General features: G+C 41.5%; 1 protein-coding gene across 1 annotated transcript; it reads left to right on the forward strand.

The window, feature by feature from the left end:
• Nucleotides 1-2877: 2877 nt before the first annotated feature.
• LOC143803849 (mucin-5AC-like) lies at nt 2878-50497 on the forward strand. Its single transcript, XM_077281613.1, has 62 exons — nt 2878-2976; nt 6636-6734; nt 6913-6975; nt 7458-7719; nt 7816-7930; nt 8060-8150; nt 8570-8676; nt 9013-9229; nt 9390-9515; nt 10816-10933; nt 12423-12561; nt 12813-12923; nt 13439-13508; nt 13595-13732; nt 13816-13980; nt 14086-14180; nt 14302-14428; nt 14708-14963; nt 15062-15108; nt 15917-16017; nt 16535-16686; nt 16792-16930; nt 17012-17122; nt 17472-17651; nt 17790-18029; nt 18828-18984; nt 19133-19261; nt 19399-19543; nt 19695-19741; nt 20447-20644; nt 21024-21754; nt 21904-22446; nt 22720-23192; nt 23338-26738; nt 26833-27068; nt 27253-27427; nt 27797-28047; nt 28275-28458; nt 28572-28776; nt 31265-31449; nt 31785-31854; nt 32606-32706; nt 33138-33169; nt 33815-33992; nt 34076-34180; nt 34333-34373; nt 34470-34598; nt 34703-34801; nt 38184-38303; nt 38645-38743; nt 39038-39157; nt 39324-39422; nt 41903-42022; nt 42366-42464; nt 42773-42892; nt 43065-43163; nt 45118-45237; nt 45571-45669; nt 45985-46104; nt 47727-47766; nt 48462-48579; nt 49428-50497. The coding sequence occupies exons 1-62, from the start codon at nt 2916-2918 to the stop codon at nt 49678-49680; spliced, it is 12771 nt and encodes a 4256-aa protein (XP_077137728.1). The 5' UTR covers nt 2878-2915; the 3' UTR covers nt 49681-50497.
• Nucleotides 50498-72089: the final 21592 nt, after the last annotated feature.

The raw sequence follows: 72089 nt of genomic DNA on the forward strand, positions 1-72089 counted from the left end.
AGACTCTAGTGGCATGGCATAAAAATACCACCAAGGCATAGAGGGATAGCTCATACTAGATGTCCAGCTTTCAGACCCAGTAGCCAAAAGTCGCATAGGAATTAGGGAGTATGCTGGTTTAATCAGCCAGGTATTGCTTGACCATCTTTAAAAACTTTTCCCTCCTTGTCCTAAATACCCGGTCATCAGGGCCTGGAAGCTGGGAGGGTGTTATGAAATTGGCCCAGGCAATTGACAGTGTACCCCTGCCTCTGCTGTGCATGGTGTTTGTCACCCTCGTTTCCTCTCTTTGGTTGGACAAGGAAGCTTGCCTCCTACCATTAGAATTGTCAGATGGGAATTAGAATTATTTGAACATATTTTCCACAATGGACTTATGGTTATAGCACCATTTTAGAAGACCTCTCCACCTCAGGAAGGAGAGATGCAAAGTTCTCTTTGTAGCATGGGTCTAGCAGGGTGAACAACTAGAACTCTTTTTTGCCAAGATGAATGTAATGGGAGGGTCACGGGAAAGGCAGAGGTACATAAAGACTGCCATATGTACCAAGGTCTCTACAGCCAAAGTTCCCTGTCTCCACCATGATGACCACTCTCCATCTTCCTCCTCCATTCCTCCTCCTCCTTCCCCCCTCAGTTTATCCACATAGGAGAATCGGGATGAAGCTTATGTAGGTACTAGCCTCTGTTGCTCCTGTTCAACCCCTCAGCCTTCACATCCTCTTTATTACCCAATCTAATAATAATAAGATGAGATGACGCTGGGCTAAGTAGGCTATCCCTGTCTCATATCTTCCTCTGTCTTCACCTAATGTCACTCACAGTGAAGGGAGACTAAGTGCAACACAAGGGCTAAGGGAAAGTGAACCAAACATTAGGGAAGGGGGGGTGGAGACCCCTAGACAGATCTAATGTCACCCTGTTTGCCCTATCATCAGTATAATGGTTTCGCACCTATAGCCGAGCAGGATACCTAATCCGTTCCTGACCCTGGAGATAAGCCCTGCACCGGGAAGGACAGGATGAGCGCTAGTTAATCCACACTATCACTAAAAAAGTTGGGATGCACAAACGAGGGGAAACACTTAACTTCAGTAGACTCAGAGAGAAACACAGACGTCCTCCAAACACCGGAGAGGAAGATAGCCGACTGCTATAGCTCCGAGCTGCAACAGGGAACTGGAAATAGAAATATCAACCTCAGCTCCCAGCAGCAAGCTGGGGGCTATAAACATCCCAGTCCAGGTGTGTCAACTAGAGCTGGGGGGAGGTTGCCACTGGATTTTAAAGTCAGAAGAACTAGGAAGGAGTCTGTAAAGCCAATCGCTGAGACCTTCGAAAGCTAGATGCAGTGCGACTGTCTGCAGCCTCTGACAAACCCGTGACACCTAGTCCGCATGGAAAGCTTCATTTGTAATTGTCAGAAGTGACTGTTTAAGTAGGCCCAAAAGCAGGATTGTCACACTGATGATGGTGTCATTGCTGCTCACCTTCTTTATGGAGTCTTAGAGAACTACACAAATGTCAAACATCCATGCCCACTCTTCAATTGTTATATTTGGAGGCTGACCAGAATATCAATGCTCTTGTTTGGGCTGGTATTCCACACCTGTCTTATAATGCTCACAAAGCCTTCCCAGCATGTGCAGTGTGGATTTCCAGTGTGTGGTCACATAGCACACCATGGCACCTGCATGCACTGCGGCTGCACAGCCAGAGCAGAGGCAGCTGTAGCTGACTTGCGGAAATGGGCGCTGACACAGCATACCTTGACCAGAAGCTCTGGTATATTTGGATAGATTTTCAGAAACCGCTGAAGTATCAAGTTGACCACATGGGCCAAGCATGGTACGTGTATGAGCTTGCCAAGCTTCACAGCCGCCACCAGGTTACACCTATTATCACACACGACCATGCCTGGTTTGTAGGTTCATTGGTGAAAGCCACAGATCTGTCTAAGCGGTTATTCTTTTCAATAGCTCTGCCATGGTGGGTGGTTTGTCTCATATACAAATTAGCTTATGCAGAGCCTGTTGCCACCTTGCTGAGACAGTGCTGCAGAGCTTCCACCTTCCAGCTGATATGGCCAACGTGCTCTCAAATAGCACATCGGAGATGGAGGATGAGGAGGAGCAGGAGGCTGTGTAGAAACTGGTGTAGGAGATGAAGGAAACCCGGATAGAAATAGGGCTAGCAATTCTCGGAGTCGGTAGAATATATGCCGTGCCATGATGGAACTCGGTCATGGCCTCCACAATGTTCACCCAGTGTGCTATCAGGGAGATGTAGCATGTATGGCCACTAGTGATTATCTACATGTTGGTCAGACAGATAATTGAGTGATATCCCTAATATCTATCTATTGTGCTATTATCATCTAGCTATCTGTTATCTATCTATTTTTCTATTTATCTATATTTCATCCACTTATCTGAGTATCTAAAGTACATATTCATCTATTTTATATGTATATATCAATCATTTTTTCTATCTATCGGTCTATCTATCTATATTATCCATTTTACAGTGGTGCAGTATTTTACATAATTTTGTACTACAGGCATTTTTAATATTAAAGTATCACAAATTAACAAAGAGTTAATGAGGATGTATGTATTAGGCCAAATCAATACAGATAAGGCCACAATCTTTTTCTACAGTTTGAGAAATGCATGTGAAAGAGGCATATCATAGCCAAATACACACACATAGAGTATACAGTCCACACCTTATTCCAGCATCCTCCTGTGCACCTTCAACTAGAGGAAAAAACTGCAGCTCCACCCTAATTACCTGTGTGGAGCAATCCTGGAACAGTGCCGAGTTGCTTTTAGAAGTGTATATAAAGATCACCACCAGACTGACCAACCCGTTCCTTGCCTCTCCTCCGCAGTAGTGCCACAGCTACTAAGAAGATGGGAACCTTCCATAGGCTCCCGCTGTGGATCCTACTGGTCATCTTGGGCCCATTGAATGGTAAGTATTTATTCTAGGAAAAATAATTATTATTCCTAATAACTGGAGATACAAACTCTACATATTACATTTTTCCAATCATTCATAGAAAGTGTTCACATATTCTATTTTTAAGTTTATGGATCATAAATCTTGTTGTATATGGTAAAAATCAGAAATTTGAAATCTTTGAAAGAGTAAGAGGAAAGTCTACAGGTTCCATTGTACCGATATATAAAACTGTCAGAGCTGTCAAATACTGGCTAAGTATTTTATTACTGCATAAGAAGCATTAACTATAGATTCTGCTATTCTATTACTTTTTTTACTATTTATTATTATTTTACCCCAATTTGTAACCGTACATGACACATATAAGTGTATTGTTCACCTGTTTTCACATTGTGTCTACATCTACAATGGGATTTTTTTTATTTATTTTCAGTAAATCTGTGTAGAATTATAATAAATTGCATGTTATAAAATGTTGCAAACTTCATTCTTGTGTGTACAGTTCGTGGACCAACCCTGCAATAGTTTTTATAGCAAAGGACAGGAGAAATAAACATTATAATATTAATAAAGAATAGATTTCATAAATCAACCCTTACATTTGAATAATAAGCCATTATTAAACAGTTTATCTGCATCTTTAAAATAATGATAACATCAAGTGACTCAGCTCAGCTGAAATCTCAGTGAAAGTGTATCTTATTTCCAAGCAACAAAAGCTCCGAAAACAGGTGTATGATTACATCCCAGCACATCTAGGCATGAGTTATAGGAGAACATGTGTAATATTGAGCTTTTTTTTCAACACCATTTGCGCAAGAGAAAATGAGAACATCAGAAAACCTAAGTGTGTTCAGATTTGATCTTCAAACTGTTTAGATAACAATGAGATTGTAAGGAGATTGCAGATTGGTTATACTTGTGGGCCACTCGTATTGCTTTAAGTTTTCTCTTGTGACATCTTAATTTGACAAAACACAATGCTTTAAATGTCTAATATTAATAAGAGGTTCTTGTTCACTTAGGTTAGGTTCACACATACAGTGTGTTCTGTAGAGCATTATGTTAAAAATTCTGTTGGAATCTCCCCAAAACTTGACATTGCCTCATTGGAGCCATTTAATCAAATAAAGCCAACAGAGTCACTATATGGCCTCCAACCTGGCAATATTTGACTTTTTTTTAACTTAAGAAAATGTGATAGACTGATAGGGAAAAGAAGAATACTGTCAGGATATTGGCTTTGTCAGCTTCATCTAAGTAAATGACACAGTTGGGGCTATGTAAGGTAATGGCACAGTTGGGGCTATGTAGGAGAATGGAACAGTTGGGGCTATGTAAGGTAATGGCACAGTTGGGGCTATGTAAGGTAATGGCACAGTTGGGGCTATGTAGGAGAATGGAACAGTTGGGGCTATGTAAGGTAATGGCACAGTTGGGGCTGTGTAGGTGAATGGCACAGTTTGGGCTATGTAGGAGAATGGCACAGTTGGGGCTATGAAGGTGAGTAACACAGTCGTTGTTATGTAGGTGAATGGCACACTTTGGGGCTATGTAGGTGAAAGGCACAGTTGGGTCTTCTCTTGATTTCCGGTTGAAATCCAATAGTTCAGGGATTCTGACCGACACCTAGACATAACACTAGATGGAGAGCTTTGTATAAGTGTGAACCTACTGATATAGTTGCATTGTTAGACATAGGTCTTATTATGTGCACTCTAGAAGATGTTATTTAAGACTAGCCAAATATTTGTTTGCATATGTTGACATTTAAATGAATATATTATAGATTATTAAAGTGGGTAATACTAAACTCTACCACTGGAGAGAAACATAGATGCAAGAAGAGTAATAGAAAATCATACTTGGAGTTATGTAGGTGGATGGCACAATTGGGGCTATGTAGGGTAATGGCACAGTTGCTGCTATGTAGGTGAATGGCCCAGTTGGGACTATGTAATGTAATGGAACAGTCAGGGTTATGTAGGTGAATGGCACAGTTGGGGTTATGTAAGGTAATGGCACAGTTGAGGTTATGTAAGGTAATGGCACAGTTGGAGTTATGTAGGTGGATGGCACAGTTGGGGCTATGTAAGGTAATGGCACAGTTGGGGCTATGTAGGTGAATGGCCCAGTTAGGGTTATGTAAGGTAATGGCACAGTTGGGGCTGTGTAGGTGAATGGCTCAGTTGAGGTTATGTAAGGTAATGGCACAGTTGGGGTAATCTAGGTGAATGGCACAGTTGGGATTATGTAGGTGAATGGCACAGTTGGGGTTATGTAGGTGAATGGCACAGTTGGGGCTATATAGGTGAAAGGCACAGTTGGGTCTTTTCTAGAGTTTCGGTTGAAATCCAGTAGTTCAGAGATTCTGACCGACACCTAGACATAACGCTAGACGAAGAGCTTTGTATAAGTGTGAACCTACCGATATAGTTGCATTGTTAGACATAGGTCTATTATGTGCACTCTAGAAGATGTTATTTAAGACTAGCCAAATATTTGTTTGCATATGTTGACATTTAAATGAATATATTATAGATTATTAAAGTGGGTAATACTAAACTCTACCACTGGAGAGAAACATAGATGCAAGAAGAGTAATAGAAAATCATACTTGTTGGAGTTATGTAGGTGGATGGCACAATTGGGGCTATGTAGGGTAATGGCATAGTTGCTGCTATGTAGGTGAATGGCCCAGTTGGGACTATGTAATGTAATGGAACAGTCAGGGTTATGTAGGTGAATGGCACAGTTGGGGTTATGTAAGGTAATGGCACAGTTGGGGCTTTGTAAGGTAATGGCACAGTTGAGGTTATGTAAGGTAATGGCAAAGTTGGAGTTATATAGGTGGATGGCACAGTTGGGGCTATGTAAGGTAATGGCACAGTTGGGGCTGTGTAGGTGAATGGCTCAGTTGAGGTTATGTAAGGTAATGGCACAGTTGGGGTAATCTACGTGAATGGCACAGTTGGGATTATGTAGGTGAATGGCACAGTTGGGGTTATGTAGGTGAATGGCACAGTTGGGGCTATGTAGGTGAAAGGCACAGTTGGGTCTTCTCTAGAGTTTCGGTTGAAATCCAGTAGTTCAGAGATTCTGACCGACACCTAGACATAACGCTAGACGAAGAGCTTTGTATAAGTGTGAACCTACCGATATAGTTGCATTGTTAGACATAGGTCTATTATGTGCACTCTAGAAGATGTTATTTAAGACTAGCCAAATATTTGTTTGCATATGTTGACATTTACAGGAATATATTATAGATTTTAAGAGTGGGTAATACGAAACTCTACCACTGGAGAGAAACATAGATGCAAGAAGGGTAATAGAAAATCATACTTTTTTCCTTTGTTCTCCCTATTCTGAATCCAAGATAGGCATGCTTCACAGTAGTACACTAAAATCTCAATGTCTTTTCTTGTTCCTCTAATGATAGATAGAAAAGAAATTCTACTTTAATATACAAGCTTGTAATGTAACATATTTTTGTTTTAATTTTACTAATATATGTAGTTGTAATAAGCTATAAGCCATAATAAACTTGATCTTTGATATTCATTTTTACGGTTAATGTTAATCAGTTCTACGCAAGAAATCTGCAAAATGTCTTTCTTTTTAAAATGCAATTTTGTTAAATGTATCTTTATTTTATTTTTTCCTAGCTCAAGAATATGGAGACTACAATGTCGATCAGACAATTGACTACAACGTTGATGAGACAATGCAAGGACAGCAACATCAAGAGCACCAACAACCAAACAGTAAGTGTTAGTTATCAATATCATATACTTCTATTATATATATCAAGATAATGGTTACAAAATAGTACACTATGTCAACATGTTAGAATATTTACTAGGAAATATATGTGAAACATCAATGACATTGACACCAAACATTATACATTGCTCTCCTAATATCCTCTCTAATTATTTGCAGTTTTATTAACTGGACCTCCAAGAGTATCAGTGATCCCAGTGGCATCAAACACTGTAGTGAGAGGTAAGTCAATGAGCTTACATTAATATTCTGCACGTATGCTAGAAATATGGTAAACTCTCATTATGCATTTACTACTCGAAGTCAAATAAATCATTAAGGCGAGTGCTATGGGGCCCCTTTGGATATAGGGCAGAGTCAAGATAGTCCCCGTTTCCTTTGATGTTGAGTTTTGAGAGCCTATGAAGGAAACCTATAAAGGACTCTTCCCTACAGACACAAAACGAGGGTTATGGAAATGGATGAGGAGGGCAACTAAGCACCAACTTCTTCCATCTTGGTATGACCAAGTTTCATAAGGGGTGCAAAGTTTATTCACTGCCTCCTCTAAAGACAGCATATCCCTCCTACTATTATGTAAGTTATCAGAATATCATTTGTGCTCATGTTTAACTGATGCATCAATTTTTAAATTTTTGCCATAATTTACTTGCTGGTATAAATATTACCTGCAATCATAGTTACATTAATCTTTTTACTTGCAGCTATCAACATAGCTCACAATAACAGAGTTTGCAGCACCTGGGGGAACTTCCATTTCAAGAACTTTGATGGAGACATATTCTACTTCCCCGGTACTTGTAACTATGTCTATGCATCTCACTGTCAAAGTACATATGAGGACTTCAACATCCAAATCCGTCGTGCTGTTGTGGACAAAACTCCAGTGATTGACAAAATCACCATGAAACTTGATGGACTTGCAGTGCAAATCAACCGCAATACCATCTCAGTAAATGGAAAAGAGTGAGTGTCCTTATTATTCTAGTGTGCTAATGAAAAATTAGAAATAATGTGAATGTCATGTTTTGTATTAACTGCTGATATCCTGTTCTTGTTCAGAGTCCAGCTGCCTTTCACTGGTTCTGGCGTTCAGATTGAGAAACATGGTGTATATCTCTCAGTGACCTCCAAGCTTGGTCTGGTCTTCATGTGGAACGATGATGATAGTCTACTGGTAAGAGCATCAAATTGATATATTGACATATCTCCAGTATTGTAGAAGGTGGTCAGGTGTAGAAGAATTTATCTTGACCTCTAATAGTATGTGCTTAACAAGATCTTTAATTTTTACCCTTTTGTGCAGCTGGAACTGAGTGAAAAGTACGCCAACCAGACCTGTGGTTTGTGTGGGGATTTCAATGGCATCTCTATCTACAATGAGTTCATTTCCAATGGTAAGATTTTATGCTTTCTCTTATAACATGCTTGTATTATATATTATTTTTCAAGTAATATTTTAAAAGAGGTTGTCTGGTCTTGAACTACAAGTGTGCAGTCACTTTATGTCAATGTAAACTTCTGAATCTTCACATCGCATGCATATCACTTATTTGAGGTCACATAACAACTCTTCCCAGCCCTGGCACCGGAGAATCCTCACAGGGTGCAGTGCACGCAATGGGAGGATGCACAAGTCTGAAGACACATAAAATGGTTTCAAACTTGCAGTTTAAGACTGAAAAACCTATTTAATGAACATAGATTACGCTCACCCATCAATATGCATTTGTGCAAATGATACAGAGTCCACCATGCAATTCTTGTCTTACACATGGCAAGTTTGGATTCATCTTATAATAAATCATGTCTGTAGGAATGCAAATCACAGAATCCCAGTTTGGAAATCTTCAGAAGTTGGATGGACCCACAGAACAGTGCCAAGATGTGCTTCCTACACCCAAGAGCAATTGTACTGATTATGTAAGTAGAAGATCATAGCCATGGCTTTTGTGTTAAAGCAACTCATCCAGTGCTAAAAGTATGAAAGAAAATCTTATATCGATGCTCTGTGTTTATAGGCATCATAGTGGGATGTTCATTCTTAGGACCATTTCTATTAGCTACAATGAAAGTCTGCAATATTCTCCTTTCGTAGGTGATATCGTGGATTTTCTTCCACCCTAATTGAGCAAATATGTTAAGACCAGATTTATATTATATATTTGGAGCTTATGCAGCAACATAAATGTTTTAGGAAACAATTCAGTCACATTAACTTTTTAGGAGTCTTTAAGAGCCTCTTTTTGTGTATTATAGGAAAACATCTGCGAGTCAATTCTTCTGGGTGGAACATTCTCTAAATGCCATTCATTGGTGGCTGTCGATCAATACATTGAAGCTTGCGTACAAGACCTGTGCCGGTGTGATAGCGATACTGTTGCTCTTTGCTTGTGTGATACATTTGCTGAGTACTCCAGGCAATGTGCTCATGCTGGAGGTGAACCAGAGAATTGGAGAAATAAAGATCTGTGCCGTAAGTATCTTCTGCGGTTGTGTTTGCACAGATACAAGAATGTTGTACAATGTGTGCAAAAAACATTGTAATAAAGGTCACAGTTGTGAATTCTCTGACCTTGCTCATTAGCACTTTATCATTGACACGGGCAGTAATATACCACTTTTTTTCATTTCAGCTAAATCATGTCCATTCAACATGCAGTACCAGGAATGTGGATCTCCATGTGCAGACACTTGCACCAACCCAGAGAGAAGTACTTTATGTGAAAATCACTGCTTAGAAGGCTGCTTCTGCCCTCCAGGTATGCATTTTCTATATTATAAAGGAAAGGGCAAGATATTAACAAAGTAGCTTTAAATATTTTACGATGTAAGTAAAGGATGCTTTGCTATCAAATCAATGCAAGTATTTCATGCTTAATCCTAAAGTGACACCGTTAGAACTGAGTGGAATGTGCAAAATTCAAATTCGCCAGATCACACACATTTTCCTGGGAGATTTGCAGCAAAGTTATTATCTGCAAATTGAAAATCCCTTATTATTGCATAATAAATCTAAGATGTAGAAAATAAGAAAAAATACTTACACTCACCTCTCCTGTCCACTAAACTCTTCACTATACCCTGTATAGTCCTTGGTGTATCTTCTTATCAGCTCTGCTGTGTTCGGAAGTCTTGGGCCTCTTCATAGTAGGCCAAGACTTCTGAATCTCATGAGCCCTGAGACTTTTCTACACAACTGCGTGTAAGGTCATGATGTCATGACTTCACGACGCGTGGTGTGACATGCGCGGAAACATCCCGGAACCTCATCAGAGTAAGAAGTCTTGGCCTAGTGTCAAGAGGCTCATGTTTTTAGTACGCAATGACAGTGATAGAAAGATGCGTCAAGGACCAAATGCGCAACAGTGAAGATCAGAAAGGTCGAAGAGGTGAACGGTATGATGAGTTTGAAGTAATTTTTTAAAAATGTTTCCCTTTTATAGCTCTTTACGGTGGAAGCAAATTGCTAAAAAAAAATCTGAATTTTGGTGAATGTGGATTTTTAAAATATTCAATTCCACTCAAATACATTCACTCATCTCTCATATTTAAGGTTGCTGTCTTTTGGAGAAGCCCTAAGGGTGAGTGTCCACGGTAAGTAAACGCTGCGTGATTGACGCTACAGCGTCAAACACGCAGCGTCCAGATGTTCCAGCATAGTGGAGGGAATTTTGTGAAATCCCGTGTCCACTATGCGTGGAAACACGTAGGCGGCGGCCCTGCGACTCCGGACATGCTGCGCGTCTTTTCAGATCGCAGCATGTCCGTGCTACCTGCGGCGACGCTGCGTCGCCGCAGGTAATATCACAGGGCCCTATGGCGAGGGGTGCGATGATCCCGGATGTGTACAGTACACATCCGGCATGATCGCGTCCCAGAAAGGGGGCGGGGCTTAGCGCTGAGCGGCTTCGCCGCTGCGGGGATACCGCCGGCCATCCTGAGCGTGGACACGCAGCCTTAGTGTGTTCCAAGGAACCCAAATTAGTTTCATAGAACCCTGTTTGGAAAGAAAATGACCTCCTCTTGGGAAAAATCACCTTATTTTTCTGTTTGTTGTAGGTACCATTTTTGATGACATCAACAACTCCGGTTGCGTCCCACTTGAACAATGTGCATGTACATTCAACAGTAACAGCTATGCTGCCGGAACATCATACAGCACAATCTGCAGCACTTGGTGAGTATATAATATGGCTTAATAGCAAAAAAAAAATGTGCACCAGTTTCAACCATCTCAATGTCATCATCAGATGATTGGATTGAAATGATCCACAGGGCCATAGTATCATGTTATCCAGTTTCCTGTGCCAAAGAAATGGTGTCCAAATAGTCACGCTATGAGTTGTAACTGCACTGAATATTTACAGACAGTGGTATCAGCGGAGAGCTACCCTTTTCCCAAATGGGTGGTGTGTAATATGAATTTGTAGCCAATCATAATATTAGCCTGCACTCGGATTAATAACAACACCCTTCAATCAAACATTAGGTGATTAAGTGCAAACTCTTCTCTTTGATTGATAGATAAGTAATAGGACATTGAGGGCTTGTAAGACATCGCCACCCTGATATGCATTGTTCACCACTTGGCTCTAATCTTTTGAGTGTTGACTTTGGCTTATAGAGATAAGAACTGGTTCTTGGAGATTGTCAACTTTGTGTTACCTCTCTATACATTTTGGAAGCAGGCCACCTAAACCACCAAACATTATTTAATACAAAATTCTAACTTCCTACCAAAACATGATAGCATTTAAATCCTTGACATTTTTTGTAGCCCCTCTAGTTGGATTCCTCAGGGCAATTGTGTATAAAAGTTGTAGCAATTCATAATCACTATGCTAGCAGTTTGTTAACATTGCATATAATTATAATTATGCAATCCCATAAAAGCAAAAATATATTCTTTATTTTAAAAAAATAACATAAGAAAACAGCTCAAAATCCTTGTAATTTGGATTTAGATGTCAAGCTGCCCCCCTGGACAAACATGTGTAGGTAGACATTGTGTTTTCTTTACATTCCTTGGTGGTGTCAATAACATTTTTTAGAGCTTGTTCACACTCCTGTGTGGGTCTAAAAACCTGCATTCTTTTGTTCATTTTCAGACCCCCTGATATGCAGTGTGCAGCCTGATCCAAATTTCAGATCTTTATCTTGTGGGAATGTCTCTCCCAGTAATATAGGCTGGATGTGATGGATGTTAACTCCAACACTCCATTTATTTCCTCTTCATGTGCTTTCCTACTTTTCTAAAGCCTATTTTCTCTGTCCTCACTGAAACTGTACATTCTTTCTCCCCTCTCCACACTGAAGAGATCTGTGTACAGCCTGCTAGCCCAACCTGCTGCTATGTATAACACTGAGAGTGGGGAGGGGAGGGAAAATATAGAGACCTAAGGCTTTGACAGATTTGTAATAATTTTGTGAAATATTTAGCTTTAAAAAGGACTTAAGGACTGTTGTAGTAAAAATTTGCAAAGTTGGTTAACTTTCCATTCAGGAAGAAAATGAACAATAAAAAAAATTGTGCAATGGTATGCGTAGCTATTAAAAAGTACCTTTTGTTCAAAAACCCACCAAGACCGGCCATTATATATGTGTTTTAGACGTGTTGTCTATTATTTTGTTTCTGTGTGACACTGGGTTACTTGTATTTTGTGCAGTTTGTGTGCAGGAGGAAAGTGGAACTGCAATGACTTGCCATGCCCTGCAACCTGCTCTATTAATGGAGGATCACATATTACAACTTATGATCAAAGTCATTACAACATACATGGAGACTGTAACTACGTGCTAACTAAGGTGAGGCAAGGCAATCCGAGACTAGTTTGTCTAAGAGAAACACAATTATGATATGTAATTGACAATATACTGTTGATTGATAGATAGATTCTATCTATCTATCTATCTATCTATCTATCTATCTATCTATCTATCTATCTATCTATCTATCTATCTATCTATCTATCTATCTATCATGAAAGGTCTATTGTCATGCCGCACCATAGCATCAATATGTTGTGTAACATTGAATATCAATTTTCTCCATACAGGACTGCAATGGAAATTCTTTTATCATATTGACAGAGCTGCGTAAATGCGGTTTGACCGAAAGTGAGACTTGCCTTAAGAGTACTACTCTTATCATTAATGGAGGAGAAACAGTAAGTAACAATCAAGCTGTTTCCCAGAATCCAGTAAAATGCCTATTTCTGTTTTCTTATACACAATCAAAAAATTGCTTGCACACTTATTTTCACTAGTGTTACATAAATCTCACTGTGCCCGATGTTTGATTTTCAGCATTGCTATTATTGCTATGTAGAGCGCATATATATATTACTCATTTGTTTTTTTTGTTGTTGCTTATCTTAATGTATGTATTATCTCTGAAGCATATATTTCTAGTGAATGCCCTTACTTGTTAGTGACCTGACCTTTGTGTCCCCCAATAATTGCTATGATTAAGGGTATGCAGAACTGACAGTATCTCAGGCGCTTACGGTGGCTCACATGTTGTGAAAGAACTGTAATAAAACCCCTTAGTACAGCAAGTTATATGTCTAATTTTCTACTTTGTAGGCTATGGACCTTTAATGGTCACTCAATATTGATTTTTAGAAGAATGTTGGGAATGTATCTTCTTCTTCACCAATCTCCTATCTTCTTACTCAAACAGATCATTGTAATCAAGCCTTGTGGTAGCGTCTTTATAAACAGCGTCTATACTCTGCTGCCGGTATCTGCAGGTAGGATATCACATTGAAATTATTTAGTAATAATTGTGGTCATTTCATCTGCCAAGTTTTTTAAAGTGTACCACCTTTTATTTCAGCCAATATAACCATCTTCAGACCTTCATCATTCTACATTATTGTTGAGACAAACTTAGGAGTACAAATGGTGGCTCAGCTGACTCCATTTATGCAGGTTTACGTGGCATTGAACCCATCATACAAGGGTCAGACATGCGGTAGGTTTGACTTTTCTTTAATGATCTTACATTTGCAATCGTAGTTTGGAGGACATTCTTCTTATAGATGTTCATCTTCTTAGGTCTCTGTGGAAACTTCAATGACAAGCAGTCAGACGACTTCCAGACCATCAGTGGTGTCATTGAAGGCACAGCTGCATCCTTTGCCAACACATGGAAGACCCAAGCAGACTGTGTAAATGTTAAGAACGTCTATGAAGATCCTTGCTCCCTGAGTGTTGAAAATGGTAAGATTGGCATCAATTATGTTGCCGATGAGGAAACTGTGGTTAGAGTTGAATTTTGAATTAATGAATATATTGTATTATATTTGCTATTCTCCTATATTACAGAGCTATATGCCCAGTATTGGTGCGGTCTTATATCCGATCCATTTGGTCCATTTGCTGCCTGCCATGCTACTATCAATCCACAGGTTTACCAACAGGTAAGGTTATCCAATTGGGACATATGACAAATGGAAAAATGCATTCTTGTTCATTTAAGAGGAGGTCATTAAAATATATATAACTTACAATCATCAATAAATATGGTATTGTTTTTCTCAGAATTGTATGTTTGACACCTGCAACTGTGAGAAAAGTGAAGAATGCATGTGTGCATCTCTATCAGCCTACGTCCATGCCTGTGCGACCAAAGGAATCATATTGACCGAATGGAGAAGTGATGTCTGCAGTAAGTCTTTGAGACATAAATATAATGCATGCGCCTAGAGATCCAAAGAGATCTACCCTTCTTCATCTGGGGCTCAAAGCGCTATGACTCATTAATGTGTTGAGTGTTCAGCTGCTGTACCAAACACAAATTATTGTGGTAGAATCTTTTCATAAAAATTATCTTACAGAAACGTTTTGAAACTGATTGATTCACAGAAACCTTAGCTTCCACTAATAATATATAGATTTTAATTTTCACATATATTATCCATTTTTAATAGCTCTTTTTCATACACAGCTAAATACATGAACAACTGCCCCAAAACATTGAGCTACACCTACTCTACCAGCACTTGCCAGCACACATGCCGATCCCTGAGTGAGCCTGATGTCACCTGCAGCATCAAATTTACCCCTGTGGATGGCTGCACTTGTGCCAAAGACTTCTACATGGATGACAGCGGCAAATGTGTTCCTGCCGAAGCTTGCCCATGTTACTTTAAAGGTTCCGCTGTACCTTCTGGAGAAGTTGTCCATGACAATGGGGTCATGTGGTGAGTGTGCATAACCATACAGATGAGCATTTTACACCAATTGTAAAACAACTACTGCAATTATAAAAAATATGATTTTAATATTCTCTCATTTACAGCACTTGCAATCTGGGAAAACTCACCTGCATTGGAACAGTTAAACCAAGTAAGAACATTAATTTTTCAACCTTCTTATAGTTATAACTATACTATCCTGCACCTGAGACATGGGAAATTTACCTTACAATGTTAGATGAATCATGCATGGATTTTTTTAAAAGCTCTGCCGTGCATCATTTTGTGTATGCCTACAGGAGGCGGACCCTCAAACGCAGTCTACTACATCTGGGTGTCCGTCTTCTGTAGGTGTATACTCCCGAAAATGATGCACGTCATAGCGCATGTTAGCTCTGTTGTCACCATTATAGTGTATAGTCCCATCTGTGCATGAGTCCAAACCCTGTTTTGAGGGAGATTTTGGACATACGACCCAACGAAGACACAGATGTGATAACACCCTTAAAAAATGAAATTTTTACAATATCGAGAGTTAATGGGAAGTGGTTGGTCCCCACTTTTTCAAAAGGTTTAATAATACTGAAATTCTGAAAATTGTGCACATTTTTACACGAATCTACACTTTCAAATAGTCATCATATAATTTTCAGACCTTTGGTCGGTCCAACATATGTCTAATGTATTTCTACGCATGTGCTAGTGAACTTCAGTGCTTTTTTATACTGGTGTATGAAATATCGATTATAATCAATCTACTTGATAGATTTTCTGCCATAGCCCTGTATATCCATACAATTGCCAACACATAAATGCTTTCAGGCACCCCAATTTTACCATTACGCTCTACCACTGTTGTATTATTCTCATGAAGTTCCTTATTTTGCCATAATATTTCTCATTATCGTTCTAATTTATTTATTCCTATTAGAATACTTATCTGTATCTTATGTTTTCAGCTTGCACTGCTCCTATGGTTTATTTTGATTGCAAGAATGCTTCAGTGGGGACCAAGGGTGCGGAATGCCAGAAGAGTTGTCAAACCTTGGATATGGCTTGTGTGAGTATTTCTGACAGATTAGATGCAAAGAAAAAATATATAAAACATACTAACCCTATAAAGTTTCTAATAAGGAAATAACCCACTTTTATTTTAACATAACACATTAATGAGAACTCCAGTATTCTAATACAGCACTTTAATTGGCATGTATAGGCAAAAAGTTAATTTAGAATGTTCTCTCTGCCTGTACTCACCATTAGAGGGAGCTTATTATCTAACTGCATACTGGTTTATTATAGAATTCAATGTATGAGTGGTATGATGGAAAGGAGGCATCCATGCTGTCTAAAGGATATTATCGAAGAGAATTATTTTATGTCAGAGGCTAAAGTAGTGAGATTATGGCAGTATCTAAGCCAGGATGTTGAAGGATTTGTTAAATGCTTGCAAGTCATTTAGATGTCATCATGGAAGCATATTACAAGTTATGTGTACTAGATTATTGGAGATGGGTGCTTCATCCGTATTACACCTATTATGTTAATTAAACATTTTTTTTTATTATATTTTACAGTACAGTGCAAAATGCGTATCGGGCTGTGTGTGTCCTGCAGGACTGGTCTCAGATGGCAAAGGCAGGTGCATCAATGAAGAAGAGTGCCCATGTATTCACAATGATGCCACATATCAACCTGGCGAGAAGATTAAGATGAAATGCAATACTTGGTAAGAGAATTAATTTCTGGTTAAGAATAAACAAACCTTACCAAACGTTGATACCTAAAATTCTGTGGAAAGTGTCATTTTTCATTTTTCCTTATATGTTAACAGTACCTGCAAAGACCGCATGTGGGAATGTACCAAGGAACCCTGCCTGGCTACCTGTGCTGTATATGGTGATGGACATTACATTACCTTTGATGGAAAACGCTACAGCTTTAATGGAGACTGTGAATATACACTTGCACAGGTAAAATAACTATATGACATGAGCCTATATATTTGTGCTCATTAATTTGCTTAATATATATGTCTATTCTGGGAATTTTAGGATCACTGTGGCAAAGACGGAAGCAGCAACACCTTCAGAGTCATCACTGAGAACATCCCATGTGGAAGCACTGGAACCACTTGTTCTAAAAGCATTAAAGTCTTCCTTGGGGTAAGAAAAAATTGTACAGATAAAACCTTCAGACATGTTAAGAACTATTACCCAGACCTAAGGATTTCATACAGATTGTCCACGTACGTGGGTTCCCTATCTACATAGAATGTCCCACTACCTGAACATGACCCATCAATACATTTTATGGATGGTCATTCTTACAGTACTGTCATCCTGAATTGGCAAAACCAGATGGTCTCTAAGGTTTCCAAGATGTATATCTGTGTGATTAGTTGATTGCTATCTTAAGCAAAAGGGTTATTGGGACTGTCATTAGACATCTTCTTTAGCAGAATGGTGCTTTGCATGGATTGTCATGAACTAGAAATTAATTTTCCATTTGCAGACCTTTGAGTTAATTCTTACTGAGGAGCACATTGAAGTGGTAGAACGAGGAATCGGAAAAGTCGCTCCATACAAAGTCAGGAATATGGGGATTTACCTGGTTATTGAAGCTGATAATGGTCTCATACTCATGTGGGACAGAAAGACCAGCATTTTCATCAAGCTCAGTAAAGACTTTGAGGTAAAACTTTTTTGTGCATCATTCCGCTTCAATAGTTTCTTTTTTCTTTTCTTCATATGAAGGACAATATAGACCGAGTTGTAGAATGTCAATGTCAATGATTTAAACCTTACTAAATTGTATATATCAATATTACAGGGTAAAGTTTGTGGTCTATGTGGAAATTACGATGGAGATGGAAATAATGACTTCACCACAAGAAGTCTGTCTGTGGTTGGAGATGTTACAGAGTTTGGAAACAGCTGGAAGATGTCACAAACATGCCCTGATGCCAATGTACCCAAAGATGCCTGCAGTGCCAACCCCTACAGGAAATCCTGGTCACAGAAACAATGTAGTATCATCACCAGTAAAGCCTTTTCTGCCTGCCATGCTCAGGTAGGAGCTCTATAGTATTTCAATTACTTTTTTCTTTCTTAATTTACTTCTGTATGGATATATTTTCCATTTCTATTGCATATCGTGATTTACTTAGTACAATGTTGGTTGACTTCCCTCCGTAGATCTCCCAACTTAAGCTGAATGTTCCTCTTTATCACTAACTCAAAGTTGAACTTTGAAAATTCTAGAGAAGAGAATACAGTGATACATAACTTGCTATCAGAACAAGCTCATTATAATACACTATCGTTTTAGAGACTAAAAATTGCCAGATTTTTACTAAAACCTTATTGCAAAAATGCCTTTAAGCCAAAAGCACATGCATTTAAGTAAGAGATGATCTTAACATCAAGAATAACTTCATGGATATAGATATCATTTAGGCTGGCTCTAGATAACAACAAAAAAAAAATCATAAGAACCTGAAGATTTTGGTGACATCAACTGGGTTGAAGGACTCTCTGGATCTCCCCAATTGCAGATGTTATGAGGATTGTTCATATTGGTTTTCAGCATGCCCTTTTTCTTGGGAGAGAAGCTGCATAAAGAGGGCTCTGGCAGAGGTTTATTTCCATTTTTTAATGTAATCAGCATGCACAGAGTTGGGGGGACATTTATCTCTTATGTATGACTTCTTCAAATCAACAGAAGCTTAAAAAAGTCACAATGAGATGGTAGAAAAAAAACATAAAAAATGCACACAAGTAAATTATAAATTGGAGAATGCTAGAATTTACATCAAGGTTTCACTATCCAAATCAATTTAAAAAAATACATAATGTATTATTTTTTCAGATTGACCCCTCTAAGTACTATGAAGCTTGTGTCACAGATTCTTGTGCTTGTGATTCTGGTGGAGACTGTGAATGTTTCTGTACAGCGGTGGCAGCTTACGCCCAGGCGTGTGGAGAATTTGGAATCTGTGTTAGCTGGAGATCCCCCAATATCTGTCGTGAGTAGTATAATTATACACAACGTCATGTTCTAATTCGCTACTTTTCACGGTCGTCATTTTCCATAGAATTTATTAGCATTTATATGTAAATATTTATTTATGTCTTCATCTATATGTAAACCAAGATTTTTGCTTTGTTCTCTAGCTCTTTTCTGCGATTATTACAACCCTGAAGGAGAGTGTGAGTGGCACTACAAACCTTGTGGAGCTCCATGCATGAAGACCTGTAGGAACCCAACTGGGAGATGTGTGCATGATCTATCTGGTTTAGAAGGTATGAGAACATCTCACATTTCAACTATAATCTTATAATATTATTATGTCCAGCATTATCACATGATGAAGATGGTGTCTACCTGATCTCCATTTTTGGAAATCTAACACCACTTTTATTTTCTCGTAACTGATTAGGATGTTACCCAAGTTGTCCGGCAGAGAAACCATTCTTCGATGAGGAAGACATGGAGTGTGTGGCTCAGTGTGGCTGCTATGATGATGAAGAAAATCACTACAAAGTTGGACAAGATGTACCTACCACTGAGAACTGTAAGACCTGGTAAGTGATCCGGCTGACAGTTTATAAAAAGGAATATATTACTATGGAGATATATTGTATAGGAACTTATACATAATTTATACCTTACTTCTTCTAAAGTATCTCTACCTACTCATATGCTTAAAAAAATCCTGATTTTTTCTATCTACAGCAAATGCAGTATGTCAGGACTCGTAGAATGCAAGTATCAGAAAGAAGGTAAATGTTCATTTCTGTATAAGAATATACAAATAACTATGTAAATTTATGTCAGACACAGAATATTCCCCAAAAATATAAATATATATATAATTGTTGTTTACAGCAATATCTGGTTGACTATGTTGAGACACTGGGTAAACACTGTTGTCCTTATATCTGACTTACGCCCAAAAAAATGATATATATATATTATTTCACATTTACATTTTTTCACATAAAGCACATTTTTTGTATCTGAAAAGGTCCACATTATTTAATCTGTTATTTTCTTAATATATCCTTATAGTGACTAGAGTTGATTTTCTGGTACATAGTTCACAATCCTATCATAACGTTCTGTCTGCAGCCATCACTTAACCCAATACTGAGACAGTATTCAGTAAGCTCAGTTTCTCCCCCTAGTGGTGACTTCAGGCAGAGAGAATCTTGTGAATGAACTCTCAGCATTTGGGGCTCTGTTTCAGGAAACACCTACACTCTATGGATAGAATCATGTGGTAATCTTAGCTTACTTGATATAAAGATACATTTAGTTATAATTATTGAATCACATCCTGTATATGTCATTGTTTTTTTTTATAGGTTCGTTTATTCATTCATTTCCTGGAGTTTATATGGTGCTGCAAATTTTGCTATATTTTATATTTTTTTTATTTATAAATATTATTGATTACCAATTCTATTCACATTCTGTTTTTACAGCATGCCATTGTGAATACCATGGTAAAACATATCACTACAATGATGTTATTTACAACACCACTGATGGCCTTGGAGGCTGTATGAGCGCGATTTGCAGGGAAAATGGAACCATTTACAGGGATATTCATGATAACTGCCATGTTACTACAACAACCCCCTTTACATTTTCGTCAACGCACTCCTCTACCCCTACTACAGGTACAGTACTAGATCCTGAGAGAATGTATTAGAGTTTGAATCTCCTTTAAATATCCACATTTTTTAATGAACACTGACGTTCAATGAAACTGATTAATTATGCCAAATCATATAGGAATATATCAATCTTTATGCATAATAAACTGGTCTCACAAAGCCAGTGACGGGCATAGCAAACAGACTGCAGGTTTGTTTGTTTTACTTATGGGACAGAGTTGAAAGTAATAGAAGTGAAATCATTTTTACTCAAGTTTTCTTGGAAATAATATATTTGTATTACAATAGTGTAGATCTATCTATCTCTTTCTACTTGCTTTTGATTTGATTTTTATATTAACCTACACATTTTCAAGTGTAATTTATGCCTTTTTGTCTATAGGGACAACAGCCGTGAGTACAATATGTGTTAAAGAGGTCTGCAAATGGTCAGAGTGGATTGATGCCAGTTACCCTAAAGATGGAGAAAAGAATGGAGATTTTGACACCTATGATAATATAAAAAAGAAGGGAATTTCTATATGTAGTCATCCACAAGACATTCAGTGCAGAGCTGAGAGGTTCCCTGACACACCATTAGCACAACTTGAACAAGTTGTTCAGTGCAATGTGTCATTTGGACTAATTTGTCGGAATGATCAACAGCTACCTCCTATCTGCTATAATTATGAAATAAGAGTTATGTGTTGCAACTTTGAAAAGTGTAATACAACACATCCTACAACTCCCACAATTGCAACTACCACGGAAACACCTTCAACCACACAGCCAACTACCACAAAAGTGATAACACATCCTACAACAACACCATCTACAACCATAGCGACAACTTCCTCTCCAACAACTCCTGAAAAAACCACAACGCCAGAAACTACAACACCAAAAACTACAACACCACAACCAACTTCTTCTAATGTAGTGTTTTGTCAACCAAAATGCAGATGGACAAGCTGGATTGACATTAATATTCCTACATCTGGCATTGATGGAGGAGAAAAAGAAACCCTTGAAGACATAATAGCTAAAGATAAAAATATATGTAGAAATCCAAAATATATTGAATGCAGAGCTGAAGATTACCCTGGCATTAGTATTGACAATATTGGGCAGAAGGTTCAATGTGACATCACTGTAGGGTTAGTGTGCAACAATAAAGATCAAATTGGAGAAGATAAACAATGTTATAACTACCAGATAAAGGTCTTTTGCTGTGATGACTACAGTCATTGTAGCACAACGACTCCACAAACAACTACTACTAGACCACCTACTACCATTACTACTGCTACAACTACTCAAGTGCCACCAACTACAACAGAAACCACAACTACTACAACCACCACCACACCTATTACAACAACACCAACTACTACCACTACTACTACAACTACTCCAGTGCCTTCAACTACAACCACTACCATTCCTACTACTACAACACCAACTACTACTACTACTACTACTACTACTCCAGTGCCACCAACTACAACAGAAACCACAACTACAACCACTACTACACCTACTACTACAACTACTCCAGTGCCTTCAACTACAACCACTACCATTCCTACTACTACAACACCAACTACTACTACTACTACTACTCCAGTGCCACCAACTACAACAGAAACCACAACTACAACCACTACTACACCTACTACTACAACTACTCCAGTGCCAACAACTACAAAAGAAACCACAACTACCACCACCACCATCACCACACCTACTACTTCAACACCAACTACTACCACTACTACTTCTACAACTCCATCAACAGGTTGTCAAGCACAATGCAAGTGGACAAAGTGGATTGATGTTGGTACTCCTACCTCTGGATTTGATGGAGGAGATAAAGAAATCTTTGAGAACATAATGGCTAAAGGAAAGCAAATCTGTAAACATCCAAAAAATATTGAATGCAGAGCTGAAGATTTCTCAGAAATCAGTATTGATAATGTTGGACAGATAGTTCATTGCGATGCCAATGTTGGATTGGTGTGCAACAATAAAGAACAAACTGGAGAAGTTAAGCAATGCTATAATTACCAAATAAAGGTCTTATGTTGTGATGACTATAGTCATTGCAGCACAACTCCTCCTCTAACAACACCTACAACCACTTCAACAACAATCACCACCCTCACACCTACAACAACTCCAACTACCACCACTACTACAACTACTCCAGTGCCAACAACTACAACAGAAACTACAACTTCAACCACCACCACACCTACAACAACTCCAACTACTACCACTACCACAACTACTCCAGTGCCACCAACTACAACAGAAACAACAACTACCACCACCACCACCACCACATCTACTACTACAACAACCCCAACTACTACTACTACTACAACTACTCCAGTGCCAACAACTACACCAGAAACTACAACTACAACTACCACCACACCAACTACTACAACAACCCCAACTACTCCAGTGCCTCCAACTACAACAGAAACCACAACTACCACCACAACCACCATACCTACTACTTCAACACCAACTACTACCACCACTCCTCCTACAACTTCATCAACAGGTTGCCAAGCACAATGCAAGTGGACAAAGTGGATTGATGTTGGTACTCCTACCTCTGGAATTGATGGAGGAGATAAAGAAATCTTTGAGAACATAATGGCTAAAGGAAAACAAATCTGTAATCATCCAAAAAATATTGAATGCAGAGCTGAAGATTTCTCAGAAATAAGTATTGATAATGTTGGACAGATAGTTCATTGTGATGCCAATGTTGGTTTGGTGTGCAACAATAAAGAACAAACTGGAAAAGTTAAGCAATGCTATAACTACCAGATAAAGGTCTTATGTTGCGATGACTACAGTCATTGCAGCACAACTCCCCCTCTAACAACAACACCTACAACCACTTCAACAACAATCACCACCACCACCCCTACAACAACTCCAACTACTACCACTACTACAACTACTACAGTGCCACCAACTACAACAGAAACTACAACTACAACCACCACCACACCAACTATTACAAAAACCCCAACTACTCCAGTGCCTCCAACTACAACAGAAACTACAACTACCACCACCACCAAACCTACTACTTCAACACCAACTACTACCACAACTACTCCTACAACAACTTCATCAACAGGTTGTCAGGCACAATGCAAGTGGACAAAGTGGATTGATGTTGGTACTCCTACTTCTGGACTTGATGGAGGAGATAAAGAAATCTTTGAGAACATAATCGCTAGAGGAAAACACATTTGTAAACATCCCAAAAATATTGAATGCAGAGCTGAAGATTTCTCAGAAATAAGTATTGATAATGTTGGACAGATAGTTCATTGTGATGCCAATGTTGGTTTGGTGTGCAACGATAAAGAACAAACTGGAAAAGTTAAGCAATGCTATAACTACCAGATAAAGGTCTTATGTTGTGATGACTACAGTCATTGCAGCACAACTCCTCCTCTAACAACAACACCTACAACCACTTCAACAACAACCACCACCACCACACCTACAACAACTCCAACTACTACCACTACTACAACTACTACAGTGCCACCAACTACAACAGAAACTACAACTACAACCACCACTACACCAACTACTACAACAACCCCAACTACTCCAGTGCCTCCAACTACAACAGAAACCACAACTACCACCACCACCACTAAACCTACTACTTCAACACCAACTACTACCACTACTCCTACAACTCCATCAACAGGTTGTCAGCCACAATGCAAGTGGACACAGTGGATTGATGTTGGTACTCCTACTTCTGGACTTGATGGAGGAGATAAAGAAATCTTTGAGAACATAATGGCTAAAGGAAAACACATTTGTAAACATCCCTCAAATATTGAATGCAGAGCTGAAGATTTCTCAGAAATAAGTATTGATAATGTTGGACAGATAGTTCATTGTGATGCCAATGTTGGTTTGGTGTGCAACAATAAAGAACAAACTGGAAAAGTTAAGCAATGCTATAACTACCAGATAAAGGTCTTATGTTGCGATGACTACAGTCATTGCAGCACAACTTCTCCTCTAACAACAACACCTACAACCACTTCAACAACAACCACCACAACCACACCTACAACAACTCCAACTACTACCACTACTACAACTACTACAGTGCCACCAACTACAACAGAAACTACAACTACAACCACCACTACACCAACTACTACAACAACCCCAACTACTCCAGTGCCTCCAACTACAACAGAAACCACAACTACCACCACCACCACCAAACCTACTACTTCAACACCAACTACTACCACTACTCCTACAACTCCATCAACAGGTTGTCAGCCACAATGCAAGTGGACACAGTGGATTGATGTTGGTACTCCTACTTCTGGACTTGATGGAGGAGATAAAGAAATCTTTGAGAACATAATGGCTAGAGGAAAACACATTTGTAAACATCCCTCAAATATTGAATGCAGAGCTGAAGATTTCTCAGAAATAAGTATTGATAATGTTGGACAGATAGTTCATTGTGATGCCAATGTTGGTTTGGTGTGCAACAATAAAGAACAAACTGGAAAAGTTAAGCAATGCTATAACTACCAGATAAAGGTCTTATGTTGTGATGACTACAGTCATTGCAGCACAACTTCTCCTCTAACAACAACACCTACAACCACTTCAACAACACCCACCACCACAACCACACCTACAACAACTCCAACTACTACCACTACTACAACCACTACAGTGCCACCAACTACAACAGAAACTACAACTACAACCACCACTACACCAACTACTACAACAACCCCAACTACTCCAGTGCCTCCAACTACAACAGAAACCACAACTACCACCACCACCACCAAACCTACTACTTCAACACCAACTACTACCACTACTCCTACAACTCCATCAACAGGTTGTCAGCCACAATGCAAGTGGACACAGTGGATTGATGTTGGTACCCCTACTTCTGGACTTGATGGAGGAGATAAAGAAATCTTTGAGAACATAATGGCTAGAGGAAAACACATTTGTAAACATCCCAAAAATATTGAATGCAGAGCTGAAGATTTCTCAGATATAAGTATTGATAATGTTGGACAGATAGTTCATTGTGATGCCAATGTTGGTTTGGTGTGCAACAATAAAGAACAAACTGGAAAAGTTAAGCAATGCTATAACTACCAGATAAAGGTCTTATGTTGCGATGACTACAGTCATTGCAGCACAACTTCTCCTCTAACAACAACACCTACAACCACTTCAACAACAACCACCACCACCACACCTACAACAACTCCAACTACTACCACTACAACTACTACAGTGCCACCAACTACAACAGAAACTACAACTACAACCACCACTACACCAACTACTACAACAACCCCAACTACTCCAGTGCCTCCAACTACAACAGAAACCACAACTACCACCACCACCAAACCTACTACTTCAGCACCAACTACTACCACTGCTCCTCCTACAACTCCATCAACAGGTTGTCAGCCACAATGCAAGTGGACACAGTGGATTGATGTTGGTACTCCTACTTCTGGACTTGACGGAGGTGATAAAGAAATCTTTGAGAACATAATGGCTAGAGGAAAACACATCTGTAAACATCCCAAAAATATTGAATGCAGAGCTGAAGATTTCTCAGAAATCAGTATTGATAATGTTGGACAGATAGTTCATTGTGATGCCAATGTTGGTTTGGTGTGCAATAATAAAGAACAAACTGGAAAAGTTAAGCAATGCTATAATTACCAGATAAAGGTCTTATGTTGTGATGACTATAGTCATTGCAGCACAACTCCTCCTCTAACAACAACACCTACAACCACTTCAACAACAACCAATACCCCCACCACACCTACAACAACTCCAACTACAACAGAAACTATGACCACTACCACACCGACTACTACAACAAGACCCACTACTACTACAACTACTCCAGTGCCAACAACTACAACAGAAACCACAACTATAACCACCACAAAGGAAACAACTACAACAAAACCTCCAAGAACAACTGAGACTACACCAACACAGACTACAAAATGCTTCTGCCGTGTTGAAAGCAAACACTTTTTACCAGGTAAGTTTAATGTTTTTTTATTGCCTTGATTGGTTCAACATATTGATTATTATGTTCTTAACACTTAGTTCCATCTCTTATTATTAATTTTTAGGTGAAATCATCTATAACAAGACTGACGCAGAAGGTTGCTACTTCTATGCAAAGTGTAATAACGAGTGTGAAGCTGAAAGATACAAAGGACCTTGTATAGTTACAACCACTGTTAAATCTACCACAACCACTGTACTTACAACAACATCCTCAAGTACTTCATCAACTACACCTAAAAAAACAACTACCACAACAACAATTGTTACAACACAGGAAGAAGGTTGCCCACCTAAGAAGGTAACAATGTTAACATAACTAATATCAGCTGTTTTATATGAACTGGCCTAATTTTAGACAACTTCAAGAGTCCTTTACATTTTGGGGGGTATAATTACTGACATCAATTTGTATTAATTTCACCTAATTGGATGAAATGGAATTATTCTAATTTTTCTGTTTCATTGAATTCTACATTATCTAGACTAAAGAAACATGGATGATTAATAACTGTACAAAGGCCACATGCCACGGAAACAATGTTGTTACCCTCGAGCCAGTGACTTGTCCAGAAGAAAAGCCACTGTCCTGTGCTAATGGATTCCCTCCTGTGAAAAAGATGAGCGCAAATGGATGCTGTTCACATTATGAATGTGAATGTGAGTTTTACAAAATGCTCATTTTCTATGCAAGTAATAATAATGATAAGTAAAATTCATAAGAGGCTGTTTACACTAGCAATCTAGGCTCTTTGAAGGGAAGAATAATTGCAATGTTAGATCTTCTTTCAAATCAATTTTCCAAATAACCTAACATCAAAATAACTAAAGAGTCAATTAAAGCCTCAAAAAACCTCATTACTCCCTGGTGAGAGAAGTTTAAGGCAAATTAGTATTAATGAGGTGGAGCATCCAAAGCCATTTAGAGATTACATTCTGTTTTTCTCTAAATAAAGATCTGAGATGTTTTTATTAGACATAAATGTTTAATGATCTAAATCTGATTTCATTCTTTTTAACTTCCAATAGGTGTGTGTAGCGGATGGGGTGACCCTCATTACATCACCTTTGATGGCACCTATTACACTTTCCTGGACAATTGTACATATGTTCTTGTGCAGCAGATTACTCCCAAATATGACAACTTCCGGGTCCTTGTTGACAACTACTTCTGTGATGCTGAAGATGGTTTGTCCTGTCCACAATCTATCTTGATTTACTATAAATCTATTGAAATTGTATTGACACGTATGATGTACGAAGGAAGAATGAGAAACAGGGTAAGAAAACAAGTCGAAAGTCCTGATTCAAACTTTTCTACTACACCAATTAACAATGCCAACTTCCAAAATCTCCAAGTCCATATGGCCTTTGAATTACTGTTTGTACTATAAGCTATATTGGTTTCATATTCTCTGATGATGACCATTTTGTCTATTTTGCTTCATTGTGACTGCACTGACTGTTATCTATTTGCCTCTTAACAATTTCCACCTACTGTTTACAGATTAGATGGAATAACGACTGGGTAACTCCAGGGTTCACCAAGGATGGCATTACTGTATCTAGTACTGGCATTAACATGAATGTGGAGATCCCAGAAATAGATGCATTCATCTCATTCAGTGGAATGATATTTGTTATTAAATTGCCATTCAGTAAATTTGGCTACAATACTGAAGGACAGTGTGGTACGTGATATTCCAGATATTTTTTTAAATTTTTTTTTAGCTTTAGCTATATATATCCAAAAAAACAGCAGACATGAACATTAACAAATATTTCACATTGTATTCCAACTTAGGTACTTGCTCGAACAACAGCACCGAAGACTGCAGATTGCCAGATGGTAAGATAGTGAAAGATTGCTCCAAGATGGCTAACCACTGGAAGGTCAATGTAACAGGCCAGCCATACTGTCATTCACCTCCACCAACTTCACCACCGCTTCACCCTACTCCAGCTCCAACATGCCCACCATCAGAAATTTGTGATATCATCTTAAGCGAGTAAGTTGGAATATAATTGTTCAATACATTTCATGTCATACTGTACAATGTATGATAAAAATAATGCTCTTTTTGTGTTTCTTTAAAATTTTCGGGTAGGTATGAAAAACTCAATTTTTTTTCATAAATGTCAATATTCTTGTCCACAGGTTGAGCCTGGTATTACAACTTAAAGAATAAACATAATTTTAATTTTTATTTCATAAATCAAGAGTACCCAGAAATCTAACCATTCTTGTCATATGAGAATTTTGTTTATTTCACCTCATGGGACTGATCTTTCACTTTTAGTTCTTGGGTAATTTCTGTATTCAGTAAAGACACAACTTCATATTACCGAGATAGGAGATGACAGTTGCTGCCCATAAAAGTTTATAGAGAGAGAGGAGCTAAAGGCAGAAATAGAAATTCTGCTGCAAGTTCTCCTGACAGTTGCACTTTAATCAAAATTACTAAGCTGCAATGCTAGTGCACATAATGGCTTATACTGTGGGGGGAAATCAGTATTTTATCCCTTGCTGATTTTGAAAGTTTGCCCACTGACAAAGACATGAACAGTCTATCATTTTATGGGTAGGATAATTTTAGCATTGAGAGATAGAATATCAAAAATGAAATCCAGAAAATCACATTGTATAAATTATATAAATGTATTTGCATTTTGCAGTGAGAAATAAGTATTTGATTCCTCTGGCAAACAAGACTAAATGATGGCAAAACCCTTGTTGGCTAGCACAGCAGTCTGATGTTTTTTGCAGCTGATGATGAGGGTTGCGCCCATGTCAGGAGGAATTTTGGTCCACTCCTCCTTGCAGATCTCTAAATCATTAAAATTTGGGGCTGTCGCTTGGCAACTCGGAGCTGCAACTCCCTCCATACGTTTTCTATGGGATTAAGGTCTGGAGACTGATTAGTTAGGCCACTCCATGGCCTTAATGTGCTTCTTTTTGAGCCACTCCTTCGTTGCCTTGACCGTATGTTTTGGGTCATTGTCTTGCTGGAAGACCCAGCCATGACCCATTTTTAATGTCCTGGCGGAGCTAAGGAAATTAGCACTCAGGATTTTATGGTACATGGCTCCATCCATACTCCCATTGATGCGGTGAAGTAGTCCTGTGCCCTTAGCAGAGAACACGCCCAAAATATAATTGTTCCACCTCAATGCATGACACTTTGGACAGTGTTCTTTGGGTCATAGGCAGCATTTCTCCTCCTCCAAACACGGCGAGTTGAGTTAATGCCAAAGAGCAAAATTTTTGTCTCATCTGACCACAGCCCCTTCTCCCAATCACTCACAGAATCATCCAGGTGTACAATGGCAAACTTCAGACGGGCCTGCACATGTGCCTGCTTGAGAAGGGAGGCTTTGTGGGTACTGGAGGATTTTAAACCTTTACAGAGTAATGTGTTACCAATGGTTTTCTTTGTGACTGTGGTCCCAGCTGCACTGAGATCATTAACAAGTTCCCCCTGTGTAGTTTTAGGCTGATAATTTCACTTTCCTCATTATCAAGGATACCCCATGAGGTGAGATTTTGCATGGTGCCCCAGATTGATGTCGATTGTGTATTTCTTTCATTTTTTTTTACTCTTGTACCAACAGTTGTCAATGGGCAAATGTACAAAATCAGCAAGGGAGCAAATAATTATTTCCCACACTGTATACTATAATACATTTGGTTAAACTGAAGGTGGGGGTGAGTTGATAGCGGATTGGCTGATGTGCTGTCCTGGACAGACGATGGCGGAGCTCAGCTTGGGGCAGACTTCAGTGGTAGATATAGACGCAGATGGGGTGTTCAAGTACGTACTCATCCCGGTCAATATGACAGAAGGGTTGGACTTGTACAAGGACATCATGGCTGGGCAGATCACACTGATATCTATGACATGACAGCTTCATAGATCGGGAAAGGTTAGTCTATGACAACAGGAAAATCCACATTTATAGCTACTCACTGAATTTTGGTGGTGCCAAGCATGCATCAACCATGGAATAAATAAAATTGAAATATCCAGACTATGAAGTGACCTGGTCAGATGAAGGATACTAAATACAGGAGCACACAGTGACTTGTCACTGATCACACATGTACTGAGGAGCGGTTTCTACCACCCTTGCTCACAAGGGGGCAATACTGTATTAAATAACCAGCCAGAAGGATAAATTAATTGTCCCCAGGGGACTGTGACCAGATTCGGTGTGAGGATCACTTGTGCCAGTGTATTGGGTGGTGGTGTCATTTATCAGAAAATACGTCACACCAAGCTTGTACTTTTCTTTTATTGCTTCACTGCCTGCAGCCGACACAAGGTTGTAACCACCCCTCATACCAGTAATGACTGTCGTCTTGTGTGTATTGCATAGAGTCCCTTGTTCCTGGTACAAAATTTTTTCTATTACTGAATCATATTTAAATCATTACTATAATACTGGCATCTAGTAATATACATATAATAACATATGTATTTCCTTCTAATTTTAAAGGGTATTTGCTGATTGTCACAAATTTATTAATCCAAAACACTTTCATGAAGCCTGTGCCTTTGATTCCTGTCGTATGCGCAATAACTCTGAGCAAACAGCGTGTTCCAGTTTGGAAGTTTATGCCTCTTTGTGCATTGACACTGGAATTTGTGTGAACTGGAGAAACAAGACTAAAGGACATTGTCGTAAGTGTTTTTAATTTTTTTTTAAATTTTATATGATTTTCAACCACAGGGGAAGATCTATAAAAATAATCAGTTTAAAAGAAAACATTTTTAGTCTTTGCCACACCAATGAGATTGTACTTTTATTTGTTTTTCCATTATTATGGTGTCTTATCAACTGAATTGGTTTTGCACTTCAATTTCATAAGTTTTACTTTGCACTGGTATATACTGTATCCCCATCATTGTGTCTTTGCTACTTATAATACTTATAGCATTTTATATAATTGGTAATGTCAGTTGTTGTACGTTGTAAAGATTATAATCTAATTTGCTCTTTTTTTTCTGAAATGTAGCATACAGTTGCCCTGCTGGAAAGGTGTACAACCCTTGTGGACCAATGCATGTCAAGACCTGTGACAACAAGTAAGAATGCTTTAAATAAAAATCTCCATATGTTATTTCTGCAAATATGAAATGAAAACTGATTCATTTGATCTGTAAATTAGTTAAGATTTTAGAGATTGACTCATCACTTACCATATTCTGAGTACATATGTCAGTCATTGAGGGCAATCCACTGGTTGAAAACCTCCCTCTATTAAAGAGACGGTCCAGGCCTTTAAAATTGATGGCCTAATTATTTGGATATGTCATCAATATCTGGGGTACGACACCCAGTACTCACATCGATTGTTTGTATCCAGTGTAACAGCAGCTACATCAACCGTATAATAGCCGCAGCTGGGTACTGCACATCCGCTCATTATTCAATTAAACAGGGGACAGATGTGTATTATCCGGAGGTGGACACAATTCCGTTAATGGAGCTGTGTTTAGCAATTCCGGCTGCCACTGATAATGGGAACAGATGATCGGTTGGGGTGCCGGGTGTCATACCCAAACCAATCAGAAATTGATGACCGATCCTAAGGACAGGCTATTAATGCTCAAGTCCTTTTAACTAAATTTAGCTCCCACTTGCTTTACAATTTGTGACTGGACACAACTTCCCTTAGCAATAACTGTAGTAGCGGCAGTGAATAGATCTCCATGTTTCATTCAATGTGTAAATTATATTATCTTCATGGGACATCCCCTTTAAGACCGAGAGGACTGATCAACATGTAATAATATATGACACATATGTGCATTTACATTTTTATTGTCATTGCAGAGATGTTCAGAACTCTAAGGATGACCAAGGCGAAGGCTGTTTCTGTCCTGAAGGAGATATACTGTTCAACTCTGTCACCGACGTTTGCGTTAAGAGCTGCAGTATGTATCTACATATACAAACACTGAAATGTTTGGTAAAAAATTATTGGGTAAAAAACAGTTTTTAAATAATTCACATCTAGTAGTCATAGACCACAAAGACTTGGCTAGGAGAGTAAAATATTGAAAAGTACATTATATCTCAAATGGGAAAAAGGGTAGAGCACTAACTAAATTTCCAAAATATATATTTATATACCTAACTGCAGAGTTATCAGGCGGCCAAACATAATTCTTAAAAGCCTTAAAAATGCCTGGTTATAGCTGTAATTTTGTGTTCTGAATGTTATTATATGGAGCCCACCTAAAGCCCAAACTGCACAAACTATTAAAGTATATGCTCACGATAAAAACTGAAAATAATTGTAGCATATCGCAATAAAATATTTTTGATGACAAAAAATGAATGTGATTTTTTGTTTTTCTTCCAGCTTGCGCTGGCCCTGATGGAATGCCCACAAATGTGAGTAATATATTACATTATATATTCGCTTTATAAACTTAAATGACAAGGAAACTATGTTATAGCCAAGAAAAAGAGGGGAGAAAGCAGAAAGCAAGCCCAGATGGCCTGCACAGATGGTACCCAGAATAGTCAAAAAGGAGATGAAATAAAAGGCGAGAGGGAGTCTCATCTTCTTAAATAGGCAAAATTACAAAGTGCTTGTAAAAACAACTTTTTAATTTACCATTCATACATTTTCTCCATTCGCAAGAACGGAAGGTTATTAAATGTCATAGTTTGCATTTTGTTAGATAGGTTACTGGCCACTGCTGCTTCTGTCAATGGTGGCCAGATTTCTAGGCAAGGAGTGCAGTGCTATAGAGTTTGCAAGCTCTGCTCTGAAGCTAGCTGGGTTTGGACAGCTTCGGCGTCCCTCTGCTGGCTGCAGATGAAAAGCTGCCTCTGCCTGCAGTTTGGACCAGAAGAGCAACGATGCCACTGATCCAAACTGTTAATCATCATGAGCACATTGCCTACCTAAGAAGCAGGAAGCTTGGGAGACTGGGAAGCTTTGTACTCCTGAAGAATGATAATGGAAAAACACTTTTAAGCTATAAAGTTTTGCATCACATAAAAACAATTCCTGTACTTTCATGTTCACAGCCTGGAGAGACCTGGACAAGCCAATGCAAAGAATGTACATGTGAAAAGAACTCTCTTACTGTCCAGTGTCAGCCATTGAAATGTCCTCCATTAGAAAAGTTATCCTGTGAGAAAGATGGATTTATCATCAAGGAGCGACCAAATCCCGAGCAGCCATGTTGCATGATTAATGAATGCAGTAAGCAAAATACTCTTAACATTTCTTGACAGTTGAATGATTTCTTGATATGGAGTTGGACTCAACCATCTCTCTGTCTGTAGTATGTAACGTCAGCTACTGCCTGGAGAAGGAGAGGAAGTGTCCTCTCGGATTTGAGATTGCCATCGACCTGTCAGAAGATGATTGCTGCCCATCATATAACTGCAGTAAGTGTCATAGATCACTACATAAAGTTTTTGCCAGGTTTCTATATCTCAAACTATTTTATTGGTGAAAAAAGCTCTTTGCTTTATACTGTGTATTCAAATACAAGTATTGTATATATTATTCTAATAAACATTTTGATCTTCTAAAACAGATGCAACGGAGGTCTGTGTGTACGATGACAACACGTACAAAGTAAGTGCAAAAATTGAACCTTTTAATATCTGAAATGAAAGAATAAAGTCATAGTTGGACAAAAAAAATGATTTTGCTTTTTTTTTCTTTTTATAGCCCGGATCTAATATTCCACAAGCCAAAAATGTATGCAAGGACTGTTCTTGTTCACATGAGAGAGATACAGAGACCTTACTATACAAAGTGTCATGTCAACCCATAAAATGCAAAACGGAATGTGAACCGGTCAGTACCAAGAATACAAATGTTCTTATCTATTCACAGCTTATTTTACATGGGCATCATATTTAAATGTATTTTATATTTACCAATTATTTTGCATCTTTTAGGGAATGGAACTCGTACATTCTGAAGATGATTGCTGTGGCAAATGCATACCTTATGCTTGTATAATGAATGGCAAGGACAACTCAACAATCATTTTGAAGGTATTCTAATGCCATTACTAGAAGCAATTCACTGTATTAAAATGTATTTTTGCATATAAGGAAAACTGTATAGATCCCAAAGTATTGAGCTTTCCTCATAGCCAATAGCATAACTGTACTTTGACGGCACAGGGTCACCCACACTAAACCCATTGCTATTCAAACCAACCAGAATTCCTTTGTGTTAATCCTTAAAACCTTCAGTATTAGGCTAGGTGCAGACAACTATATTTTCTTTCATCCAATAAAATCAGGTTGTTTATGCAAATCACACTCTGATCAAACTCGAATCAGAGTTTGATCAGAGTGTCAGCATAGTGGGCTACAATTCTATTGGATGAGGAGAAGATGAAGAAAACTCATTTGTCATGCAAGTGAAGTCCAATGTTTTCAGCGGACTCAATGGCTTGTATGGCCGATTGAGATCCAATATTGGATCAAACTCAGGCATACAGCGATTTTTACCTTGGATGAAGGAAAAGTTTTTGCTTGTGCCCGGCCCCATAGACTAACACTGAGCCGAGTGTGATCTGATGTTTTGTCGGATCACACTCATCAAAAATACGTTCATTGGCATAAGCCCTTATAATTTAGTAACTCATATTCAAACTAGTTTATTCTGAATAATGTTTATCATGCATTTATATAACGCATTATGAACTTTATTACCATATATGCATAATGCATATATGATATAGAAAGACATACAGAAATTCCATACAATTCATTTATAATGTTGGCATCACAGGTTATCATACTGTCCACACTTTGAACATCAAGAAACTTGTAAAACTCTCTTTGAATATCCTGCATTTGCCCCTGGCATGGTTTTCTTGTCTTATACTGATGACAGCTGAAAAGTCTATAGTTAAAGGAGTTGTCTTGGACTTTACCATTGATTAACTATCTTTATAATAGATCATCAATGTCTGATCTGTGGGGGTGCAACTCTCTGCACCCCGCCGATCACTTGCTCTGGCTCTATTGAAGGTATAGTGGCCGGGGTCGCGTTCTAAACATCCACACCCAATAGATTTGAATAGGGGTAGATGTGCAGCACAGAGACAGAGCTGTGCAGAGCCATAACTGAGCAGTTCCAGTCACCGATCGGCAGGGGCGCTGGGTGACACACCTCTATTGATCATACATTGATGAGCTATCCTAAGGATAGGTCATCAATGTTAAAGTCTCGAGCAACCTCTTTAAGTCTATAATTGGTATTATTATTATTTATTATATGTTTATTGGTATAAAAGCCTTTCAAGTTATACGTTGCAATCCTGTTATACATCTTTAAATCTATCGACTGCAAATGGCCACCAGAGCACAAAAACAATTTTCTTGAAGGATTTGTTCAAGTTAAAATATTAATGACTTATCTATGGTGATATTAGTGGGGCTCCAGTACCTCCACAAAAACATAAATGGGAAAAAAACTGCAGTACTTGGTCTACAGATCGTTTATCCATCAAGTCTCAATGTCTCAGGATCGAGCCGAAGGCCGATAAAAGTAACCAAATACCCAGTATTAGATGCTAAACAATGCATCAAGCTGTGGTTTTCCACTCTGTACACTGCCACTATCTGGCTGCTGCTTGAGCAGCTAGAATTTGAGTACTGGGGGAGTTAGCTGCTCAGTCCTCCACCGATTTCATATTGATGACATATTCCAGAGGAAAAATTTAAATATGTTAGTCCTTAGACAACCCTTTTAATTTTGAATTCTTCATTTTGTGCACACATTTGGATTTGTAACTTCTTATATCTGTACAGGTCCTTCTCAAAAAATTAGCATATAGTGTTAAATTTCATTATTTACCATAATGTAATGATTACAATTAAACTTTCATATATTATAGATTCATTATCCACCAACTGAAATTTGTCAGGTCTTTTATTGTTTTAATACTGATGATTTTGGCATACAACTCCTGATAACCCAAAAAACCTGTCTCAATAAATTAGCATATCAAGAAAAGGTTCTCTAAATGACCTATTACCCTAATCTTCTGAATCAACTAATTAACTCTAAACACATGCAAAAGATACCCGAGGCTTTTAAAAACTCCCTGCCTGGTTCATTACTCAAAACCCCCATCATGGGTAAGACTAGCGACCTGACAGATGTCAAGAAGGCCATCATTGACACCCTCAAGCAAGAGGGTAAGACCCAGAAAGAAATTTCTCAACAAATAGGCTGTTCCCAGAGTGCTGTATCAAGGCACCTCAATGGTAAGTCTGTTGGAAGGAAACAATGTGGCAGAAAACGCTGTACAACGAGAAGAGGTGACCGGACCCTGAGGAAGATTGTGGAGAAGGACCGATTCCAGACCTTGGGGAACCTGAGGAAGCAGTGGACTGAGTCTGGCGTGTGCAGGAAATGGGCTACAGGTGCCGCATTCCCCAGGTAAAGCCACTTTTGAACCATAAACAGCGGCAGAAGCGCCTGACCTGGGCTACAGAGAAGCAGCACTGGACTGTTGCTAAGTGGTCCCAAGTACTTTTTTCTGATGAAAGCAAATTTTGCATGTCATTCGGAAATCAAGGTGCCAGAGTCTGGAGGAAGACTGGGGAGAAGGAAATGCCAAAATGCCTGAAGTCCAGTGTCAAGTACCCACAGTCAGTGATGGTGTGGGGTGCCATGTCAGCTGCTGGTGTTGGTCCACTGTGTTTCATCAAGGGCAGGGTCAATGCAGCTAGCTATCAGGAGATTTTGGAGCACTTCATGCTTCCATCGGCTGAAATGCTTTATGGAGATGAAGATTTCATTTTTCAGCACGACCTGGCACCTGCTCACAGTGCCAAAACCACTGGTAAATGGTTTACTGACCATGGTATTACTGTGCTCAATTGGCCTGCCAACTCTCCAGACCTGAACCCCATAGAGAATCTGTGGGATATTGTGAAGAGAAAGTTGAGAGATGCAAGACCCAACACTCTGGATGAGCTTAAGGCTGCTATTGAAGCATCCTGGACCTCCATAACATCTCAGCAGTGTCACAAGCTGATTGCCTCCATGCCACGCCGCATTGAAGCAGTCATTTCTGCCAAAGGATTCCCGACCAAGTATTGAGTGCATAACTGAACATTATTATTTGATGGTTTTTTTGTTTGGTATTAAAAAATACTTTTATTTGATTGGTCGGGTGAAATATGCTAATTTATTGAGACAGGTTTTTTGGGTTATCAGGAGTTGTATGCCAAAATCATCAGTATTAAAACAATAAAAGACCTGACAAATTTCAGTTGGTGGATAATGAATCTATAATATATGAAAGTTTAATTGTAATCATTACATTATGGTAAATAATGAAATTTAACACTATATGCTAATTTTTTGAGAAGGACCTGTATAATATCTTATTTTACTGTGTATTTACAGCCTGGTGAGACATGGAGCTCGCCTGATACGCCATGTGAACAGATTGAGTGCCACCACATTGAAGATCAGTATGTGCCTGTTGAAATCAGAACGGTTTGTGCCATCGAACAGTGTGAACAGGTACGATCAATTTAGTATTAGAACCTCTCTAAATCACAATGCCCATGTGCAAACGAGAGGAAAGTAGCCCAACATTTTTTTTTTTATTAAAAAGGTTTGGATTTAATCACCAAAGCTTCAGAGACTTGCTGAAGTTTGGGGAATAAATCATAGCCCAACCTTGAATTTCAGTGGGCTGCTCTTCTTTCCCTTACATTAATTATTTGGGAATCTGAGACAACTCTTGGAAGTTCTGCACCCACCTAGGTAGGACAAGCTTGTAGTACTTGTCCCTCCTCACTTTCTTTGCAGGATCCCTGACCTATAGACTTTAGAAACTAAGCAAATATCTTGCTCTCCAGGGCTACGCATACAAGACAGTTGCAGACGAATGTTGTGGAAAATGTGTAAAAGACGCCTGTGTGATCCATCTGAGTGACAACACAACCAGAATTATGAAGGTATAGTCAAAAATAATAACAATATATGATTGGTTTTGCTCAAGTCATGTTTTAATTGTATGTAAGGATAAAAATGAAACTTAAAATTCTATTTTGCTCCTGAAACCTTAATTATGCTTTCTCCTGTGCTCATTATCTACTATGAAAAAATGCATTTTGTGTAGCCTTCAAAAAAAAGTCATGAGTTCCTTTTTAACTACTGTATTCTACTTAAATACACTAGACATATTGACCTTAGTCACCGTTTTCAAGTATGTTCTAAATTAATCATGATATTATTTAACTAATTTTCAGCCTGAAGAAAAGTATGTTCCACCAGAAGACAAGTGCTCCACGTACACCTGTTCCAGCACCTATAATGTTGAGAAGACAACCATTTCGTGCCCACTTCTCGATCCTTCCAACTGTATCGAGGTTTGTTCACCTACATAGTCATATTTTATTACGTAATTGAAACTAATTTTGATTGAAAAGGAAGTATGAAGTATGAACTAGAAAGAAAACATTTGTTCCCTGATTTATCAGCTTAGAGATTTTTTAATTACTACTCTTTTTTGTCTTATTATTTTGCATCTTTTAGGGAACAGAACTCGTACATTTTGAAGATGATTGCTGTGGCAAATGTATACCTTATGCTTGTGTAATGAACGGCAAAGACAACTCAACAATCATTTTGAAGGTATTCTAATGCCATTACAAGAAGCAATTCACTGCATTAAGATATATTTTTGCATATAAAGAAAACTGTATAGATCCCTAAGTATTGAGCTTCCCTTGCAGTAAATAGCATAACTGTTCTTTGACGGCACTTTGACGGCACAAGGTCACCCACATTAAACCCATTTCTACCCAAACCAACCAGGATTCCTTGGTGTTAACCCTGAAAACCTTCAGTATTGGGCTAGGTGCAGATAACTGTATTTTCTCTCACCCAATAAAATCGGGTCATTTATGCAAACCCCTGATCAAATTCAAATCAGAGTTTGATCTGAGTGTTAGCATAGTGGAATCCAATTCTCTTGGATGAGGATAAGATGGAGAAACAAAATCAGAAAATCAGCATTTTCTCCATTCTATCACTCTGTGGAAATCAGATTGCACTCATTTGTCATGCAAGTGAAGTCTGATGCTTTCAACGGACTCAATGGTTTGTATGGCCGAGTATGATCCAATATTGGATCAAACTTAGGCATGCAGAGATTTTTTCCTTGGGTAGGCTTGTTTGTAGGAAAAGTTTTTGCTTGTGCATTGCCCCATAGACTAACACTGAGCCAAGTGCGATCTGATGTTTTATTGGATCACACTCGGATCAAAAAAAGTTTGTTGGCACAAGCCCTTATAATTTAGCAACTCAGAGCCAAACTAGTTTACTCTGGATAATGTTTATCATGTATTTATGTAATGCATTATGAACATTATTATCATATATGCATAATGCAATAAATGATATAGAAAGACATACAGAAATTCTATACAATTCATATAGAAGGTTGGCATCAGGGGTTATCATACTGTGTACACATCGTACTGCAAGACACTTGCAAACTTGCTTTATATATCCTGCATTTGCCCCTGGCATGGTTTCCATGTCTTATACTGATGAGAGCTGAAAAGTCTCTAGTTAAAGGAGTTGTCTTGGACTTTAACATTGATTAACTATCCTTATAATAGATCATCAATGTCTGATCTGTGGGAACTACCCAGATACGAGATAAACAACTCTATTGAAAGTTGTCATGATCCAATGGTAGTTTCGGACTGACGTGTCAGGGGTTAATTATTTGTGGCCTCTTTCTGGTTCTAGGAGGGCTTTTTATAGCCTTGGTTAGCTCCAGTCCTTGTCAGTTATACTCCTTCCCTCGGCTGAGTGAAGTTGACCCTGGTGCTTTATGTGTTTGTGCCCTGTGCCTGCTCTGCTTGAATATTTCCTGTTGCTTATCCGGTCTGTCCCCCACTTTGCTATTGCCTGTTGATTCTGTTCTTCATTGTTCGGTTCGATTGTTAATCGACTCCGGCTTGACAACTAACTACGTTTTTGTCTCACTCCTTTTGTCCTGCGCTGTCCTCCTGTTACTGACTTTGGCTTGTCTGACTCCGCTCCCAGCGTTGCCGGCTCTTATTTTCAGCCTTGCACCCCCCAGTACTCTCGGGTGCTAGATCTTGTCTTTAGGACCTTACCGCTCTGGTCACGTGACCCACCAGATCCTTGTCTGTGTCTCTTTACACCGCCGCTTCAGCCTATTACTCTCTTCATTCCTCCCCCTCTGGAGTGTGCGCATGATAAGCACAGTCTTCTTCGGTACAGTCCTCTCCATCTCTAGTGTGTATGCACTGCACACACTGCCTGTTTCCTCACTAAGGTATAGTAGAAGTGTTTGCGTACTACACATCAACACCCAATAGATTTGAATAGGGGCGGATGTGCAGTACATACAGTAGACAGAGCTGTGCAGATCCATAACTGAGCAGTTCCGGCCACCGCTGGAACAGCTGATTGGCAGGGACGCTGGGTGACACACCTCTATTGATCATATATTGATGAGCTATCCTAAGGAGATGTCATCAATGTTAAAGTCCCGAGCAACCTCGTTAAGTCTATAATTGGTATAAAAGCCTTTTAACTTATACATTGCAATTCTGCTATACATCTTTAAATCTATTGACTGCAGATGGCCACCAGAGCACAAAAAAAAAATGATCTTGAAGGATTTGTTCAAGTTAAAATATTAATGACTTATCAATGATACAAGTCTAGTTCAGCTCCAGTACCCACACAATCACTTAAATGGGAAATAAACTGAAGTATTTGGTCTACAGATCGTTTATACATCAAGTCTCAATGTCTAGGGATCGAGCCGAAGACCGATAAAAAGAAACAAAAACTCGGCATTAGACACGAAACAATGCATCAAGCTGTGGTTTTCCACTCTGTACACTGCCACTATCTAGCTGCTGCTTGAGCAGATAGAATTTGAGTTCTGGGGGAGTCAGCTGCTCAGTCCTCCACCGATTTCATACTGATGACATATTCCAGAGGAAAAATATAACTATATTAGTATTAGACAACCCTTTTAATTTTGAATTCTCCATTTTGTGCACACATTTGGATTTGTAAATTCTTACATCTGTATAATATCTAATTTTACTGTGTATTTACAGCCTGGCGAGACATGGAGCTCCCCTGATACGCCATGTGAAAAGAATGAGTGCCACCACATTGAAGATCAGTATGTGCCTGTTGAAATCAGAACAGTTTGTGCCATCGAACAGTGTGAACAGGTACGATCAATTTAGTATTAGAACCTCTCTAAATCACAATGCCCATGTGCAAACAAGAGAAGAAAGTAGCACGACAATTTTTTTTTTTTTAAAAAAGGTTGGTTTAATCACCAAAGCTTCAGAGACTTGCTAAAGTTTGGGGAATAAATCATAACCCAACTTTGAATTTCAGTGGGCTGCTGTTCTTTCTCTTGTATGAATTATTTGGGAATGTGAGTCAACCCTTGGAAGTTCTGCACCCACCTAGGTAGAACAAGCTTGTAGTATTAGTCCCTCCTCACTTTCTTTGCAGGAACCCAGAATTTATAGACATTAAAAACTAAGGAAATATCTTGTTCCCCAGGGCTACGCATACAAGACAGTTCCAGGCGAATGTTGTGGAAAATGCGTAAAGGTCGCCTGTGTGATCCATCTGAGTGACAACACAACCAGAATTATGAAGGTATAGTCACAAAATAATAACAATATATGATTTATTTTGCTCAAGTCATGTTTTAATTGTATGTAAATATAAAAATGAAACTTAAAAATTCTATTCTGCTCCTGAAACTTTGATTATGCTTTCTCCTGTGCTTATTACTATGAAAAATGCATTTTGTGTGACCTTCCAAAAATAATAAGCTTTTTTCAGCTACTGTATTCTACTTAAATACACTAGACATATTGACATTAGTCGCCGTTTTCTATAATTTTGTGCACAATTCTAAGGATGTTCTAAATTAATCATGATATTATTTAACTAATTTTCAGCCTGAAGAAAAATATGTTCCACCAGAAGACAAGTGCTCCACCTACACCTGTTCCAGCACCTACGATGTTGAGAAGACAACCATTTCATGCACATCTCTAGATCAATCCAAGTGTACCGAGGTTTGTTCACCTACATAGTCATATTTTATTATGTAATTGAAATTAATTTTGATTAAAAAGGAAGTATGGAGTATGCACTAGAAAAAACATTTATTCCCTGATTCATCATCTGCAAGGTTTTTTTATTCACTTCTCTTTTTTGTCTTATTACTTATTATTTTGCATCTTTTAGGGAACAGAACTCGTACATTCTGAAGATGATTGCTGTGACAAATGTGTACCTTATGCTTGTATAATGAACGGCAAAGACAACTCAACAATCATTTTAAAGGTATTCTAATGCCATTACTAGAAGCTATTCACTGAGTTAAGATTTATTTCTGCATATAAAGAAAACTGTATAGATCCCTAAGTATTGAGCTTCTCGCATAGTAAATAGCATAATTGTACTTTGACAACACAGGGTCACCCACATTAAACCAATTCCTATCCAAACCAACCAGGATTCCTCGGTGTTTACCCTTAAAACCTTCAGTAGTAGGCTAGGTGCAGACAACTGTATTTTCTCTCATTCCAAAAAATTGGGTCAGTTAAGCAAATCACAATCTGCTCAAACTCGAACCAGAGTTTGATCAAAGTGTCAGCAAAGTGGGATCCAATTCTCTTGGATGAGGAGAAGATGGAGAAGAAAAAAATCTGCATTTTCTCCATTCTGTCACTCTGTGGAAATCGGACTGCACTCATTTGTGATGCGAGTGAAGTCCGATGTTTTCAGCCGATTCAATGGCTTGTATGGCCAATGTGTGATCCAATATTGGATCAAACTCAGGCATGCAGCGATTTTTTCCTTGGGTAGGCTTGGTTGGAGGAAGAGTTTTTGCTTGTGCCCGGCCCCATAGACTAACACTGAGCCGAGTGCGATCTGATGTTTTGTTGGATCACACTCGGATCAAAAATAAGTTAGTTGGCACGAGCACTTAGAATTTAGTAACTCATAGTCAAACCAGTTTATTCTGGATAATGTTTATCATGCATTTATATAATGCATGATGAACATTATTATCATATATGCATAATGCATATATGATATACAAAGACATACAAAATTCCAGACAATTCATGCAGAAAGTTGTCATCAGAGGTTATCATACTGTCTACACATTGGACAACAAAACACTTGTAAAACTCTCTTTAAATATCCTGCATTTGCCCCTGGCATAGTTTTCATGTCATACTGATGAGAGCTGAAAAGTCTAAAGTTAAAGGAGTTGTCTTGAACTTTAACATTGATTAACTATCGTTACAATAGATCATCAATGTCTGATCTGTGGATGTGCAACTCTCTGCACCCCTCCGATCATTGGCTCTCTGTGACCGTGGCAGCCGAAACTGCCCAGATACAAGATAAACAACTCTATTGAAGGTATTTTGGCAGTGGTCGCGTATTACACATCCACACCCAATAGATTTGAATAGGGGGTGGATGTGCAGTACATACAGTAGATAGAGCTGTGCAGATCCATAACAGAGCAGTTCCGGGTCACCGCTGGAACAGCTTATCGGCAGGGGAGCTGGGTGACACATTCCATTGATCGTACATTGATGACCTATCCTAAGGATAGGCCATCAATGTTAAAGTACCGAGCAACCTCTTTAAATCTATATCTGGTATAAAAGCCTGTCAACGTACACGTTGAAATTCTGCTATACATCTTTAAATCTATTGACTGCAGATGGCCACTGGAGCACAAAAAACAATTATCTTGAAGGAATTATTTAAGTTAACATATTATAGACTTATCTATGGTATGAGATTAGTGGAACTCCAGTACCCCCACAATCAATTAAATGGGAAATAAACTGCAGTACTTGGTCTACAGATCATTTATCCATCAAGTCTCAATGTCTCGTGATCAAGCTGAAAGCCGACAAAAAAATGCAAAAAACTTGGTATTATATGCTAAAGAATGCATCAAACTGTGGTTTTCAACTCTGTACACTGCCAAAAACTCAGTATTAGACACTAAACAATGCATCAAGCTGTGGTTTTCCATGCTGTACACTGCAACTATCTGCCTGCTGCTTGAGCAGCTAGAATTTGAGTGCTCGGGGAGTCAGCTGCTCTGTCCGCCACCAATTTCATATAATGACATATTCCAGAGGAAACATATAACTATATTAGTCCTAGACAACCCTTTTAATTTTGAATTCTCCATTTTGTGCACACATTTGGATTTGTAAATTCTTATATATGTATAGTATCTAATATTACTGTGTATTTACAGCCTGGCGAGACATGGAGCTCCCCCGATAAGCCATGTGAAAAGAATGAGTGCCACCACATTGAAGATCAGTATGTGCCTGTTGCAGTCAGAACAGTTTGTGCCATCGAACAGTGTGAACAGGTACGATCAATTTAGTATTAGAACCTCTCTAAATCACAATGCCCATGTGCAAACAAGAGACCAAAGTAGCACGACAATTTTTTTTTAAGGGTTGGGATTTAATCACCAAAGCTTCAGAGACTTGCTAAAGTTTGGGGAATAACTCATAACATAATTTCAGTGGGCTGCTCTTCTTTACCTTACATTAATTATTTGGGAATCTGAGACAAATCTTGGTAGTTCTGCACCTACATAGGTAGGACAAGCTTGTAGTACTTGTCCCTTATCGCTTTCTTTGCAGGAACCCTCCCGACCTATAGACTTTAGAAACTAAGCAAATATCTTGTTCCCCAGGGCTACGCATACAAGACAGTTCCAGGCGAATGTTGTGGAAAATGTGTAAAGGATGCTTGTGTGATCCATCTGAGTGACAACACAACCAGAATTATGAAGGTATAGTCAAAAAATAATAACAATATATGATTTGTTTTGCTCAAAGCATGTTTTAATTGTATGTAAAGATAAAATGAAACTTAAAATTCTATTTTGCTCCTGAAACCTTAATTTTGCTTTTTCCTGCACTCATTATCTATTATGAAAAATGCATTTTGTGTGACCTTCCCGATAAAAGTCATAAGCTCCTTTTTAGCTACTGTATTCTACTTAAATACACTAGACATATTGACATTAGTGACCATTTTCTATAATTTTGGGCACAATTGTAAGAATGTTCTAAATTAATCATGATATTATTTAACTAATTTTCAGCCTGAAGAAAAGTATGTTCCACCAGAAGATAAGTGCTCCACCTACACCTGTTCCAGCACCTACGATGTTGAGAAGAAAAGCATTTCGTGCACACCTCTCGATCGATCAAAGTGCATCGAGGTTTGTTCACCTACATAGTCATACTTTATTATGTAATTGAAAATAATTTTGATTAAAAAGGAAGTGTGGAGTATGCACTAGAAAAATAACATTTATTCCCTCATTCATCATCTCCGAAGTTTTTTTACTCACTTCTCTTTTTTGTCTTGTAATATTCACTGACGTTTATTGCGCCAAGTTCTTAAAAATGTTCATGAAAGTGGGTTCATGAAATTAGCGCAAAGTCAAAAAAAGTCATCTTTCCTTTAACTTTGAGCATAAAAAGTTGCATCTTTTTCAAAATGTCACAAAAGATGCAGCTTTTGAGAAAAAGAGTAAAACTACTCCTAAGAGCGACTGAACTACAGTTGCCCCAAACATTATGACTTTTTAAAAAATCGCAAATGATGAATCAGTCAAAAACATGTATAATCAGAATCACTAAACTTCACCCTCAAAGCGGAAAGCAAAAATAAATAAACAGAACAGCACCTATGAGCTAGAATTTTAAAAAAGACACAAATAGAATAATGAATTGGGTGCAAACAAAAAAAAGGCACAAAACACAAACAGTCATAAAAGCAATGATGAATTGTAGCCTTAATGTTCTTGTCGCTTCATTTAACTTCTCACTATAACCTGATGTGTATGTTCATATATGACATCTATCATGCATTTTCCAGCAGTTTTTTTTCCCAGGCCATGCTCTATCTCTAATTTACAGTTGTCTTAGAGCTAGTAGGTAGAGACTAGTTAGAACTACATCTTCTATAGACAATTCCCATACATTCTTGCAGAAGCAGCTGCAACTTGAAGGACATTATACAGAAGTGTAATTATGAATCTAGAAAACTACTAGAAAACTGCAGCATGACCTGTCTGTGTCTCTGCCTCTCTCAATCTGCTACTCCTTCACCCTCCTTACTAAATTGCCTTCAATAGACAGCTGTAATCTGATTCTTCAGTAAGTGACCTGCAGCAATTTGAAGCAGGACATATTTTAGCAGTTTTTCAGAATGAGTAGTCAATTAAGCAACTAGAAGGAAGAATAAGTCGCTCATAAAGCAGATTTCTCTGACAACATATCTTGCAACATCTCCTCTATTTGCTTGTACTATTGATTTATGCCAAGTGTGTTGAAACAATAGTGCCCATTTAAGTGAAATGATTTCTTTTAATATCATATTTTATTGCTTCTTAGGGTTCAATAAAAATAAGTCACTACTCATCTTCCAGCTTCATTGTTTTAAAAATCTAAAAACTGTTTTCTGATTAAATTCTCAATTTATCTTTATAGTCGTTATCGTTAACACTCTTTTTTCCAATACAGAGCACGGAAAACCCATAGATAGACACAGAAATATATGAGAAAATGTTATTCTTTATCCAAAAAAACATCACCTGCTCCCTTTATTAACAATATAGGGATCCAGATAATTAGCATTTTCCTTGGTGTCTGTATTGGGATTTGTAACTCTGTATTGAAAATCAGAGCGTCAACAGAAAAGGAAATTTAGTAAGTTATTAAACAGCAAATAATGTTGGCCTGAGATGTTAAAAGGTGCATGTTCATTTTAGTTTTTTTTTCTTTTTTTATGAAAAATGAATTAATATTCATTTTGATCTATGTGTTTGTCGTGCAGGGTACTATCAAATCTGATGGCTGCTGTGAGTCTTGCAAATGTAAGTAATTTCTTATCAGCCCTACAAGTCTTTAATTATCAGTAGTGATGAGCGAGTGTACTCGTTGCACGGGTCTTCCCGAGCACGCTCGGGTGGTCTCCGAGTATTTATGACTGCTCGGAGATTTAGTTTCCCTTGCACACAGCTGCATGATTTATGGCTGCTAGCCAGCCTGAGTACATGTGGGGGTTGCCTGGTTGCTAGGGAATCCCCACATGTAATCAAGCTGTGTAGTAAACGCAAATGATCCAGCTGCGGCAAGGAAAACTAAATCTCCGAGCAGTCATAAATACTCGGAGATCACCCGAGCAACGAGTATACTTGCTCATCACTAATTATCAGTTATGTTCCAGTAGTGTATTTGTGCTGAATAAGCATTATATAGCTTAAAGCTCTATAGTCAATAGCATAAGGGTGACAAAAATGACCTTTCAAAAAGAGAACAAGCCCTCCCCTGAGGTACTTCACAGCTTTATTTGTACACTTAGAATTTTGCACAAATGAGGCACAAACACATAAATTACTGCAACATTATTTAGAGCACTTTTTTCTTGCAATAATGATCACTGCAAAAAGCATAACAATAGGAATCACTGATACTTGCTGATTTATAAAGCAGTTATACCAATGCTTTCAAAGCTGAATACACCTGTAATACTTACATGTGAGTAATCGTATTCACATTCCTATTAAAGCTGCCCTATCTGGATGTGGGGTTCATAAAAAATCCGAGCGTATCAAGACCAGATTTTGTGAATCAGACCAGGTTGTGGAGCTGTCCTCCTGTGGTGGAGCCTGCATGACATCTTCTATGTAAGTTGAAAGTGTTGTTAATCCTTCACATCTATAACTTTGTAAGCCAATAGCTTGACAAGGAGACATACAGTATCAGTGTGCAAGGAGACATGCAGTATCTTTGTACAAGGAGACGTATCTATGTGCAAGGAGACATGTCTGTGTGCAAGGAGACATGTCTGTGTGCAAGGAGATATATCTATGTGCAAGGAGAGATAAAGTATTTATGTGCAAAGAGAGTTACAGTATGTGCAAGGAGACATATATATATATATATATATATATATATATATATATATATATGCAAGGTGACATATTTATGTGCAAGGAGAGATACAGTATTTAGCTGCAAGGAGAGTTACAGTATTTATGTGCAAGGAGACATATCAACATGCAAAGAGACATATTTATGTGCAAGGAGAGATAGAGTATTTATCTGCAAGGAGAGTTACAGTATTTATGTACAAGGAGACATATCTACTATATGTGCAAGGAGACATAGCTGTGTGTAAGGAGACATACAGTATCTGTGCGTAAGGAGACATATCTATGTGCAAGGAGACATCTATGTGCAAGTTGACATATCTATGCACAAGGAGAGATACAAAATTTATGTACAAGGAGACATTTATGTGCAAGGAAACATACTGTACAGTATCTATATGCAATGTCACGTACAGTGTCTATGTACAAGGAAAATATATATGGATGTCCTTAGATTTACTCTACAAAGTTGTCTACAAGTGATGTTTGAAAATATCTTCAATTTTCTTATATGCAGAACTTCCTGAGTTACCATAGATCAGATCATAACTTTGACCTGGACAATCCTGTTAGCATTTCTAAAATGTATCCTCTTTGCACAGATACTCTGCTGAGGCCAACCTGATGGAGCACAAGTGCAGCTGTTGTCAGGAAGTGAAGACCAGCAAACGGGAAGTAAACCTGAAATGTCTGGACGGAACCAGCACTGTCTATACCTACATATATGCAGAGGAGTGCGGCTGTACCCACACTGAATGCCAAAGTGATGTCCAGACCTCCAGCGCACAGCAACATCAACAGGTCAAGAGTAAAGAGGACCTCCACCAGGACCTCCAGAGTCATCAAATCAACTAAATGACAGTATCAATCTAGCTAAATGAATTACACTGAATCAGAACTTTAATAAGAACTCTGACTGAATATTGTATGTGACATCTGAATACTCTGGAAAACTAAACTCTATCAATGGGCTTCTAATGACAAGCTTTGCTTTTTGACTGCCAAGATTTCTTCATCAAAGCCTCCAACCTCTACTTACCTTTTTGTATCACAGGGCTTTAGTCAAATGAGCTAATTCTTGAGATTAAATAGTTTAAACCTGTAATTTTGCATAATTACATTATGTAAAACCTATTACCCATACATTGGAATTGAACTCAATTACACAGGTTATCATATTTTAACTCCTTTATAGTCATTGTAATAAACATTAACGCAGATACTCCCATACTACATTTAGATTACTTTTAATCTAGGGGACACAATATACGGTATTTTGTATAGATGTGTCTCTGAAAAAGATACTAACAGAAGGTTCATCTTCAGGTCCATATAAGCATTTCATGATATGAAGGCAAATCTACTGCTGCTCTATGTCATCCTGTTTACAGAATAGCTAAATTAGTAAAGTTAGTTAATTTATCTGCAATTAGCTAGTAGTAAAATAAATAGGACTGCTCTATTGTTTTACTTTTATTGAATGTTTTGATGCATGGATGTCAGATTCTTGTTTTTTTTTATTTCTAAAGCTAAGATCTTTTATCTATTTATTGTATCTGGTTGGAGATTTCTCAAATGTATATGTTTTATTATTTTGCCATTGATACTAGAGAATTATGAGTTATTGTATTTCCAGAGGATGAAATATGATTTAAATTAAAAATCTTTTAAGCATTTTATAAAGTTTCTGAGCTTGGTTTTATGGTCAGTTCAAGTGCATAAAGTAAAAACAGCAAAAAAAGGTACAATGGATATTAGTGTTTGAATGTTTAATGCATTTGCACTATCTATGCTATCAAAATACTGCACATAGACCCCTTAGGCTATGTGTCCACGTTCAGGATTGCATCAGGATTTGGTCAGGATTTTCCATCAGTATTTGTAAGCCAAAACCAGGAGTGGAACAATTAGAGGAAAAGTATAATAGAAACATATGCACCACTTAAGCATTTATCACCCACTCCTGGTTTTGGCTTACAAATACTGATGAAAAATCCTGACCAAATCCTGATGCAATCCTGAACGTGGACACATACCCTTAGGCTCTATATTACCATCGCATATGCACCTGATAACCCACTATATGACATAGTGACAGCTTACTATTCCCTAAAAGTTCTGCCTCCTAGGAAAAATACCTTCATTATTTGACTTTAAATATGCCATGATATCAGAGCCATAATGAGGTCCAAAAGAGGCCCAAATCAATTTATATTATAAAATAATAACAGCAACTTGGAGGGGCAAGAACAAACTAGCCTTGAATGATTCTCTAGGTATCCTGGTCTTTACACCTGGCTTTCTAATGAACTCTTAGGGTATGTTTCCACTGTCAGGATGGCCGGCGGTATCGCCGCAGCGGCGAAGCCGCTCGGCGCTAAGCCCCGCCCCCTTTCTGAGACGCGATCATGCCGGATGTGTTAACTCTTCACATCCGGGATGATCGCTCTCTCCCATAGCGCCCTGTGTTATGCCTTGCGGGGACGTTGCATCCCCGCAAGGTGTACGGATATGCTGTGATCTGAAAAGACGCACAGCATGTCCGGAGTCGCAGGGCCGCCGCGTGCGGGTTTCCACGCATAGTGGAGACGGGATTTCATAAAATCCCCTCCACTATGCTGGAACATCTGGACGCTGCTTGTTTGACGCTGCAGCTCTGCACAGCGTCAAACAAGCAGCGTTTCCTGACCGTGGAAACATACCCTGAGGGTATGTGTCCACGTTCAGGATTGCATCAGGATTTGGTCAGGATTTTTCATCAGTTTTTGTAAGCCAAAACCAGGAGTGGAACAATTAGAGGAAAAGTATAACAGAAACATATGCACCACTTCTGCATTTATCACCCACTCCTGGTTTTGGCTTACAAATACTGATGAAAAATCCTGACTAGTGTTGAGCGATACCTTCCGATATCGGAAAGTATCGGTATCGGAAAGTATCGGCCGATACCGTCAAAGTATCGGATCTAATCTGATACCGATACCCGATCCCAATGCAAGTCAATGGGACGAAAATATCGGAATTAAAATAAACCCTTTCTTAACTTGTAGGTTCATTCTACATGAAGGAAAACAACTAAGAATAATGTAGGATGTATTGGGGGAGGTGGCGGAGACATTAAAGGCACAGAGGTTTAGCCCAATCTAATAGAATAGCAGGATTTTGTTTTGTTTTTTATGACGTTCTGCCTTAGAAAGATTTTGACTATGTTAATCTTTTTTTTTTTGTCAGATATTGATGTTTCACTACTTCCACGCCCTTCACCTTCTTTTTTACTTCTCCCTCACTTTCTTCTTCATTATCCTCATCATCAGCTTCTTTGACATCAACTTCTTCACCTTATTCATCTTCTTCTTCATCTTCTACCTATTATTTTTTTTGTTACATTGTTCATATTCTTTTTATTTTACAATTATCTTCTTCATATTCAACTTCTTCATCATATTCTTATTTGTGACAGGCATTCCCGTAGTTGTTATCTATAAAAGTTTGAAGATTACACCTTCCGTTCTGCCTGTCACAAAACAGTTACATTTGTCCGCGTTCAGTTTGGCCTGCAGCATCAGGCTTTATCCAGGGGCACCACGAGGAGGAACGGACTCACCCCCATACACTGCTTAGTCTTCTTCTGCTTATAATTTAGATAATATCTTTTGCTCTGATATTTAGTCTTATGCTTAATGTTCTTCTGCTCTTTGTTCTGCAGCCTTTTGTTCTTCTGCTTCTCGGTCTTCCAGGTCGTCGTCGTCTCCAGGGTCGTCGTCTCCGGGGTCGTTGTCATCGGGGTGGTCTTCAGGGTCATCGTCTCCAGGGTCGTCGTCATCTCAGTGGTTGTCGTCTCTGGTGTCGTTGTCATCTTAGGGGTGGTCTTCCGGGTCGTCGTCTTTAGGGTCTTGAACTTGGAAATGTAGCAGAAGGTACAAGAAGGCTGAGAAAATGCCGAGAAACAGCTGATGGAACTGGAACTCGGATGGCTACCCGAAGGTCCAAGAGCCAATGGAACTACCGAGGACCAGCTGACGTTACTGGAACCCGGTTACTAAGCAGGAGGTACCCGTGCCTGAAAGCACTACCAAGGACCACCTGACGTTGGTGGAACTCGGATACCCAGAGGGAGGCACCTAAGCCAAAGGCTCTGCCCGGAACCAGCTGACGGTACTGGAACCAGGATTGGGAGAAGAAGGTACAAGAGCAAAAGACACTGCCGAGAACCAGCTGACGGTACTGGAACCCGGATGGGTAGCCGAAGGTCCAAGAGCCAATGGAACTACCGAGGACCAGCTGACGTTACTGGAACCCGGTTACTAAGCAGGAGGTACTCGTGCCTGAAAGCACTACCAAGGACCACCTGACGTTGGTGGAACTCGGATACCCAGAGGGAGGCACCTAAGCCAAAGGCTCTGCCCGGAACCAGCTGACGGTACTGGAACCAGGATGGGGAGCAGAAGGTACAAGAGCAAAAGACACTGCCGAGAACCAGCTGACAGTACTGGAACCCGGATGGGTAGCCGAAGGTCCAAGAGCCAATGGAACTACCGAGGACCAGCTGACGTTACTGGAACCCGGTTACTAAGCAGGAGGTACCCGTGCTGAAAGCTCTACCAAGGACCACCTGACGTTGGTGGAACTCAGATACCCAGAGGGAGGCACCTAAGCCAAAGGCTCTGCCCGGAACCAGCTGACGGTACTGGAACCAGGATGGGGAGCAGAAGGTACAAGAGCAAAAGACACTGCCGAGAACCAGCTGACGGTACTGGAACCCGGATGGGTAGCCGAAGGTCCAAGAGCCAATGGAACTACCGAGGACCAGCTGACGTTACTGGAACCCGGTTACTAAGCAGGAGGTACCCGTGCCTGAAAGCACTACCAAGGACCACCTGACGTTGGTGGAACTCGGATACCCAGAGGGAGGCACCTAAGCCAAAGGCTCTGCCCGGAACCAGCTAACGGTGCTGGAACCAGGATGGGGACCTATTCAAGCTTGTCTTCCTAGAGCCCCAACTAGCGGTGTTGGAGCAAAGGGTCAGCAGGGGGAGCAGAGTGTAGGCCGAAGCCTGCACTGGAGGCATTTGTAGGTCTGTTGTGTCTGTGTGGCTGTTGCAGGACATGTTGCCGGCTACACAGCAGGGGAACAGCTGGCGGTGCTGAACCCCACTGACACATTGGCTGGTGTTTTTCTCTGTGCAGCTAGCAGTACCGGGCCCCAACTGGCGGTGTTAGAGCCCAGGGTCAGCAGGAGGAGAGGGAGCAGAGTGTAGGCCGAAGCCTGCACTGGCGGCAGCTTTGTGTCTGCGTGGCTGTTGCAGGACACGATGCCGGCTACACAGCAGGGGAACAGCTGGCGGTGCTGAACCCCACTGACACATTGGCTGGTGTTTTTCTCTGTGCAGCTAGCAGTACTGGGCCCCAACTGGCGGTGTTAGAGCCCAGGGTCAGCAGGAGGAGAGGGAGCAGAGTGTAGGCCGAAGCCTAATTGAACCAATTTTAAAGGTAACCTTTAACCCCCCCTCAGGTGTTACAAACTAGAAGAGCCACGCCTTATGCAGCAGTAGTGCCGCACAAGTCACAGGTTACTCTTTTAATTTTGTTCCTTGCACAAGCTGAATGAAACACGTACAACATTTTGGCCCTTATACAGTCAATCTGTCTTGGAGGCGGGAGTTCCCTTCGTAATGAGACGCAGCACAGCTGGCAAAAATACCACCTTGGTGCTGGGCGCGGCCTCCTGAGCATCGCATTTTGCTGTACAGGAGTCTGCGTTGTTGCGTTATCCCTTGGCCATGCGCTGCCCGTCTTCTGACATCATTTCATGTCGGCTGGTGCGGTTCGCGATGCCCATGAATACCAGCCCCGCAGTGTCTTTACAGTGTTTCACACTGCGGGGCTGGGATTCATGGCCTGGCGCAGTACATATGTTCGCCTCTCGCTCGTGTCCTTACACCTGCTACAGACTGTGCGGCGTCAGCTGATCCCTTATCGCATGCCACGGCCATGAAGCCGCACAGTCTGAAGAAGGCGGAAGGAGCTGAGTGACAGCCTGGAGAAGATATGCACTGCTCATGCCCGTCAATCACACCCTTGCAGTCAAAATAAATAAGACACCGAGGGGCGTTGTGTCGGGCAGGGCGGCCGCAGAGGCGCAGCCAGCCAAACAATGATGTCAGAAGAAGGGCTGTGCTACCAAGGGGGTTGTTGCGTGTCATTACAAAGGAAAGTCACACCTCAGGGACATTTTAATGGTCTCAGGGGACACATTGTAGACGTGTTCTGTTCCACGTGTGCAAGGAGAATAAGTTTATGAGCCACCTTGCACACATGCAGCATTACTGCTGTACAAGGTGGCTGTAAAACATACAAACACCTGGGGGAGGGGGGACAGGTTCCCTTCAATTTCAGTTCTTGTGTCTGCGTGGCTGTTGCAGGACACGTTGCCGGCTACACAGCAGGGGAACAGCTGGCGGTGCTGAACCCCACTGACACATTGGCTGGTGTTTTTCTCTGTGCAGCTAGCAGTACTGGGCCCCAACTGGCGGTGTTAGAGCCCAGGGTCAGCAGGAGGAGAGGGAGCAGAGTGTAGGCCAAAGCCTGCACTGGCGGCAGCTTTAGGTCTGTTGTGTCTGCGTGGCTGTTGCAGGACACGTTGCTGGCTACACAGCAGGGGTACAGCTGGCGGTGCTGAACCCCACTGACACATTGGCTGGTGTTTTTCTCTGTGCAGCGAGGCACATCTGGGCGCCAACTGGCGGTGTTAGAGCCCAGGGTCAGCAGGAGGAGCATAGTGTAGGCCGAAGCCTGCACTGGAGCAAGTTGAAAGGGGACCTTTAACCCCCCCAGGGGTTTGTAGCTGAAAGAGCCATATTGTACAGCACTAATGCTGGAAAAGGTAAACTTAGCTCTTTTAATTATGGTCCTTGCAAACGCTGAACTTGACACTTATGAAATGTGTCCCCTCACACCGTTAAACCGTCCTGTCGGAGGGACTTTCCTTTGTCATGTGACGCAGCACAGTTGTCATTCTTACCCCCTTGGCGCCGTGCGCCGCCTCCTCAGCGTTGTTTGAATCTGTCCCGGAGCCTGCGCTGTTATGTTAGCCCTTGTCCATGCACACATTTTGCGCTGCCCATCTTCTGACATCATTTGGTGTCAGGCTGGCTGCGCCTGTGCGGCTGCGCTGGCCAAGATCCCGCCTCGCTGTGTCATCTAATGTAATCACTCTGCGGACCTGTGATCCATGGGCACTGCGCATGTCCATGGATCTCAAGCCCCCAGTGGGATTAAATCAGAAGACACTGCGAGGCGGGCTCTCGGCCAGCGCGGCCGCACAGGCGCAGTCAGCCTGACACCAAATGATGTCAGAAGAGGGGCAGCGCTAAGTGTGCCTGGCCAAGGGATAACATAACAGCGCAGGCTCGGGGACGGAATCAAACAACGCTGAGGAGCCGGGGCACGGCGCCAAGGGGGTAGGATTGACAGCTGTGCTGCGTCATATTACGAAGGAAAGTCCCACCTCCGGGACGGTTTTACGGTATCAGTGGACACATTTTATAAGTGTTAAGTTCTGCATGTGCAAGGAGCTAAACAAAAATAGCTACCTTTTCCTTGTGCAGTGTTACTGCTGCACAAGATGGCTCTTTCAGTAACAAACGCCTTGGGGGGGGACAGGTTCCCTTATATTTCAGTCGTTGTGTCAGCGTGGCGGTCACAGGACACATTGCCGGCTACACAGCTGGGGATCAGCTGACGTTACTGAAACCCAAGAACACTGGGTCGTATGTTTTGACTGTGCAGACGGCACTTCTGAGCCTCAACTGGCGGTGTTGGAGCCCAGGAATTAAAGTTCAGGTGGTAGAAAGATGAACACAACAGGAGACCTGGATACTGTAGACAGTCACCTAATTATTTAATCAGGAAGAGGAGTGGCAAATTCCTGCGAGATCCAGGCCTTGTTAATTTTCAGGAAAGTAAGCCGGTCAACGTTATCGGAGGATAGTCGCATGCGACGGTCAGTTAGTACACCACCTGCAGCACTAAAGACGCGTTCCGATAATACACTAGCCGCAGGGCAAGCCAGCACCTCCAATGCATACTGGCTTAGCTCTGGCCATGTATCCAGCTTTGAGACCCATAACTTGAAAGGGGAAGAGCCGTCTGGGAGTACAGCAAGAGGGCAAGACATGTAGTCTGTCACCATCTGACGGAACCGTTGCCTCCTGCTGACTGGAGCCGTCTGTGATGGTGTAGACTTTTGTGGCGGGCACACAAAACTGTGCCACAGTTGGGCCATACTGGTCTTGCCTTGGGCAGAGGCACTGCTTCTGCTCCCTCTTTGTGCAGAGCCTCCTCCACTGCCTGGACGCACTGAGCTGCTTTGTAATGCACTAGCAGCACGTCTCTCAGTTGGAATGGAGAAGATGATGGAATTCACCAGTGTCTCTTGGTACTCCCGCATTTTTCGCTCCCGGTTCAACGGTGTGATGAGGCTTTCTACGTTGTCCCGGTAGCGAGGATCGAGGAGGGTGAACACCCAATAATCAGACATGTTGAGAATGTGGGCGATGCGGCGGTCGTTTCTCAGGCACTGCAGCATGTAATCCACCATGTGCTGCAGACTGCCAACTGGCCAAGAAACGCTGTCCCCTGCTGGAGGCGTGATCTCTGCCCGCTCGTCATCACCCCACCCTCGCTGTACACACTGACTACTGGACAATTGTGTAACTCCCTCCTCTGGACGGATGTCTTCCTCCTCCATTGACTCCTCCTCATCCTCCTCACAAAGTGTCCCCTGCCTATGCGTTTGTGAGGAACCACGTGGCGCTGACTGTCCAGAAGATGATGGAAATGGTGAATCCTCATCCTCCACCTCTTCCACAACATCATCCCTTAGCGCTTGCAGTGATTTTTCAAGCAGGCAGATAAGGGGGACAGTCATGCTGACTAGTGCATCATCTGCACTCGCCATCCGCGTGGAATAATCGAAGGGATGCAAAACCTGGCAGACGTCCTTCATAGTGGCACACTCTGTGGTTGTGAAGTCTGAACGGCGCGGAGTGCGACTTCTTTGCGCCTGATGCAGCTGGTACTCCATTACAGCTTGCTGCTGCTCACACAACCGCTCCAATATATGTAACGTGGAATTCCACCTGGTAGGTAGGTCACATATGATGCGATGTTCCGGCAGGCGGTGTCGGCGCTGCAGAGCCGCAACGCGCGATTTTGCCGTGCTGGAACGCCGCAAGTGAGCACACTCTAGGCGGACCTTGTGCAGCAGTGCATCAAGATCCGGATAGTCCCTCAAAAAACTCTGCACGACCAAATTGAGCACATGTGCCAGACATGGGATGTGAGTGAGGTTGCCGAGGCCCAGAGCTGCCACCAGATTTCGGCCATTATCACACACTACCATGCCTGGCTGGAGATTCGCTGGCACAAACCACACATCGCTCTCCTGCTTGATGGCATTCCAAATTAATTTCAAGACGGCCTGTTGACGTTTGGCCACGGCTGTGCTCATGTCGGTCGTAACAGGTAAACGTTCATCACGGGTCCATGTGGAGGTGGACTGTGACGGCTCCTGCAGCGATGATTCTGAGGAACTGGTGTAAGAGGAGTAGTCAATGCGTACAGAATGGATTCCTGCAATCCTTGGAGTGGGCAGGACACGTCCTGCGCCACTCGCACGATCTGTACCCGGCTCAACGACATTAACCTAATGGGCAGTGAGGGAAAGGTATCGCCCCTGTCCATGTTGACTGGTCCACGCATCGGTGGTGAGGTGGACCTTGCTACTGACGGTGTTCAGTAGCGCGTGTTTTATGTGTCCCTCCACATGCTTGTGCAGGGCAGGGACAGCTTGCCTGCTGAAGTAAAAGCGGCTGGGCACATTGTACTGTGGGACTGCCAATGACATCAAGTCACGGAAGCTGTCAGTCTCCACCAGCCTGAATGACAGCATTTCCAGTGACAGAAGTTTGGCAATGCCTGCAGTCAGAGCCTGTGCTCGTGGGTGGTTTGACGAGAAAGGCCGCCTTTTCTCCCATGCCTGTACTACCGATGGCTGTAGACTGGCCTGGGAGTGTGTGGATGACTGGGAAAGTGGTGCTGCGGGTGGAATTACAGTGGGTCTCTGGACAACAGGGCCAGAGGTTCTTCCACGGCGATCCTGGGAGGAAGCCGAACCAGCTGCGTGTGAGCTGGAGGAAGAGGCAACACGAGCTGAAGAGGTGGTAGCTGCCGCTGTTGGTTGGCCTAGCTCTTCAGTGTGTTTTTCTAACTCCGCCGCGTGTCTGTTGCGCACATGTTTCCACATGTTGGAGGTATTGAGGTTGCTGACATTTTTCCCTCTTTTGACTTTGTGATGACACACCTTGCATTTGACATAGCAAATGTCATCTGCAACTGTGTCAAAAAAGGGCCAGACACTGCAAGTCTTGGGAGCGCCCTTTTTGGCTTTTGGAACAGACATGCTCCTAACGGGTGCCAAAGTGGAGGCTACAGGCTGCGCAGTCTTCCCCCTCCCTCTACCTCTTTGGCCCGTTCTAGGAATCTCTTCCTCGGAGCTGCTCCCACCACCTTCCTGTCCCTCACGCCACGATGGGTCAAGGACCTCATCATCTACACTACCCTCTGCCACCAACTGCTCCTCCTGGGTAGTCTCAGCAGCAGAGCATGCACCAGTAAGTGGCACCTGAGTGTCATCATCAGCTGATGCGGCCTGCGATGTGGTGAACGGAGGCACTGGCCCACCCGCCTCTTCAGACTCAGAGAGAAAAAGCTGTTGGGCATCACTACACCCTGCCTCTTCTTCCATTTCTCCAATGCTGCTTGGCTGGCCCCCTGTTTCCAAGCCAAGAGATTCAGAGAACAGAAGTAGAGACGGCTCCTGTCCTGGGCTCTCTGTCTGCCTGGCCAATTTGGCAGGTGGTGAAGAGACAGATAGCTGCTCTCCAGTGCTCTGTGTCTGAGAGGATGTGGCACTAATTGAAGTCGATGCGTTAGCTGCCATCCATCCGACAACGGCTTCAATTTGGTCTTCACGCAGCAGCGGTGTACGGCGCTCTGCGACAAAGCTGCGCATGAACGACTGTTCCCTGGTGAAACTGGGTGCTGAGGAGTCACCGGTGCCCGCAGCAGGCACAGAATCCCCACGTCCTCTCTCTGCTCCGCGCCCACGCCCACGTGCCTTACTCCCTGCCTTCTTCATCTTGGTTGACTGATAAAGATAAGCAGAAAAGTACTAACGGCTTTGTGTGCTTATTCCTGAACAGCTCCGAGTCTTAACAGGTATAGGAAACACTAATTTTCTAAAGTGTGGACTAGATTTTAATATGAGCTAATGTGGCCTACACAAATGTAAAGTGGTGTGTTTGGTGAACTTTATTATTTATTTATTTTTTGGGGGTTGAACTGACAACAGAGAGAGCTGCAGTCACACGGAGACCGTGCAGACAGCCGTAAACGGCGCTGCAAGGCCCAAAAAACCTCCTCTACTTTATCCTATGTAGTGTTTTTCCACAAGTTAGCTGGATACGGGTGGAAAGTCACTAATAGGAATTATTACAAAAAATGAGCAGCAGACTACACCACTTGAACAAAAAAAAAAAAAAAAAGAACAGTATGAGGCAATGAACCACCCTCCCTGAACTGAATACAACCAGCTATGGATGGCCTATGGCTGCACACAGACTAGAGAGTGGGCTGCACTCACACACACACACACACAGACCTTGCAGATCGCTGTGAAAACAGCGCTGCAAGGCAAAAGCAAGGTGATTAGTAGGTGAACACAGCGGTTGCTAAATTAGCCTTGGAAAAGCACAAAGAAGCAAATTGCTATCTCTAAACTGGCCCTCAGTCAGCAAACAGCGTCCTGTCACTAACTGAATTCACAGCAGAGTGAGCGAAAAATGGCGCCAGCGACTTTTAAACTGCATCATGACATCATTTCAGCAGCCAATCACTGCCTTGCCAGTAGTTTCATGCCCTCCATGCTGAACAGGATGTGCCCACACTTGGAATCATTCTCATTGGCTGATTTCGTGCAAATTTGTGCAGTTTGAATCCTGGGAACTTCCGATTCCGGTATCCGATACGCGGCAAGTATCGGATCTCGGTATCGGAATTCCGATACCGCAAGTATCGGCCGATACCCGGTAGAGGGTAGCAATACTATTGTATGTGGGAATAAAGTGTAATTTAACCCCTTTACCACCAAGGATGGTTTGCATGTTAATGACCATGCCAATTTTTACAATTCTGACCACTGTCCATTTATGAGGTTATAACTTTGGAATACTTCCATGGATTCTGGTGATTGTGACAATGTTTTCCTGTGACATATTGTACTTCATGATAGTGGTGACATTTATTTCATATAACTTGCGTTTATTTGTGAAAAAAATGGAAATTTGGTGAAAATTTTGAAAATCTCGCAATTTTCCAACTTCAAATTTTCATGCCCTTAAATCACACAGAGAAGTCACAAAAAATACTTAATGAGTAACATTTCCCACATGTCTACTTTACATCAGCACAATTTTGGAACCAAAATATTTTTTTGTTAAGCAGAAACAGGGCACTCTGTGATAAGGTGAGAGTTGGTGCTCAAGTAGGGTATCCAACCCAATGACCAATTTGTAGCAATAACTTGGCACTCAAAAAACTTGATTTTATTGCATGTCCAGACACAGAGTAAATGGTTGTTGTTAAACGTTTTTGGTCCCGAGTGGATCTTCCTCAGAACAGTTTCAATTTATCTGATACAGAAATATCAATGAAAAAGAAGGGAACAGGATAAATATTTTAGTCTCTGCCTGGTATCACAATTTACACATACTAGGTAACATTTACAGACTTTTTAAAAAAGGGATCTGTCAGAAGAAAATATATGCAAAATATATACAGATGGCGGCTAACACAGCCTATAATCAATCCAAGGTGTAAGCATTACCGTAAACATTAGGGTTGAGCGAAACGGATCGGTCATTTTCATAAGTCGCCGACTTTTGGCAAAGTCGGCGTCTCATGAAACCCGACCCGATCCCTGTGTGGGGTCGGCCATGCGGTACGCGACTTTTGCGCCAAAGTCGCGTTTCAATGACGCTAAAAGCGCCATTTCTCAGCCAATGAAGGTGGACGCAGAGTGTGGGCAGCGTGATGACATAGATCTCAGTCCCCACCATCTTAGAGAAGGGCATTGCAGTGATTGGCTTGCTTTCTGCGGCGTCACAGGGGCTATAAAGGTGCGTTCCCGCCGACCGCCATCTTACTGCTGCTGATCTGAGCGTAGGGAGAGGTTGGTGCCGCTTCTTCAGAAGCAGGGATAGTGTTAGGCAGGGTACATAAAGCCCCAAACCGCTTGTGCTGTAGCGATTTCCACTGTCCAACACCACCTTTTGTTTGCAGGGACAGTGGAAGCTACATTTTTTTCCCTCAGCGCTGTAGCTCATTGGGCTGCCCTAGAAGGCTCCCTGATAGCTGCGTTGCTGTGTGTGTACGCCGCTGTGCAAACCAACTGCTTTTTTCAAAGCACAAATCCTGTTGCTCCTTCCTTTCTGCACAGCTATCTTGTTTGTTTGTCCACACTTTAGTTTTTTTTTGTGCAGCTGTCCACTTCTTGTTATTGCTGCATGCCATACCTTGCTGAGATTACTGCAGGGAGATAGTAATTGTAGGACAGTCCCTTTTTTTTTTTTTTTTTTTTTTTTAATTCTCCCTGAAAAAAAAACATAGTGGGAGATTAAGATTGGCATTTGTGCTTGAGTGCCGGTCCTGTGTGTGCCATCTGTCTCAAATTATTGGGGCACATAAAACCTAGTGTGTCATACTAGGAATTTTTTTTATTTTTGTTTAAATTCTCCCTGACAAAAAAAACATAGTGGGAGATTAAGGGTATGTGTCCACGTTCAGGATTGCATCAGGATTTGGTCAGGATTTTTCATCAGTTTTTGTAAGCCAAAACCAGGAGTGGAACAATTAGAGGAAAGGTATAATAGAAACATATGCACCACTTCTGCATTTATCACCCACTCCTGGTTTTGGCTTACAAATACTGATGAAAAATCCTGACCAAATCCTGATGCAATCCTGAACGTGGACACATACCCTTAGATTGGCATTTGTGCTTGAGTGCCGGTCCTGTGTGTGCCATCTGTCTCAAATTATTGGGGCACATAAAACCTAGTGTGTCATACTGGGAAATATATATTTTTTTTTTAATTCTCCCTGAAAAAAAAAACATAGTGGGAGATTAAGATTGGCATTTGTGCTTGACTGCCGGTCTTGTGTGTGCCATCTGTCTCAAATTATTGGGGCGCATAAAACCTAGAGTGTCATACTGGGAATTTTTTTAATTCTCCCTGAAAAAAAAAACATAGTGGGAGATTAAGATTGGCATTTGTGCTTGACTGCCGGTCTTGTGTGTGCCATCTGTCTCAAATTATTGGGGCACATAAAACCTAGTGTGTCATACTGGGAATTTTTTTAATTCTCCCTGAAAAAAAAAACATAGTAGGAGATTAAGATTGGCATTTGTGCTTGAGTGCCGGTCTTGTGTGTGCCATCTGTCTCAAATTATTGGGGCATATAAAACCTAGAGTGTCATACTGGGAATTTTTTTAATTCTCCCTGAAAAAAAAAACATAGTGGGAGATTAAGATTGGCATTTGTGCTTGAGTGCCGGTCTTGTGTGTGCCATCTGTCTCAAATTATTGGGGCACATAAAACCTAGTGTGTAACATTGGGCCTGATTTTCCTTTCATTGTCAGCCACCTATAAAGGTATATATAAATCCTACAGAAGTTTGAGTTCACCTTATAAGTTGTTTTACAGTAACAGATACCGTTAATTTGGTTACGTTTTGCAAACAATGAGGAAGTCAGGTGGAAGAGGTCGTGGCTGTGGGCGGTCATTGTCAGCTGGTAATGATGGTAGTGGTGGTGGAGCATCAGGTGGTCGTGGTAAAAGCAATACAGCACCTAAGTCTCGAGTTGTTGAGCCAGGTTCGTCGTCTGGCTGCACAAGGCCTCGAACGCTCCCTTTTCTGGGAGTAGGAAAACCGCTTTTAAAGCCGGAGCAGCAAGAACAAGTTTTGGCTTTCCTTGCTGACTCAGCCTCTAGCTCTTTTGCCTCCTCTTCTGAAAGTGCTAAATGTAAAAGCAGTGCGTCGTTAGTGGATGTTCACGGTCAGGGACAAGTCGCTTCCTTGTCTTCTTCACCCAGAACAAGAGAGAAGGATGCGTCAGGCGACACAACGGGTTACTCCATGGAGCTCTTTACACATACCGTTCCTGGGTTAGACAGTGAAACAGTTAACAGGCCATGCCCATTAGAAGTTGAATCGGACATGGAGTGCACTGATGCACAGCCACAGCCAGATTACTATGCTGTTCCTTTGACTCAGACCAGAACATTGCCCTCGCAGTGTACTGAGCCAGAATCAAACCCAGCAGAGACTATGGTGCCCCGTCACGAACGCTATACCACCGGCTTACACGGTGACACAGACGAAGTTGCACACAAGATAGAAGAGGAGGTCATAGATGATCCAGTTGTTGACCCCAATTGGCAGCCATTGGGGGAACAGGGTGCAGGCGGCAGTAGTTCTGAAGTGGAGGAGGAGGAGTAGGAGCCGCAGCAGGCATCAACATCACAACAGGTTCCATCTGCCGGGCCCGTATCTGGCCAAAAACGCATGGCAAAACCAAAACCAGTTGGAGGACAGTGTGGCCATCCGGTTAAAGAAGCTCAGTCTGCAATGCCTGAAAAGGTATCCGATAGTAGAAAGAGTGCAGTCTGGCATTTTTTTAAACAACATCCAAATGATCAGCGCAAAGTCATCTGTCAAAAATGTTCAACTACCTTAAGCAGAGGTCAGAATCTTAAAAGTCTAAATACAAGTTGCATGCATAGACATTTAACCACCATGCATTTGCAAGCCTGGACTAACTATCAAACGTCCCTAAAGGTTGCAGCACCCTCGCCCAATGAAGCTAGTCAGCAACGCTACATCCCTTCCCTCACTGTAAGGCCACCATTTCCCGCACCACCTGCAGTATCTGTGCAGCTTTCGTCTCCAGGCCAAAGCAGTCAGGGAATCACAAGGTTCGTAGTAGGAAACACTGCATGTAGGGCACCGGCAAGAATACCATCTCCAACCCTCTCTCAGTCTGCCATGTCCACTGGCACCACCGCTAGTTCCACGATCTCCAGCTCTCCAGTCCAGCTCACCCTACATGAGACTCTTGTTAGGAAAAGGAAGTACTCATCCTCGCATCCGCGTACACAGGGTTTGAACGCCCACATTGCTAGACTAATCTCATTAGAGATGATGCCCTACAGGTTAGTTGAAAGCGAAGCTTTCAAAGCGCTGATGGACTACGCTGTACCACGCTACGAGCTACCCAGTCGACACTTCTTTTCTAGAAAAGCCATCCCAGCCCTCCAACAGCATGTTAAAGACCGCATCGTCCATGCACTCAGGCAATCTGTGACTACAAAGGTGCACCTGACAACAGATGCATGGACCAGTAGGCATGGCCAGGGACGTTACGTGTCCATCACGGCACACTGGGTGAATGTGGTGGATGCAGGGTCCACAGGGGACAGCAATATTGGGACAGTTCTGCCTAGCCCACGGTCTAGGAAACAGTTGGCTGTAGGCGTTCGCCCCCCCCTCCTCCTCCTCCTCCTCGTCCTCCTGCAGAAGCGAGAACTCGTCCACAGACCGCAGTCGCACAACCACGCCAACTGCAGCTGCCACTGTTGCACAACAGGTGTTCCATTATGGGACAGCTAGTGGCAAGCGTCAGCAGGCTGTATTGGCAATGAAGTGTTTGGGCGACAACAGACACACCGCGGAAGTTCTGTCCGAGTTCTTGCAGAAAGAAACTCAGTCATGGCTGGGCACTGTACATCTTGAGGCAGGCAAGGAAGTGAGTGATAACGGAAGGAATTTCATGGCTGCCATAGCCCTTTCCCAACTGAAACACATTCCTTGCCTGGCTCACACCTTAAACCTGGTGGTGCAGTGCTTCCTGAAAAGTAATCCGGGGTTACCCGACCTGCTCCTCAAAGTGTGCAGACTTTGCTCGCATATCCGCCGTTCGTCCGTACACTCCAGCCGTATGCAGAACTATCAGCGGTCTTTGAACCTTCCCCAGCATCGCCTAATCATCGACGTTGCAACAAAGTGGAACTCCACACTGCACATGCTTCAGAGACTGTGCGAACAGAGGCGTGCTGTTATGTTTCTGTGGGAGGATACACATACACGGGCAGGCAGTTGGATGGCAGACATGGAGTTGTAAGCTACAAGACCTGTGTCAAGTCCTTCAGTGTTTTGAGGAATGCACACGGCTGGTTAGTGCAGACAACGCCATAATAAGCATGAGCATCCCCCTAATGCATCTGCTGATGCAAAGTTTGATGCACATAAAGGAGCAGGCGTCTGCAGCCGAGGAAGAGGAAAGCCTTGATGACAGTCAGCCATTGTCTGGTCAGGGCCGTGTAGAGGACGCGGTAGCGGGCGAAGAGGAGGAGGAGGACGAGGAGGATGATGGGGATGAGTACTTTTTTAATGAGGAAGCTTCTCCTGGGCCAACAGAAATTAGTGGTGTTGCAAGGCCGGGTTCTGGTTTTTTAAGGGAGACAAGTGACGTAGATTTGCCTGTAACTGCCCCTCAAACCAGCACAACCGCAGATTTGACAACTGGAACTTTGGCCCACATGGCGGATTATGCCTTACATATCCTCAAAAGGGACCCACACATTATTAAAATGATGAGCGATGACGATTACTGGTTGGCCTGCATCCTTGACCCTCACTATAAAGGCAAATTGCAAAATATTATGCCACATGAGAACCTCGAACAAATATTAGCAACCAAACAAGCTACTCTTGTAGACCGTTTGATTCAGGCATTCCCAGCACACAGCGCCGGTGATGGTTCTCACACGAGCTGCAGGGGGCTACAGGGCAGAGGTGTTAGAGGTGCACAAATCAGAAGTGGCGTTGGACAGAGGGGTTTTCTGACCAGGTTGTGGAGTGATTTCGCAATGACCGCAGACAGGACAGGTACTGCAGCATCTATTCAAAGTGACAGGAGACAACATTTGTCCAGTATGGTTACTAACTATTTTTCATCCCTTATCGATGTTCTCCCTCAATTGTCATTCCCATTTGATTACTGGGCATCCAAATTAGACACCTGGCCTGAATTGGCAGAATATGCATTGCAGGAGCTTGCTTGCCCAGCAGCTAGTGTGCTATCAGAAAGAGTATTTAGTGCTGCTGGTTCAATATTAACCAAAAAAAGGACTCGTCTGGCTACCCAAAATGTGGATGATCTAACCTTCATTAAAATGAACCACTCCTGGATTTCAAATTATTTTGCCCCACCTTTCCCGGCTGACACCTAGCTTTCCTATAAAAAGGTCTTGCTTGTGGACTGGTCTTACTGAGTGTTCCAATCTCTTAATTAGCAGCAGCTGTTTGTCCAGCATACAACATGTTTACACCTCCCTCAATGGGAAAACTCCCCCCACGGGGCCGTGGTCTCGCCACTTGGCGCAAGCACCCGTTAGAGTGCCGTTTGTCAGAAGAGGTGGGTGTGCCCGCTTTTGGTCGATGGCACTGCCACTGGGTCCCTCATAGTACAATAAAGTGTCTCTGGCGGTGGTGGCGCGCACCCAACGTCAGACACACCGTTGTAACATGAGGGGCCCTGGGACAGTACCGCCAGCCACTACTACTTGGGTTGGGGCCTAGTAACGGTGTTCTCCTCCTCCTTGGTGTTCTCCTCCAGGTTTCCTTGTCTGAGCTTCAACCTTCAGGCTCTCATTAAGTATTTTTAAATGTAACACTACAGTTGCCATACTACTTGGGTTGGGGCCTAGTAACGGTGTTCTCCTCCTCCTTGGTGTTCTCCTCCAGGTTTCCTTGTCTGAGCTTCAACCTTCAGGCTCTCATTAAGTATTTTTAAATGTAACACTACAGTTGCCATACTACTTGGGTTGGGGCCTAGTAACGGTGTTCTCCTCCTCCTTAGTGTTCTCCTCCTCCTTGGTGTTCTCCTCCAGGTTGTCTTGTCTGAGCTTCAACCTTCAGGCTCTCATTAAGTATTTTTAAATGTAACACTACAGTTGCCATACTACTTGGGTTGGGGCCTAGTAACGGTGTTCTCCTCCTCCTTGGTGTTCTCCTCCTCCTGGGTGTTCTCCTCCTCCTGGGTGTTCTCCTTCTGGTTTCCTTGTCTGAGCTTCAACCTTCAGGCTCTCATTAAGTATTTTTAAATGTAACACTACAGTTGCCATACTACTTGGGTTGGGGCCTAGTAACGGTGTTCTCCTCCTACTTGGTGTTCTCCTCCTCCTTGGTGTTCTCCTCCAGGTTGCCTTGTCTGAGCTTCAACCTTCAGGCTCTCATTAAGTAGTTGTTTTTAAAAATTGGTGGTTGGGGCCTACTAACGTTGTCTGCCGCTCCCTGGTGTTGTCCTCCACTGTATAAAGCTGAGCTTCAACCTTCAGGCTCTCATTAAGTAGTTGTTTTTAAAAATTGGTGGTTGGGGCCTACTAACGATGTCTGACGCTCCCTGGTGTTGTCCTCCACTGTATAAATCTGAGCTTCAACCTTCAGGCTCTCATTAAGTAGTTGTTTTTAAAAATTGGTGGTTGGGGCCTACTAACGGTGTCTGTCGCTCCTGGGTGTTCTCCTCCTCCTGGGTGTTCTCCTCCTCCTTGGTGTTCACCTCCAGGGTGCCTTGTCTGAGCTTCAACCTTCAGGCTCTCATTAAGTAGTTGTTTTTAAAAATTGGTGGTTGGGGCCTACTAACGGTGTCTGCCGCTCCCTGGTGTTGTCCTCCACTGCATAAATCTGAGCTTCAACCTTCAGGCTCTCATTAAGTAGTTGTTTTTAAAAATTGGTGGTTGGGGCCTACTAACGGTGTCTGACGCTCCCTGGTGTTGTCCTCCACTGTATAAAGCTGAGCTTCAATCTTAAGGCTCTCGTTAAGTAGTTGTTTTTAAAATGTGTGGTTGGGCCCTTAAAACGGTGTCTGACGCTACTGGGTTTTCTCCTGTTTTGTTGTCCCGACCTTCAATGTTCAGGCTTTCGGCTTACATTTTAAATAATTAAACTGCAGTTGGCCTACTACTTTGGTTGGGCCTAGTAACGGTGTGTGCCGCACCTTGCTGTTGTCCTGTGTTATTTTCCTGACCTTTAATCTTCAGGCTTTCGGCCTTCATTTGTAATATTAAACTACATAGGGCCTACTAGTGTGGTTCGGCCCTACTAACGGTGTCTGCCGCTCCTGGGTTTTCTACTCCACTGAACTAAGCAATGCCACCTGGTTAGTCCTGTTACCAATTTTGAACTGCATTTTACCCACTTTATTATTTGGGCCTATATCAGTGTTTCCTCCTCATCCTGCCCATTGCCCAGCCGGTGCTAGATGAGTCTTGTGGTACTTTGACCCAGACCACTACATTCCCCTTGCACGCTACACAGCCACAATCTGACCCTGCTGAAAGTCAGGTTCCCCTTCCCGCATACTATACCACCTTACACAGGGACAAAGAGGAAGGTGCAGATGAAAGTGCAGGTTTCTTCAACAGGTAGGGGGGCATACTCGTTGGCGACGTCACAGGCACAGGGCCCTTCAGAGTACGCAAAAGTGTCGCTGCCGGTGGGAGGCGCCCCCGCCGTGCAAACACACCGCCGTACTTTGAGGGGACCTGTGCCAGTGCCAATGCGAACGAGTATGCCCCCCTGCTTGCTCAGGATCACAGCACTTGCAAAGTTGAAATACTTACCTCTCACTGCTCCACCGCCGTGACGTAGTCCACGTTTCCTGGGCCCACTAAAACCTTGAACCAGGCCTGCCCCCCACAACTTTTGCCAAATGACCCCCAATTTCCAATGCCCAACTATTATTATAAAGTTAATTAAGATTGACAAGCTTCAGAAACAAGAATGGATGTTTTTGGCATTAAAATGGGCACTGTAGGTGTTTTCCTGGCCTCCACTCACTGCCGACTATGCTTCCCCATTGACTTGCATTGGGTTTCGTGTTTCGGTCGATCCCCGACTTTTCGCGATAATCGGCCGACTTCACTCGACTCGACTTTGGACAAAGTCGGGTTTCGCAAAACCCGACTCGATCTTAAAAAAATGAAAGTGGCTCAACCCTAGTAAACATCATACAAACTGAAAGAGGGAATATATGGACATGCTATGAGCTACACAAAGTATAAGGAAGACCTTAATAGGAAAAGGATATGTGTGCTCCTAGGAAAGAGGTGAGGCTTCCGTGTGGACAAAAATCGGAATGACGGTCGAATTCATCCTTATTAGTAAGATATAATAGTGCGTAGTGCAACGTGCCTATGGAGACAAAACAATCAGGGTGTTGAAATGTGCCCAATTGGAACCCTATAGCTGTAAGAAAAAGTAAAGTTATGCTATATAGTAACGGTGCTATACATATGCAATGGTAGGAAAAAGGAGCTGTAACAACATATAGTATGTATAGATCAAGTGTATGAAGCTATGGAGCATTACTGTGCCATTAAAGACCATAGTGTTTTTGAATGATATATCTGTGTTCACCTGAGTTGCTGGATTAGCTCATATGAACAGAAGGGAAAAAACCCCCTCTGGGTTAATGCTGTGAGACGTTGCTGTAATATTTAAAAAATATTTTTGCAGAGTGTTAAAATGAGAATGATGTACAGCCTGTAAAATGAGCGTCCATATGATTTACCAAACGCTTACCAATATGCAGGTGTGAGGGCTCTTGGCGTACTAAGTCGCTAAGGAATGCTGTGGCCCATATTCTAATTGGTAAAAGAGGCAGACAGTATATGAAAAGATGGGCAATATGTGTCACATATTCATAAGTGCAGCAAGGCAGCTGTGGGCATAAAGGAATGGCTTACCAGAATAGGAGTATGCAGAGCTGATGGCGTTCTAGTGCCGATGAGGATGCGCTGTTTTCCCGGAGTTTACTTCCGGGTTTATACATCCGGGGATGTGCATCACGTGATAACGCGTGTCATTGTGGTCACGTGGTTAGGGAGGTGCGTGCTGCTGAGACAGCACTGTGTACGGACATTAGAAGTCCTGGCTGCCTGCCCTTAAGTGGGAGTGTATATGAGGAACATAGGTTTATTAAGAGAGGAGTCCATATCTCACAGCGATACTAAGCACTGGCTCCTACTGTGTACTGAACACGTAAGGGGACATATGAAAAATTAGATGTGGAGTATGTATCTGTATTAAACGTATAAACGTAAGAATAAAAAAGAAGAATCCCAAAAGAGGATGTCTATATAGCACAGGGATGTTGGTTAACGCCAGTGATGGGAAAATTGCACTAAGGAGTATACAGCACTATATATACTATACCGTGGATAGTGCAGCGCCCCAGAGTCCTGGTCGTTGCAGTACTGTTGCTCCGCCACTAAGGGGAGTGATGGTACGTCTGATTGCACTAAAAGAGTTCACCTTGCAGGTATCACAGACACACATTACACTTCACACTCCGGCCGCCAGGGGGAGCAAAATGTCCTATCTACTAGGCCACTCCTCACACATGGGTAAAACTGGGGGTTGGATAGGAAGTCAGGGAGAAAGTAGCTAGGGAGAGCTCGAGAGAGGACCTGTCAGGGGTGGGATACTGGCAGAGCCCTAGAAAAGGACAGATTGTTATGGAGCCGTGCCTGTGCCTTATAGCGGCAGACTCCTAAGAAAGGACACGAAGTGAAGCATATTGTGGAGAAGTGAGAAACGGGATCACAGCAAAAAGGAGATAGAACCAGAAGGAGTCGTGCCTCAAGATCAGCAACATCCTTCTGAGGCGCGTAGCCGGCGGCCGGAATGCCGAGGAAGTAATAGGCTCTACGCATTACTTTGAACTACGGCCGGGCAGTTAACTTTAGGTTGGCTGTCTCACCTTTACACCTAACGAAGACAACGGAGGCAATTGTGGGAGAGGTGCATCTCTAGGGTCCCTATAAAATAACTCCAGGCCTACACCGTCATATGGGTGCATCCTATCCATATCATCTGGGGGACAGAGAGAGAGAAAGAACAGAAACATACATGACAGTTGTGAGGACTATCCCGTGGTGCTCAGCAAGGAGGTACTACAACACACAGGCGCTGGTAGGAAGGACACTGATTTCCACCTGTAAAGGGAACTCTGGATGTGCCTTCGGACCGGCCGGTCTCAGCCAGCCCTGTTAGCAGTGCTCTGGATTGAAGATGCCGA

The sequence above is a fragment of the Ranitomeya variabilis genome, chromosome 2 (genome assembly GCF_051348905.1).
Source record: "Ranitomeya variabilis isolate aRanVar5 chromosome 2, aRanVar5.hap1, whole genome shotgun sequence".
Lineage (NCBI taxonomy): Eukaryota > Metazoa > Chordata > Amphibia > Anura > Dendrobatidae > Ranitomeya > Ranitomeya variabilis.

Excerpts from the sequence above, each read along its gene's own strand:
- LOC143803849 (XM_077281613.1), top strand. The coding sequence starts at position 2,916 with ATGGGAACCTTCCATAGGCTCCCGCTGTGGATCCTACTGGTCATCTTG. Across the intron at positions 12,924-13,438 it reads TCATTAATGGAGGAGAAACA|ATCATTGTAATCAAGCCTTG; the intron begins GTAAGTAACAAT and ends TTACTCAAACAG. Across the intron at positions 18,985-19,132 it reads GAGATCCCCCAATATCTGTC|CTCTTTTCTGCGATTATTAC; the intron begins GTGAGTAGTATA and ends TTTGTTCTCTAG.